Source organism: Camelina sativa, chromosome 5 (genome assembly GCF_030686135.1).
Source record: "Camelina sativa cultivar CO46 ecotype springtype chromosome 5, ASM3068613v1".
NCBI lineage: Eukaryota > Viridiplantae > Streptophyta > Magnoliopsida > Brassicales > Brassicaceae > Camelina > Camelina sativa.
This window is the reverse complement of record NC_141884.1, coordinates 34,145,628-34,201,084: the sequence shown is the minus strand read 5'-3', so window position 1 is coordinate 34,201,084 and position 55,457 is coordinate 34,145,628. Positions and strand designations below refer to the sequence as shown.

Here is a 55,457-nt window from a genome sequence, read left to right as displayed (position 1 = left end):
GGTATAGATAGTTAGAGGTGAGGATGCTGCTGGTCGCGGGCGTAGTCGTGGTCGTGGTCATGGTCGTGGACGGGATCAGGTTCCCGAGGCCAGTGAGAGTGTGATCCAGAGCATGGCCAGTGAGGAGGTGGCAGAGTCACAGGTTCATCCTAGAGTGTCTGGAGACCAGGCTGGTTTGGATGTCGGCAGGGCTGATGGGCCCAGTGTCGGTCACGGTGTTGTCCTGGGAGTGGGGGTTGCAGCAGAGGGTGCTCCAGGTAAGGAGGATGTCCTGATGGCTTGCTAGCTCAGGTATTAGCGCGGCTTCCAGCAGTAGTACCGCTAGTCGTTGGTGGGCAGGTTCCAGCAGATTGTAGATATAAATGTGAGGTTCATAGAAGATGGTAGACATACAATTGAAGTGTATAAAAGTGAAGATCACATAACTTCTCTTTTTATTCGTCTTTGTAGGAGACAAAGATCCATGCTTGTGTGAAAAAGAACAAAAATATGTTCAAGAGACAAATAACAGAAGTGAATCCATAGAAAACTTTGGTCTAATGCAATTTTCCTTATAATGTAATGTTCATAAAATTTTCATGAGCTAAAGAACTCTCATATGTTTTTTGTTATCTTACTATAATAATTACCTTTTTGTTTTTCTAAACATACTTGATTTTTTAAACATGTTTTTGTAGAGGAATATAATAGCAGACCTTGATATATATATATAAGGGAGATTTACTCAAATGTACTCTAAATATAGGTAATATTATCATAACCAACAAATCTATTTTTTCTTACTAGAATATTTAAGGTATTTTCAAAATACCCAGCGTGCCCTTAATTTCTGTTACAGGAAACAATAATGCCATTGCCACATCAGAAATCGCTGACGTGTATTAAATAAATCAGCCGTAACGCTTTTACAGAGGTAATGACGGCTGAGTTATGGTATGTTGGAGCTGATTTATGGAAAAAATATTTGAGTAAGAGCGAACGGCTGACTTAGAGCATAACTCAGCTAAGCGTTACGGCTGACTTAATGAAATCTGGCTGACTTATGCCAAAACTCAGCCATTCTTACGGCTGAGTTTTCACCCGATGGTTGAGTTGTCAAAATTTTGGCTGAGTTATCACTACGACACAGCTGAATTAATTTTTTCTGGCTGACTAAGTTATGAACAACGGCTGACTTATGAGATGTCGTTACGGCTGAGTTTTGGTTAAACACTATAACTTAACCGTGATAAGCTGACTTATCAGACAATTTGGCCATTTTACGGCTGACTTAGTAGCAAAAGATTAATTACTAGAATATCATTTAGTTACGGCTGACTTATTAAACGTTACGGCTGATTTACAAATTTTCAGTTGATTAAGCGGCTGAATTTGGCCGCCATTTTTTGCTTTTTAATTATTGTAAGAGTATTCATGTTGCGGCTGAGTTATAATCTTGTTTGATGGCTAATTTAATTAGGCTGATTTACATGTTCATTTGGTGGCTGACTTGCCACTTCGGCGCATCATCCATGTCATCATCTTCTCCGGAAATACGAAACGTTGTTCCTTCGGCTTTTGTTCTTCAACTGGTTAAAAAGTGTTCTTCACCTTGTTCTTCCCCTTGTTTTTCTCCTCGTTCTTAATTTCTTAATTATACTCATTCTTATTAATTTCCTAATTCTTCTTCATTTTCTTTCATGGATCCAGTTCTGGTAATTGTTGTTTCCGTTAATTGGGTAAAAAACACAAATATGTATTTAAGCAACACACATGTTCGCGATGTAAACAAGTTGGGCACAATGTGAAAACTTGTCAGATGTAGTATTGTTGTAATACATTTGTTTTATTTTTGTGTAAGAACTCAGCCGTCAAACATTATAACTCAGCCGTCATATTAATCGACGAGACCTTTTGTTTTCCGCTTTCAGATTATTTCTTGTGAAAACTCAGCCACAAAGCACTATAACTCAGTCGTCATATGAATCGACAAGATCTTTCGTTTTCCCATAAATACTATAACTCAGCCGTTTGCTTTCAAATTATTTCTTGTGATAACTCAGCCACAAAGCATTATAACTCAGCCATCATATGAATCGACGAGACCTTTTGTTTTCCCGTAAATAGTATAACTAAGCCGTCACATACCGGAACTCGAAAACGAGGGCGGCTTAAACGGAAACAAACAAGACAGCAACGACGAAGAGATAGAGAGCGAGAGAATATAGCCGGTGGAATTAGGGTTCGGCGACGAGAGAGAGAGAGTTTTTTTTTTGGGTTGTGAACAGTAAAAACCTTTTAGTTTCCCTCTCTTTTGATATAAAGAAGAAACAATCGATTCTAGAATAAAAAAAAGTTGTCTAGTGACGTGGATTATGGAAGATGATGTGTATTTTAATTTGCTGATGTGTGCTTTTTAGTTATTTTCTAATTAAAATTGTAAAAATAAACCCATGGGTAAATTATAATTACATTTAGGACACTAAATATCTGATTTTTAGAAAATTTTTAAATATAAGGAATAAACTAACTTTTGGAGTACATTTAAGTAATTCTTTCTATATATAATTGTTGCTTTCATCCATTTCACTGAAATCGTTTTGCAATATTATACTTATTTATTATTCTCCACCGTTGAAAACTTTCAGAAATTCTTATCAATATCTTTATAATCATCGAATCTATAAAAATGCATATGAAATTTACACTGATAAATTTTTTAAGCAAACTTACAAACCATATTATGAAAATTGCATAACTACCGTCTCATAGGTTGGAGAAGGAAGCACACCAATAATAATACACACTTAACTTGGCCATACTGAAAGTTGGTTGGTGGTAAAAAAACAAATCAATGTCGACAAATAGTTAAAGAAAGAAACAAGATTGAGGGTTGCCAGGGTAAAAAACAAATCAATGTTGACGAAGACTCAAAGAATGAGTACATGGATTAGACCCTAAACCAAACGAGACTAAACCAGTAGGATACCAATAAAGTGGCTAAACTTTCACATTTCCAATTCTATGTTTTGTTTTCGATAAACCATTTAAAATTAATAACCAAAAATATCATCTTTCTTTATAGAAAACATGTTTTCAAAAAAAATTATCTATCATAAAACTGTTTTTTTTTAAAGTTACATAAAAGTAAATAGTTAATACAATATAGATGAATCAAATACAAAATAACAAAAATAAAGAAGTCAACTAATTTTGTAATATTTTATTATATCATATGACACACTATGAATTATATTGTGTTTCCTATATATGGGACTTTAGGAATTTTTGGTTCCATCCAGTCCCGTTTTCAGTCGGAAATAAAAAATTTATCCTATAGTTAGAACGTCCCATATTTGGAATGTATTCTGGTATGGATGGGAATTTGAAAATATGTATAGTACAAAATGGGATATAACTGAACGGGATTACGACCGCCCCTAAATATTTGTGGTTGTCTTAAACGAGTTTTAATCAGTTGTATCGATTTTATACTCAATCAATAGTATCGGTTTCATGAGTTGAATAAAAATTTAACCGACTATTAATCCAGTTCAGTTTGATACCCGTTCGATCGCTGGATCATTTGATTTTAAAGTAGAGGTAAAACTTATATTATTTTTAATATTCAAGCATAAATAAACTAGATTGAAACCAAACCAAAAATCAAACTAAATACTCAATTGGTATGAGTTTGAGTTATAAATACTATATTGAAAAGTTTATTTACAAATATAACTCCACACGAATGAGCGGGTTCGCATCTAGTAAAATATTAAAGACAAGTCAGCAAAACTGAAATAGAAAATATATTGTAACCGATTTCTAGCAATTTTTGGACTGTGGGATAGTTAAATTTATTATAACCCATTTCCCTTATAGATTTCTTTCTCTCACATTATTATTACTTTTTCCCATGGAACTATCAATTTCTTTTTTTCTTACTCCAAATGATTTGGGTCGACAAACCTGTTTTTAGTGTATCTTATGACTTTGATATTCACCCAATTTCCTAATTTGTCTTTGCGTTAATAAGTTAACCAAGCTATTTCTAAATGAAAATTCAAGGGGCATTCTCAAAAATGCCCCTTTTTCCATATCTCTAAAAATATCCCTTCATGTTGACCATTTTTAAAACTACCCCTCTTTATATACAAAATGACCAAATTACCCTTTTTGAGTGACAGCAAGAATGTACAGTCATCAAAATCGAAAATATTTTCCCGCCAAAAAAATTTCCCGCCAAAATTTTTTTTCCCGCCAAAATCGAAAATTTTTCCCGAAAAAGTTATTTTTTCCCGCCAAAAAAAAAAATTTTCCCGCCAAAATCGAAAAATTTTCCCGCCAAAAATATTGAAATTTATACCTTTTAAAAAACTTGTAAATGCTTTTAAAAAACTTTTAAAAGCGTTTACAAGGTTTTTAAAAGGTTTTTAAACACATTGTAAACGCTTTTAAAAACCTTGTAAATGCTTTTAAAAAGCTTGTAAATGCTTTAAAAGGTTTTTAAACACCTTGTAAATGCTTTTAAAAACTTTTTAAAAGCATTTAAAAGGTGTTTAAAAACCTTTTAAAAATTTTATAAAAACTTTTACAAGGTTTTTAAAAACATTGTAAAAGGGTTTAGAAGGTGTTTAAAAACCTTTTAAAAATCCTTTTAAAAACCTTTTAAAAACCTTTTAAAACCTTTTAAAAACCTTTTAAAAATCTTGTAAAAGCGTTTACAAGTTGTTTAAAAAACCTTTTAAAACTCTTTAAAAATTTTTGTAAAAGCCTTTACAAGGTGTTTATAAGGCTTTTATAAGGTAGAAACCTTATAAAACCTTTTAAAAACCTTGTAAATTTTTTTTGGCGGGAAAAATTTTGGCGGGAAAATTTTTTTTTCGAAATTGTTTATCAAAAGTTTTTTGACAAAAAAAATTTTGGCGGGAAAATTTTTTTGAAAAATTTTTGGCGGGAAAATATGTCGGAAATTTTTTGGCGGGAAAATTTTGTTTTTCTTTTTATTGAATAAAATAATTTTCATCTAAGGGTAAAATGGTCATTAAAAATTAAAAGAGGGCATAAATAAAAATGGCCAGAAAAAATGGTATTTTTGAAAAGGGGTATATCAAAAGAGGCATTTTTAACAAATTCTCAAAATTCAAAGCATTTGTTTTTTTGTTTTTTTTTTCTCTACCATGTGTGAACTTTTCTTTTAGATTACATAAGGATTTTGGTGTCTCCACCTTTCTAAATTATGGATCCTATCTTTACCACTTATTTTAATCAAGGCTATATTGTTTGAATTGAACCGATAAAGTCGATGAATTCTACAAACATCTCTTATATGTTGTGGAGTTGGAGCGACATTATCCCATTCAGGCTGGCTTTCTTAATATCGATCTCAATCTCCAGAAACCAACTATACCATCATTGTGACTAACCCATTGTTCCTTCTTGACTTTTGAGTAAGTTATCTCTCGTTTTCATCTATTGTTCTTTCGGTATATTATAAAATTTATATTTCATATATTTTTTCAATATAGAAAATAATAATAAATACCTTTATAAAATCATATTAGAATGTTGTTTTAATAGGGTAGATATGTTTCATTTTTACTAATTATACAGTGATATGGAACAAACTTATTTTATTCATATTTTTTACAAAATGATTTACTTAAATAGTATCACAAAAGTAAATGATATTAACTTAAATGACTTATTGATAAATGATGCATAGTGGTTTAGCATCAGCTATAATTATTGACTAGGTGATACCCGTGCTACAGCACGAGATTATATATTTTGTTAGTTATTTTTTTTGTAATTTGTATTTTTGTAATATAGTTTTTTATTTTAATTTATTTTCTTTGTTTATATAGTATTTATTTGTATATTTGGGGTTATACAGTAAATTAGAAATCCTAATAGAGTAAGTAGTTTGTAAAATGTAGTTTTTTACGGAAACAAACACACCACAATAGTAGATAGTACGTAGTTTTGTAAGAGAATAGACACTCCGCAATATCGGATAGTAGTTTTGTAAGAGGATAGACACACCCTGCTTCCATGGCTTAATTTATAGTTTGATAAAAATACATGTTTTAACGAATTTAACTCAAAAAAATTTTATATTTTAAATTTTTAAGAATTAAAATATTAATATTACTTAAATATTTTATAGACTTTAAATATATTATAATATTTTAAACTTTCGACGGAGTTCAAATATTTATAATAATTTAAACATTGTATAAAAAATTTAAATATTTATAATATCTTAAACTTTTTTTAAAAACGTAAATATATTATAATATGTTTACTTTTTAAAAGTTTAAATATTTTCAAATATAGAACCAAATTAAACTGTTAAATTTGGATACCTGATAAATCAAGCTTCCTGCTCATTTGTACTCAAAACAATTTAGTCACATATTTATAGTGATTATGAACCATATTCCATAATATTTAGTCGATGTGGGATATACACCTTTTCTGTAAATTAGTTTACAACTTTACATATATATAATTTCTGCGTTTTTAATTCTTTCTATCTATAATACTCACAATTAATTACTAAAATTTTGTTAGGAAATATTATAATATCGGAAATCAAGCAATTTAGTTAGATTTGGTAACTTGAATATTCGTTTTTAAAGATTTTAACTGAATCACTAAATATTCCTTTTAAAAGATTATCTGTTAAGATCAATCTCGGTAATTAAGGAAATATCCAAATTTTTGGTAATTAAAATTTATGGTTTTTATTTAAATACCTTAAAGGAAAATGAAATCAGAGTGTTTGCCTATAAGGAATAACTCTGTTTGGGATCTTAAATAACTAATCTTGAATGAAATAATATACTGGATCCGAAAAGTATTATTCTAGAGTACAAACAGATCCGCGGATTTTTTTCCTTCTGTAGTCGGATATGTAAGGATCCGCGTCCCGACCCGGCAATTTTTTAAGTAATCGACAGAGGGTATTTTCGTCATTTAATGAAATCAAAACTATAGGTTAATTAGATTAAATTTTGTAATTCTCTAATCATTTTTAATGAAAAACCTACCAAAACCAAGTCATGGTCCATTTTTACTCTAGAGAGTACTTTTGCTTTAATAGTATAGATATGGTAATCAAATAATTTGACGAATCAATAAAACTAACACAATTTTATTTTAGTTTGCATCACTTCAAAAATATATAACAGAAAATATAAATTTACATAACTTAATATAATGATACAAATTAAATATCAATTAAATAAATGATACAAAATTGATCTCAATAATAAAATGATGCTAATTAACACATATTTGATTCAAAATTAAATAAATACATGTATTTCATAGTTTTATTGATATCTGTTGCATATAGTTGATGCAATTCAATCTTAATTTACATGTATCAAAACTCAAAATATTCAATATTGATATTTTTTTATCCTCAAAGGATCAATTAGTTTTTTTTCATTTCAAATCTAAGATATATTTCTATTTCTCAGACTATTATTATTAGAAATTTCTATTATTAATTATTTAAAGATACGAAAATAATAATTATAAACAAAAAAAATCGTAAATATATATTTTCTTTTGGAGTACTCCAGATGTGGTGTTAATATTTAAAATATGGAAACATGTTTTCTTTAATTTTTTAAATTCCTCATTTTTATTAGTTTAATTAGAAAACACTTGTATTGAAACTTTTTTTTTGTTTACCTGAAAATTTGTTTGCACATTACTAACTATTGTTCTAACTTCTAACTACTCGAATAAAAATATATTTTTGGATTATTTAAAGGTGAAAGTGCTTCTCCATATTAACAACAGGAAAAAAAAATAAAAATTGGGAATGATCAAAATAAAAATTGGTAATGTCTTCCTTTCTCGTTGTGGAAAAAAAAAATATGGAGTAGCGTCGTGATCTTATTAAAAAACGAAAAGCCTTTTTCACTACGTTAGACACTCCTTATAAGTTTTTTAAAATTAAAATATTTAATATTTTAAAAAAATTCGCCATTAAAAAAACTTAATAAAGAGATGTTATGTTTCTCCCTCTCTCATGTTTTCTTTTTATTTTTAAAATTTACATACCACTGCTGGAGTCTCTCCCCAAATTTCTAACTAATATAAAGATAAAAATAATAAAAAAAGAGAAGAAAGGAAGGAGAATCGATTCTCATTTGGAAATTCACGTGTCAAAATTTTATTGGTTTTTCTAATTTTTTATTTAAAATTACAAATAAATTATATTAAAAATCTTAAAATAATACTCTTTCTGTCCCTAATGGATTGATGTTTTGACACTATCACACATACTAAGAAAAATTTATACATATTAGAAAAAGTTAAATTTTTATTTCTAAATTAATTTATAATTACTTTTGGTAGATAGAAAAACTATAAAACATTAGATAAATGCTATATGTGAAAAAGTATAAAGTAGAAAAATTGTTTTAGTTTTTAAATCTACAAAAAATCAATATTTTAGGAACAAAAATAAATACTACTAACATCAATCTATTAAGGCATATTCATCAATCATATTTGGTGAATGTCTTCTAATTTAAAAGAAAAAGAAAAATTAAAAAAAATAGGAGAGAGAGTGTGATAATGTGTCTGTACACATTAAGACACACTCAGACTCTCATCTGCCAGATGTTTATTTTTTTAGTAATTTATATTTCTAAATAAATCAATTATATTAAAATATTAATATTGTTAAAATTTGACCCATTTCATTTCATGGTATTACCGATGTGGATGATCTTAGGGACAGAGGGAATATTAGTGAGAGACTCACACGTCTCTGCCAATACTCCTGCTCTTAGACTCTGTTTAAAAGTATGTGAGAGAAATTGAGTAATTTAATTAGGTTACTAGCTGTAGATTCCCCTTAGTTGAAGAACCGGGTTAGTTCTTCAAATTTAAACTTTGAACCAAACCCACCTGCATGTGATGACTATTTCTGTATTAATACATATATGATATATCTGTGAGTGGTTTACTATTTAACTTCCTTTTACCAACAAAACACATTATTTACACAGGTTTGCAAAAGCTTTTCGTTCATAAAACCAAAGTCCTCTTTTTTTCAGGCTCAAAAGCCCAACATCTTTTGCATGTGAAATATGAAGAAAAAGTAGGTTGTCTAACTCTTATGGATATATCAAAATTTTATCTTGTTCATACAGTTCTATATAAAACTTATTTTTCAGAAATTATGATTTTTAGTGAAAGATGTTTTGGAGATTAGACTAAAAAGGTTGCTATATATATTTATGTTTTCAGCAACTTCTGGATATAATTTGTTGTATATATTATAACAAACTAGTTTTTCATATGTCCACAATTGTTATGTTATGCATATATATTTTGAAAATAGTAATATGTGTTTTGGTTCTTGTAAATCATGTATCTTCTTTTTTTATAAGAACAAATATAATAGAAAACTATATTATATAAGCAACATGACATGTAACTAAAAAACATCACATATATCTCTTAACATGATGACTGAGTTCTACAGAAAGCACCATCTTGGTCAAAGTGTTACTTTTTGTAAATGGTAAAATTGGCTTAACTGTTTCCAGTTTTTTACAACAGCTTAACTATTTCTATTGTTATGACATATTTGTGTAATTTTTTCTTTCTCATGAACTTACTATTTGCTTTTCTTACCTTTGGAATAATTTCAATTGGGATTTTCAGACAGTTATTTTACAAACCTTTTGTAGGTTAGAGGCTTAGAGCTAAGCAAAAAATACACACACACACACATATATATAATATTGAATGTATGTGTATGTATATACATGTATATATATATTGACACCACGTATGTGTATATATTATTATTATGTGTTTTGTGAAATTTGCTACATATACTTTCGGAAAATGGTTGGTCTATCAAACTTTTTTATATTTCAGAAATGGGAAAATCACGTTTTAAACATTCAGAGTGTCACTGAGTAGCAATTTAAAACTAGAGAGAATTTTACTAACATGATAAACCTTTAAAATGATGTTACTAACACTTTGAATCTTTAAAATGATTTTACTAACACTTTAAACTTTAAAACTAACTTTCATTTTTGTACCGCCATAAAAAGTAACGGAATAATAATATCCGTCAACGCGAAATAGTTAAAATATGTTGGTTTAATTTAAAATTTAACAAGTTTTAGTTTTTATAAATAAATAAAAAAGATAAAAAAATAAATTTGTGTTCATCTTTATTGTAGACAAAACTTTTACTACGTTACTATCCACATGATCACCAAAATGAGTGAAACACAAAAGAAACCAATGAGTGCATCAGACTACGTCAAGAATCAACCACATTTACAAGGAAAGCAATTAACCACTAGCAACCAATTATCTCCGTTGGCGGAATTTCCTCCTCTATCCTATGCAAAAGCCGTCAACCCCCAGCCACAAAAAATATCCAATCCATCCACCTCACAAAAAACCGTAGACCAAAAATCGTCCTACTTCGTTAAACCACAACGCCAACACCTTATTACAACCTCATTCACCAAACCAATATCCCTTAAAGACCTAACCCAATATACCGACCGCATATTTTACGAAGAAAGCCAATATCTTACCGACAACCTTACCAAAAACCGCACATTCTACGAATTCATTCTCGTAGACACCAAATTAGTAGAAATAACCCACCATACCGACAAGAATGACCCAAACCTCATTTCCTACTCCACCTGCAAAATTCTCAAAGTATGCAATCCCCAAGATCTCGGATTCATAAACCTGCACACTGCAAAAGAATTCTCCATCCCGGGGTTCCATATTCCAAGATTTACCTACATAGATTACCAGAAAGCCTTTCTCTACACCTTTTACTTACGAACCTATGATCACTCCTGGTTCCTCTCCTTCGACTTTCATTGCCCCAAGACAATACCAGGATGGTTCTACGAATGGTGGTACTGGTTTGGCCCAACTGATGACATATATCCTCCCCAAATACCCAAGATTTCACTACCCTACTACACTAAACACGAAAAGCACCAACTCATCGGCCCTCTATCACATAGATACCAACTCATCGGCCCTCTAACCGATCTTATCGATGCCTCCTGGTCTTACAGCCTGGAACACCTATGCTATCAACGTTTTGAACACCTATGCCATCAGCTATACTTATACAACAATCTATAACCTCACGAGTATCTCATATGTTTAATATCAGTCTTTTCCGTGTATGATCACTAATAGTCATTCTCTAAATTTTAATGTTATACTGTACATAAGCAATAGAAACATGCATTTGTCATTTGTGATACATACTCTAAAAAAATGATATTTATAACAGGGGAGAGATATCATTTAAACAATTAAAAAAAATCACGTATACCATTCCGTTAATAAAATTAAAAAACACCATGACTGTTTAACTTTTCACTCTGATGTTAAATCAAACCACAGTATTCGAGAGAATGCACCAGGAATTTTTGTCTCTTCATCTTGGTCAAAATGTTACTTTTTTTACAAATAGTAAAATTTGCTAGACTATTTTTCTTTATTTTTGACAAAATTAGATCCCTTCTTTTCTGTTTCCTTTTTAGCATCGCTTCGTGTTGGAAATTTTCAAACAGTTATGTACTTATGTTCTCAAAAATTTTCAATTTATAGCTAAACAAAATATTTTTTAATATTGAATGTATATATGTGTATACATATCAATTACAAGAAAATAATTGGTACTGTGATTTTAAATATAAGTGGGGGAATACTTTAGATTCCTAGCGTGTATGGGTTTCTTGTCCGTGACATTTCAGAATTCGTCAGACAGAAACAAAGACGCAACTCTGTTTTTTTTTTTGTCTTATTACATTTCGAACTTTTTACACCTATCTATAGTCTATACACATTAACACATACCCATTTATTTATATATAGTTCACTATTATTTTCCTAGAAACAAACTATACAAATAATGAAGCTCTTGAGTCTTTGCGCCACAAAAGTCGCAACAACGTTGGATATAGGTCTTGATAAAAGTTTAAAAAATTTGAACGATACTCTCATCCAAATGTGGATTATTAGAGTTGTCTTATTACTCGAATCGAGCTTATTTGATTTGCTGTAAGTTAAGAGAACACTTGTAGTTTAGGAGTACATATAGCTTTTACTGGTTGAACCAAGGACCTTCCAAAGGAATACTGTGCTATAGGTTCTGAGTTCATGTCTCTGTCATTGGGAAAAGACTAGTTTATTCTAATCCCATACTCGAGAGGATTAAAAACAAAACAAAAAAACGTTTGGTAGAAATAGTCTTTTTGTATGCGATTTGCTATATAACATTTTGGTAACTAGCCAAGTCATCACCAAAGTAATATCTTCCTAAGTTTTTTCTTATAAAATAACCTAATGAATTACAAAAAAGACTTGGGATAGATTAAAGATTTATGAAATTTTCATAACCTTTTTGCAGCTTTGCAAGATAATTTCAGCTATAATTACTTTTTTTTTTTGTCAAACTATTTCAGCTATAATTACATGTTTCCATTTTTGTATATTCAGAAAAAAACATGATGAACAGTTTTCGAAATTCACATCTTGAGTACTACTCTTACTTGATACAATGATATAATTTTGGTTCATGAATCTAACCATAAGCTATACATAACATATGGACCTTTCACACAGTCTAGACTATAACGTAATTTTTATCTACTGGTTCGTGACCTATAACCAAAAAAATTACGCAGCTCCTCCCTATATTAAATTGTTATTGCCCAAGGAGACAAGCAAGTACCACAACCTCTAAAAAAACCCATCACACCGTGGTCATACCCACAAGGTCAGGTCATTGTTTAGCTTCTTCAAAAATGGCAATCTTTTTCTTGTTTCTTTCTTTTGTACTACAAAATAATTATACTCAGATGTTGTCCACATGTCGTTTATTGGTTGGCCACGGAAAAAATCATGCCATCGTATTACAGTATTATTTTTCAGGATTTGGTTATAAAAGAAGACTTTTAGTTTTTTTTTTTTTTTTTTTTCAGTATGGAACAAAAACCAATAAGAAGTTGGAACTGAGAAACGGACTACAGATGAAGCTGGATTCCCCAAAAACGAGAAACAGAAACCTCGAACCTTTCACCTTATTGTCAATGTTCGTTTTTCGGAACCACATTTTACGCTTCTAATATCTGAGAAACCTTTTTTAAAAAAAATTTACTTTTAGTTTTAAAAGAAATCTGAAAAATCTTATATAATCACCCTACAATAATTATCCGAATAAATATTAAGTTCAGATCATTTCGGTTATTGAAGTAGTTCAATACTTCAATTAGGTTTTGTATTTACAATTCGTAAAAATATTTGGTTTCGGTTTGGTTCTCAGTTTTAGTAGTTTGATACTATATTTTTTTTTTTTGTGGATTTGTTTAGACAGTTTAAGAAAAAGAAATTCAAATTTTATTTAGAAAAAACTTTATTTGTTCATAGCTTTTTTGTCCAAAAAAAAAAGAAATTTGTTCATAGCTTCTAAACCGGATACTTTGGTTTATTCTGGTGATACGGTTTGGATTTTCTGGTTGATCGGTTTTTGAAAAATTATACCAATATAATCATCCGAACAACATATTTGATTCATGTCGGTTCAGTAATCATTCTTTTAATCTGGTTGCAATCCGTACAAATATTTGGTTTGGTACGGTTATCAATTTCTAAGAATAATTTTAATATATTTTCGTAATTTACTTTGGTTAGACAAATACTATGTACTAGGTACTAACCTGTAGAAAATTATAGGCTGAACTTTTTTTTGATAAAAATTTGTAATAATTTATTTTGTTATTATGTTATTTATAATAGTTTGTGATTAAAAATTTAGTTTGCATATACTATAATTTTGTATTTTAAAAATGATTATTGAATACGTGTCAATCAAATATTTGCATGTAATAAATAAAATTATTTAAACCTTTATCAAATTAAACGTAATCCTTGCTATAGTTGTGAAGTAAGTATAAAGATATAAGTAAGAAAGAATAATTAAATATAGCTAGCAAAAGTTTTTAAAAAATTTCTTTAACCTGTAGTGGAAAACTTTTTGATAAAATTTGTTGTTGTAGATTTTATTAGATTTAATTTTTAAAATTTTAACTGTTTTACTATTTATTTAAAAGTATGAATTATTTTTGATTTTAATAGATTTTTTTTTGGCTTTTCTACTATTTATATTATTTGATGTGACCTCTATTTTCATTTTTTAATTAATTATATTGAATATATTTTTCTATATATTTTAAAATTAGTTTCATATATTTGTACTTCTCACTTAATATACTTTTGAAATTCAGTGAACCAAATCAATAACCGACCCCGTCTGGCCGTCTAATACATAGTAATTATTAGGATATGTGTCAATCTTATGTTTCCTATATTCACGTAGATATGATGTTATCTTCTAGCTAGGCAACTCTGTATAAATACTCTGTTAACATTATGAATACACAACACATTACTTTCGTATATGAACATTACATGGTATCAGAGCCATAAAATCCTCTGACCTAATTTTCTTTCCAACACCGCCGTTGTTCTCAAACAACCGCCGTCGTCGTATACTTCTATTACAGCCGCTACCACCGTTGTTCTTTTCCAACCGCTGTAGCCGTCAATCTCTCTGTTTCAACCGATCTTCTCTGCAACTCTACTATGGTGGCTCCTCCACACACACAGATCGCTGTTGCCTCATCACCATCTCCGTATACTCTGAGTTCTTCTGACAATCCAGGAGCTTTGATCTCCTCTGTTATTCTACAGGAAGATAATTACACTGAATGGGCCACCGAGTTACGCAACTCACTGCAAGCAAAACATAAGCTGGAGTTTATTGATGGTACTATTCCAAAACCTACTACTGAACCTGATTTGAGCTTGTGGCGTGCTGCGAACTCTATGATTGTGGGGTGGATTCGAACTTCTATTGATCCTAAGCTTCGCTCCACAGTCTCCTTCATCGCCGATGCTTCAACGTTGTGGGAGAGTCTTCGCTCTCGGTTCTCAGTCAGTAACGGTGTTCGTAAGCAAGTTCTCAAAGACGAGATTGCTGAGTGTAAACAAAACGGCCAGTCCGTTATGGACTACTATGGTCGTTTGTCGAAGTTGTGGGAGGAGCTACAAAACTACAAGACTGGTTGTGATTGTACGTGTGCTGCTGCTCCGGGTATCGCTAAAGACCGTGAAGATGACCGCATTCATCAGTTTCTTTTTGGTTTGGATCTTCCGCGTTTCAGCAACATTTGCTCCACCATTACTGGAGAAAACCCCAAGCCTCCGCTTACTCAAGTCTACTCGCGGGTTATTCGGGAGGAACAAAACCTTAATGTTGCTCGTTCCAAGGAGATTGTCAAACCAGAGGCGATCGGTTTCACCGCCAAAACAGAGGTTCCTGTTCATGCTGCTGCTGTTTCCGGTCCACGTTTTCGTGATCGCTCCTCATTATCATGTACACACTGTCATCGTCAAGGTCATGAAGCTTCTGAATGCTTTCAGCTGCATGGCTTCCCGGATTGGTATTTCGATAATAAAGGTGGTACTAGACCCGACACCAGAGACAACTCTAATCGGTCGGTTCAGCGAGGAGGTTGCCCAACAAGGGGCATTGGTCGGGGTCGGGGTCGAGCTAACAATGCTCGCGTTGCATCATCCGAGACTGGCAACAATCAGATAACACAACTCATCAACCTACTTGAAGCTCAACGTTCCAACACGTCTTCAGAAAAATTGTCGGGTAAAACTCATTTGTCTGATGTTGTCTTAGATACAGGCGCCTCTCATCACATGACGGGTGATCTTTCGATTTTGGTAGATGTCTTTGACATTATCCCCTCACCTGTTACTAAACCCGATGGTAGTCCTTCACGGGCTACCAAATGCGGCTCTCTTCCCTTGAGTTCTGCCTATCTCCTCACCAATGTTTTATTTGTTCCTGATTTCAACTGCACCTTGATCTCAGTTTCAAAACTTCTCAAACAAACCGGATCCATTGGAATTTTTACTGATACTCTTTGTTTCTTACAGGACCGTTTTTCGAGGACTTTGATTGGAACGGGTGAAGAACGTGAGGGAGTGTACTATTTTACGGGAGTGTTAGCTGCCCGGTCTTACAAGGCATCTGCATCTCCTAAGGCTTCTAGTGGTTTGTGGCATCGTCGTCTCGGTCATCCTTCCCCTGGTGTTTTAGTTTCTTTAAGCGAGTGTGTTGATTCTTCTAGGAACTTTGAGGATTTAAAAAGTTGTGACATTTGTTTGCGTTCTAAACAAACTCGCGATGTTTTTCATGAGAGTAATAATAAAGCTACGGATTGTTTTTCTCTTGTTCATTGTGATGTTTGGGGTCCCTATCGTACCCCTTCTACAACTGGTGCTACGTATTTTCTTACATTGGTTGATGATCACTCCCGTGCGGTTTGGACATACCTCATGTCTGCTAAATCGGAAGTGTCACAACTGATTCAAAATTTTTGTGCTATGTCCGAACGTCAGTTTGGAAAACCCGTCAAGTCTTTTCGTACAGACAACGGCACTGAGTTTATGTGTCTCTCCTCATATTTTCAAGAACATGGCATCCTTCATCAGACATCATGCGTCGATACTCCTCAACAGAATGGACGGGTTGAACGCAAACACCGGCATATTCTCAACGTTGCTAGAGCCTGTCTCTTCCAAAGTCATATGCCGGTTACATTTTGGGGAGAAAGCATTCTCACCGCAACTCATCTAATAAACCGCACTCCGTCTTCACTGTTACAGAACAAGACTCCTTATGAAATTTTATTTGGTCGTCGTCCATCCTATGATATGATTCGCACATTTGGTTGTTTGTGCTACGCTCATCTTCGATCCAGGGATAAGGACAAGTTTGGACCTCGCAGTCGGAGATGTGTCTTTGTTGGGTACCCGTACGGTAAAAAGGGATGGCGTTTATATGATCATGATACCAAGAAATTTTTCGTTAGCCGAGATGTCCGGTTTCAAGAAGAAATCTTTCCATTTCTCCATCAACCGTCATCTCTGCCCTCTGCTTCTCCGTCTCTTCCCGTCGTGTTTGATGATGACTGGGTGTCCCCACCCTTGTTGGTTCCAACTGTTATGCAGCCGATCTCTCTACAAGAGGATTCTCCTGCTGTGTCACCTCCGCCCATATCACCATCCTTGTTGGTACCCGATACTGTGACAACTTCCCCAATCACGGAGAGTTCTCCCTCTTCGCCTTTGTCGTCTTCGGTTCCTTCTCCTGTTCTGGAACAGTCGGATGCTATGTCACCATCTACACCTGGTTTACCAGAACTTTTGGGCAAAGGACAACGCAAGAAGTTCCCGTCTATTTTGCTTAAGGATTTCGTCGTCCCCCCTGTACACTCCTCTCACGTTCTCACTCCTAGTTCTCCTGAATCACTGTTCTCCTCTACGGTTTCTGGTAAGATCCTTTATCCAATCTCGGATTATTTGTCTAATGAAGGGTTCTCTGCAAATCATATTGCTTTCATGGCCGCTATTTTAGATAGCAACGAACCTCGACATTTTAAGGAAGCGGTTCGCATCAAAGAGTGGTGCGACGCTATGCGCAAAGAGATCGAGGCTCTTGAGGCTAACCATACGTGGGATGTTACCGATCTCCCTGCGGGTAAGAAGGCCATCAACAGCAAGTGGGTGTACAAACTGAAGTTTAACTCTGATGGCTCCCTTGAACGCCATAAAGCTCGTCTTGTGGCCATGGGTAATACACAGAAAGAGGGAGTCGATTACAAGGAAACCTTTGCACCGGTTGCAAAAATGACTACCGTTCGGTCTCTTCTCGGTGTTGCTGCTGTTAAGAATTGGGAGGTTCACCAAATGGATGTCCATAATGCGTTTCTGCATGGGGATCTTGACGAAGAGGTTTATATGAAGCTTCCACCGGGTTTCAAGTCGAGTGATCCGAATAAGGTGTGTCGCCTTCGTAAGTCGTTGTATGGTCTTAAACAGTCACCCCGCTGTTGGTTCTCAAAGCTCTCGACAGCACTTCGTACGTTTGGCTTCAAACAGAGTTACCAGGATTATTCCTTGTTCACTTTGATTCGCGGGGATTCTATTTTGCATATTCTTGTTTATGTTGATGACTTTGTCATTGTTGGGAATAATTTGGAGGTTCTTAACAAGTTCAAAGTGCAGCTCAGCAAATGCTTTCACATGAAGGATCTTGGGAAGCTGAAATATTTTTTGGGCCTTGAGGTTTCGCGAGGCAAAGACGGGTTCTGTTTATCTCAACGGAAATATGCCTTGGACATTATTCATGAGACGGGTATGTTGGGAGCTAAGCCGGTTTCGACTCCTATGGAGCTCAATCATAAGCTTGGATCAGTGAAGGGTCCTCTCTACGCCAATCCGGACCGATATCGTCGCTTAGTAGGTCGTTTTATCTACTTAACCGTCACTCGCCCGGATTTGAGTTATGCAGTGCATATTCTTTCACAGTTCATGAAGTCTCCTCTAGTCGCACATTGGCATGCTGCTGTCCGCCTCATGTGTTATCTCAAACGCTCTCCTTCTCAAGGCATATTCCTTCGGTCCGATAGTTCCCTCACACTCACTGCTTATTGTGACGCCGATCACTCTGCCTGTCCTCGCACTCGTCGGTCACTCTCTGCATATGTTATTTATTTGGGAGACTCGCCCATTTCTTGGCGTACAAAGAAACAAGATACGGTGTCGAGTTCGTCGGCAGAGGCAGAGTACAGGGCGATGGCTTACACTCTTAAAGAGGTCAAGTGGTTGAAGGGTTTAATGGAGGACCTCGGGGTGGATCATTCTCAACCGATTCCATTCTACTGTGACAGTCAAGCGGCCATACACATAGCTGCTAACCCTGTTTTTCATGAAAAAACGAAGCATATAGAGAGGGATTGCCATCAAGTTCGTGATGCCGTCCATGATAAGTTGATTACTACTGTTCACATTTCAACAAAGGAACAAGTTGCTGATCTTCTCACTAAGTCGTTGCTTGCGCCTAGTTTTCAAACATTGTTATCCACGTTGGGTGTCCGGGATTTCGTTCCACCAACGTGAGGGGGGTATTAGGATATGTGTCAATCTTATGTTTCCTATATTCACGTAGATATGATGTTATCTTCTAGCTAGGCAACTCTGTATAAATACTCTATTAACATTATGAATACACAACACATTACTTTCGTATATGAACATTACAGTAATAAAGAAAAAAAAAAAAACAATTTGATCTTTTGCATATATGTTTGTCTTTCTTTTTCTCCTCGAGAAGCTCTTTAAACTTTCTCTAGTCCTACTTGTATCGGCTACTTAACCTTTTGTGCGCATGCTTCTCTCTCTTCTGTAACAATCTCTCTCGAGCCCCTTTCACCGCCAGTGAGTGACAACAGAAGAGAATCACAGTAATTATAATTTTTACACAACAAGTCTCTGTCTCTCTCTCTAATCTCCCCCTTCATCTCTCTTTCAATCACTTCTCGTCACTATCGTTTTGCTTTTGTCTCCTTTCACTTTATTTTTTTCATTCTAACTCCTCTCTCCCCAACCCCAAGTCCCAATTGCGAATATTACCCGTTGAGTTCTCAATTCTTGACACCAAAAACTTTTTCCTTTCCTTCTTCCTAAAAAGCTCTAAATGTAATGATTCTTCAGTTTCTTTCTTCTTTCACTGTACCATTTGTCGTTTTCTTCATTTCCAACTGTCTTCTTTCTTTCCTTATTCTCGTAACTAAAAGCTATATTGATAATGTTGTATTGTTGTTGTACATTCATCTCTCACTGAGAGATTCCCCAAAATTCACAAAAGCTGAGTGACTTTTTCTATTAAAGAATCATAATTTTGTTCTTCTTTTCTCTGGGTCTTTGCTTCGTTCTTGATTATATGATTAAAGCCTTGGGATTTTGAGGCAATGTACGTTTTTTACAGTGTTTGAGATCTCTCTGAACTTGTGGGTTTTGTTAGGGTTTCTTAGTCTTCTTGATGACGGGTGAGTTACAAGAGACGACGGCGCCGTGTGCTGCCATTACTGAGAAACGGCCTAGTCGACTCGGTGGCTGCGTCGGTGTTTTCTTTCAGCTCTTTGATTGGAACCGAAGATTTGCTAAAAAGAAGCTCTTTTCCCGTAAATCACTCCTTCATGGTTTGTCTTTCTGTCTCTTTTGTCTCTCTGTCTCTCTCTTTCTCTGTCTCATGTTGTGTCTGATATGTTGTTGAGTTAGTGTGTAATGAAAGTTTGTCTATGGCAGGGAAACAAGTTTCTAAGCGGTTTGGAGGCAATGAGAAAATGCTCAAATCAAAGCTAAATCTGGTGAATGTTTCTTACTTTTGTTAAAGTTTATATCTTTGAGTTTGATTCAGTTGTTGACAGCGAACTAATACTACTGTTGATTGAATTGACTGAATCAGATTGATGATGAGAACAGAGGAAGTTTTCCTAATAGAGGTGAAGTTGGAGAGATTAAAAAGAACGATATGAGGTCTCCTAGTTTAGTAGCACGTTTGATGGGGCTTGAATCAATGCCATCAAATCATAGAGACAAAGGAAAGAGTAAGAAGAAACTGAAGATTCAAGATAACGATAGATGTGATGTGTTTGGTGGGTTAGGAGAAGATGATGAAGAAGAAGAGAATGGTTTTGATAAGTTAAGACCACAGAAGATGCAGAGAACAACAGGAGTTTGTGATAGGCGTGTTGCGGTTAAGAAGTTTGGTTCTGAAGCGTTGCAGATTAAGAACGTTTTGACTCGAGTTAGGAAACATCATCAGTATAATAATAATAGTCATCATCAGCATCAGAAACTTGCTTCACCTGTTAGAAGCCCGAGGCTTAATAGGAGGAGTTCTAGGTTGATTGATGCTGCTACTAGGATTTTGGAACCAGGGAAGAGAAATGCCAAATGCGCTATTGCATATCCTGGTTCTTCAGGTGTTAGAAGATGTGACAATGCAGCGAAAGAACTAGCTGAAGTTGTTGTGTTACCTGAGTTTCAACGTGGTTATTACAACAATAGTGTTGCTTCTTGTAAAGCATGTGGTAGCAGTTTGGTTGATGTGAATGGTTCAAGTTCTGTAGCTGAAGAAACTGTAAAGAACATGCCTTGTGTTTCTGAATCATCTCCTTTTCAACGGAGTAAAAGAAATGTGTTTTGGAGGAATGAAGAATCATCATCTGTCTCTCTTTCTGCTAAAGACAGTACAGATCAAATGGGGAGAAAAGCTCTACACCACGCTCGATATGACTTCAGTGGGAAGGTGTTGCAGAGGGAAAGGTTTCCTCCTGAAGCTAGATGTTTTACCTTACAAAGCAAAAGAGGTTGTTCTTTACCAGCAAATGCAATCAACTGTAAAGAGAAGGGCTTTATAGCGATGAGTAGAGCTTCACCTAGTAGGAATCATCACTCTGATTTGAAGCTTCAGAAAAAATCTGCTGAAGAGTCTAATAATAGATCAGGATTAAGTAGTCCAGCGCGGAAAAGAAGGCTAGCTTGCGATAGTGGTCATGAACGAGGAAGTAGCTTTATGAGTCCAGTTCCAAGAAGATCAGATGATGAATACTCTTGTGCATGTAGTAATGTCCCCAACGGTAGTAATGAAACTGCATTTTCTCCATTGAAACCTGGTTGTTCCCCTCGTAGAAACTATAGCCAAGGCTGTAAAAGCAAAGAGAGGATAAGAGTTCAACGTGTGCCACATCAGATGGTGGAAAGAACTCCAAGAACATCGTTTACGAGGCCACAGCTTGATTTTGGTACTCTGGGGTTGATTCAGCAAAAGTTGAAAGACTTGGCTTCTAAAGAAGAAGATGATAATGCTGTGGGAGGAAGTGCTTTGCCCAATAAACCAGCATCTTTGATTCTCCATGAATTGCTATCTTCTTTAGCTTTGGAGCAGCGGTATATTCGAGATATCGATATGCCTTACGCAGACACAGCTTATCGGGTATGTGTATAATCTGCAAGGACTTCACCTTTTAGCAATTTCCATCTTTATTCATAATGTTTCTTGTTTGCTGCAGAGGAAATGCAAAACAGCATACAGTGAATACACGAGCCCAGGTTCTGTACTTGATGCATCTTTCTCCAATGAGAGTTGCTTTTCTAATAGCTTTGACAATATCTCAGGTATGTAACTGATATCTGCAGAAAGAAAAAAGTCTAGTTCTAGAATCTAAAACCTGAAACTGTTGTTATGATTTGTAGTTCCAGGACAGATGAGGCTACCACTAGAGGTTACAGAACCTGACTGGGACATTCTTGAAGATTCTGCAACTTCATTCAAGAACTCAGAAAGCGGTAGTAATTATCAAGCGATCGCCAATCTTGTCAACCATATCTCAAACGTCCTGCGCTGTTTAAGCAACACGGGTCTCATTTTAACGCAGCAGAGATTCACAATTGCAAGAGAAGTCATAATCCACACTGAGCTATTGGTTGGTACGACAACTACACAAGCATACTTCATTGGTCCAGAACTCTTCGATGAACTCATGATCTACGCAGCTCGTTCTGATCATCTAGTCAATCTCCCTGGACTAACAGGAGGGTTCCTTGTGGATGCCATGATTGAACACTTGGAAGAAAGAAACATTTCCTGTGGAGGATTCAAGCCTTTGATTGCTAAACCTGACGAGTTGATACGTGGTGTACTCGAAGAAGTTCCAAAGTGGGGAAGATTAGCTCGGATTAGTACGGATGACGTTATCGGTATCGAGATGGAGAAATGGATGGATGTTGAAACCCATTTATTTGGAGTCGAATCAGAGATTGCTTATGAAATACTTAAGTGTCTAGTGGGAGAGTTAACAACTGATCTCTTCTAGAACCAACAACGATCTAATGTTTCGTCAAAATAGTATGTGTAATTTCACCATTCGTTATGCTATCCAACGATACTGATCAATGTATGTGTTTTTAGCTTTTCTGATAACTACGCAAAGTTTTATCATTGTTCCCTTGTTTATACAAATTGAAGATGTTCCTCTTCAAACAAAACAATGATTGGTTCCAAAAACCAAAGCTTTTTATATATCTGAATCTGAACAGAGATGTGAATTCACTTCCCTAATACAAATCTTCAATAACACAACTAAAATCTGAAAAAAGAACTAATCTTTCATCAATCAAAACCCACAAAGCTCGTAGAAAGAATATAAAAAAAAAACCAAACTTTAAGCCACAAATGTTAGATTTAGGACACAAACAAGATCAGAAGAATCAGTAAATTTGTCTGTAACCTAGAATAGTCCGACCACCACCAATTGATTTCCTTCCTCCGCCGCCAATCGATTTCCTTCCTCCTCCTCCTCCTCCTCCTCCGCCGCCGTTAATGGCAGAAGCAGCAGCCATGGAAACTTTCTTAAGATCTTCAACAGTCGCATAGCTTTTACGCATCATCATCCCAATACCTTTTTTCTCACCAGCACTCGCTGAGACACTCCCTCTCAACGCAGATCCGGCGAAAACGGCGGCGTTTCTACTCTTAACCGGCGGTGGAGTAAGCTCTGTTCTCCGAGGAAGCAAATTCGAATTAACCGGTCTACGATTCTCTTTACGAATCATAGCAGAGAAATCAGGAACCGATTGAGCCAACGAAGACGACGACGTCGTTGCTGCTTTTCTCTGATTCAAACTCGGATTAAACCCAAACCTAGTCGTCTTCTTCTCCGGCAAAACCCTGATTTCGTCTTCTTCTCTGAACCCAAATCTAACTTGCTCTTCTTTCAGAATCTTCTCGAAGTCTCGTTTCATCTGAAGCTTCGATTCTCGTAGTCTCGCGTATTCTCCGTACCTAGGTCCTCTCTCGAATCCGTAATCGCCGTTATCAACCAAAAGCTTGAGTTTTTGTTGCGTTCGGGACATTGTATCGATAGAAAACAACAGAGGTTCCATACTAGGGTTTGAGATTGTGTCGTCCATTACTTGGGTTCGTCTTCCTCCTCACAAAGTTTGAAACTTTTTATCAAATTGAAATTTGCTTTTTTGTGATTCGTAACGGTCTGATTGAAAACAAAGAAGAGAGAGGCTCCTAAATGTTTTGATGTACTGACGATTTTACCCTTTCTTAACGGTCTTATTTTAATTGATCGTTGACCGGATCGGTTTAAAGAAAGAATTATGCATATTTGGTACACAATACTTATTAGAAAATCAGTATTAAAAAAAAACCACCAAAGAAAGCAAAAATTCTATTATATAGAGAGCCATGCAAAATTCAGTTTTCTTTTGGTTTAGTTGGTTAACATATGTGTTTCAAATTCAGGATTTAGCTATTAATCTTTTTCCAGAAAAAAAACATCATAGACATAAAAATAAGATTTTGTTATTTCCTAATTGGTTTTGGTCTCCTTATTGGTTGAGAGACCAAAACTTACTTTTATGTATATGATTTTTTTATTTCTTTATTTGCTTTCTATTTTTTTAATTACTTTAAACAATACTTAAGATCCAATTAATGCAATACATTTTTTTTCCCTTTTTTCAGTAGAATTTTCAGAATATTTTCATCGCAGCGGTGAGCACGATTAGAACGTACTCACCCTCGAAAGGATGACTTGTCTTAATCATCACTAAACGCTACTAATATAATACATTTAACTCACACATTAAAAAAAAATAACTGAAAATAAAATAAATTATGCATTAATCATATTCCACCACTCAATTTTATTCAAACACAATAAATTATAAATGTAACTTGCATCAATTCTTATCACATAAATAAGCATTTTCATTCTCTCATATTGGCATTCTTTTACTTTCTCATTCACATTCTCTCATTCTCATCCACTTCTCTCATTCTCTTCCACATTACCTCAAATCATTTTTCGTTTTTTTTTGTTTTCAATTTTAAAATATCATTGTAAAATTTTAATGCTAAATTTTAATTTTAGATACTACATGTACATGATATATTTTACATTATTCTTATTTTTAAAGATTCATCTCCATTATCTATATTGGATTATCATCTTATAAGTAATCATTCTCTCCTCCTCTCCCACCAATATCAATATTGAATGTTGTTATATTTCATATGTGTTGTAAGAGTTTGAGCCACCAGTACCACCAAGTTCACTACCATCCGGAACCTAAAAACAATTTTATTCTATCAGTTCAAGTGATCCCAAAGCAGATCAGCAAGTCAGCCGCTTGAAACAGAGTAAACAACGCCAATGTTTTAAATAGAACCGTTTCAACAAATCACCAAGTACCTTTTTGGAGACCTTCTTCTTCGGTACTTTTATCTTCGGGACTTTTATCTTTGGTACGTTTTTCTTCGTCGGGACCTTTGTCTTCGAATCCTTCGTCGATTCCTTTTCGGCGGAAGTTTTAACAACTTTGGAAAAAGTTATCACTCGCGCAACATCTTCATATTCCATTCTTGTAGCAACTCTCTCTCGCGCAGCTCTCTATCTCTCAGGACGGCCACACATAAAACCTTATATAAACAATTGCTTTTTTTTTTAGTTTTATTAATGGGTTATATAAAATATTGGGCCTCTTTTGGATGGTGGTCTAATATTCCTTTCTTTATTTTGTCTGTAATTATCTATTAAAAGAAAAACACATATCTCACGATAACCAATTAGCCCTCATGGTCTCATATTTCAAATCTCACATAATTTTATAAATTGTACAATATCATTATTTTTTCCTTGAGTTAACCAATGATATCTTAATTTAATGAAAGTTTCAGTTATTTGAATAGGATATACATGTAACATATGATATATAGTTTAATTTTATCATATTTTACTCGAAAATATATACTTTGTTGTTTGTTACTTTCAATTGTAGTCACTTCCTTATTTTGTATTAATATATAAATATAATTTCAAAGTATTTTTTAATGTTGTAGTCATTTTCTTTTTCTGTATTTGTATATAAATATAATTTTAATGAATTTTAAATTTCTTTCGACCTCATAATTTTTAATTGCGATTTTTAAAATGACGTTAATTAAACGACTTTATATTATGATTTGTTTGTAGCAATTCCATGTATATGTTATGAATTATTAAAAAAAAAAAATCGTTGATTACAAATTCAAATCTTATATTATTTAATTAAACTTTTAGTTGATCTCAAAATTTTAAATTTATTTTCACAAAACTGATGACTTAACATACTAATGTTAGACAATAGCCTATATATATTAGAGTCTGAAAAGAGGAAATTTAAGTTCCATTCTAGGTCTTAATCGTTTGTTAACAAAAGAAATAATATTTATGTTTATGTTCTATTACGCCATAATATGTTAATTATTTTTTTGCTATATGAAACATTATCGTTTATATAAATCAAAATCCATACACAATTAAAGATTTTACGATAATAACCTAATAAAATAGTTGCTGTTTTTTTATTTTGTTTTTATGGAAAATGTATTAGTCTAATAATCTATTGTTAGACTCACTTATTTATATATGTATGAGACACTGCAAAGCTACTGTTTATTATTTTGATTTTTTTTTAATTGAAACATTTTAAAATCTCTTTAAGCCATCACAATAAATAAATAAAAAATATGCATAATTAACACCACAAAATAATTTTTATGAAAATATATATCAAAATGATTTTGAAATATGGCTACAACTACGAAAATATATGGCATATGACATATAAGATACAATATGACTTAATTGCACTAAATATGTTATCATTAAAAGAAAATTTTGTTTTTTTTAACTTTATTTAAATTCATATTATATAGTCTTTAAATTTGGATGTACACCAAAAAGAAAAAATAATATGTTAATTTATATTTTTTTTCTTTTCAAAATAGAATATCCATTATGTAAGAACTCAGGCGTAGCGTGAGGTAACACCTAGTAGGAGACAATTTTTACTTATTCATTTACTTACATTATCAGAGAAAAGGAAATTACATTGATAGTTAAACCGAACCGACCATGTTCGTCTCAGGTGATTTTGAGTAATTAGACTTCTAAAAAGGGAAAATTGAGTAATTAGACTTCAAAAAAAGGAAAAATAGTTCTACTTAAGTCGTTTAATCACTGATTAGCAGAGTCAGAAAAAGAAAAAAACAAGGATTTACAGAGTGAGTTCCATATTTCACATTCTTTCAGCAAACACACAACAAACAGAGTCTTAGGGGGGTGTATTTAACTTGACATTTTAAGTGATTTGTGTAAAATTTACAAATCATATGTTATTCAATCATGAACTTTAAAAACTCTCCTGAAATCCACTGTTATTGAAATGATGATTTAAAAACCTACTTTAAAATCCATTGTTATTCAAAACAGTTTGTGGATTTGGATTTTAATAAGTTTTAGAGATTCTGGAGGATTTGAGAAGATTTGTCTAGTTAAAAATACAGAAATCCAAATCTCATGGTTTTAGGTGGGATTTGAAAGAATTTCACCATAAATCATATCAACTTCCCTAAAATCTATCAAAATTCCGAAATTTCTAAATCCCATCAAATTCTCTAAAATCATGGTTTCAATACACCCCCCTAAATATATCAGAATGGGTGGGTTATAGTCACACATATATATATATATATATATAGATATATATTTATATCGCTTTGAACTTTGAAATGAGAAATATTTTATACATAATAATTTTATATGTAGTTACTAAAATTTTTGATAATTTTATTTGATTCAATTTTACTATACTACAGTCTTATGTTTAAAATGACATTAAAAAAACTCTTTAAATCAATTTTAACCTCTATAAAACATGATAAACATAGATTCATTCATATTAGAAAAATGTTTAAATTTCTATATTATTATTCTATTAATATAGGTTATCAATTTGTAATAATTTTTTTGTAGTATTTGTTAATTTTTGTTCTATAGAAAACTTATATATTTTAAACTTTGTATATTAAATAACAATACCAAAAAAATGTTGACACAAGTGTAAAATTTAACTTGCACATCATTGGTATAAGAAATTATGAGATTCATATTTTAGTTAAAAAAATAAAAATCTTTCTTTGATATTATTGTTAATAAAAAGCAATATTTTATTTTAACAAAATTTTCAAAATTATGCATCGCGTAGATTAACACCTAGCCAAATCGAAACGAAAAACCCAACGGAGCAAAACTGACCTTGATATTTGAGGAGATTCTGGAGTAAATCTCCTAAAATATCAAGTTTAATGCACCCCCTTAGAATTTAGAGATGTAATTTTGGGAGATTTACTCAGTTCTACTCCAAATTAAGTAATATTACCTGAACCAACAAATCTTTTTTTTATTACTAGGATATTTTGGGTATTTTCAAAATATCCAGCGTACCCTTGTTTTATGTTACAGGAACAAACATAATTACAAAAATGTCATTGTCACGTCAGACGCCACGTAAGAAATCGCTAACGTGTATTAAATAACTCAGTCATAACGCGTTACAGAGGTAATCAAGGCTGAGTTACAGTTCAGTTGCGGTTGATTTATGGAAAAAACATTTGACTAAGAGAGGACGGCTGACATAGAACATAACTCAGCAAAGCGTTACAGCTGACTTAATGAAATCTGGCTGAGTTATGCTATAATTCAGCCATCCTTACGGCTGAGTTTTCACCCGATGGTTGAGTTGTCAAAATTTTGGCTGAGTTATCACTACGACACGGCTGAATTAACTTTTTCCGGCTGGCTGAGTTATGAACAACGGCTGACTTATGAGATGTCGTTACGGCTGAGTTATGGTTAAACACTATAACTCACCCGTCATAAGCAGACCTATCGGACAACTCGGCCATTTGACGGCTGACTTAGTAGCAAAAGATTAATTACTAGAATATTATTTAGTTACGGCTGACTTATTAAACGATACGGCTGAGTTATAGATTTTCAGTTGATTAAGCAGCTGAATTTGGCAGCCATTTTTTTGCTTTTTAATTACTGTAATAGTATTCATGTTGCGGCTGAGTTATAATCTTGTTTGATGGCTGATTTAATTAGGCTGATTTACATGTTCGTTTGGTGGCTGAGTCATCATTCCATGTCATCATCTTCTCCAGAAATATGAAACGTCATTTTTTCGACTTCCATCTTCTTCACCTAGTTCAAAAATGAAGTTCTTTACCTTCTTCTTCACCTTCTTCTTCACATTGTTCTTCACTTCTTAATTTTCCTCATTCTTATTAATTTTCCTCATTCTTCTTCATTTTCTTTCATGGATCCAGTTCCGATAATTGTTGTTTCTGGTAATTGGGTAAAGAAACACAAATATGTATTTAACACCGATGATAAAGGGTGTAAAGTTGTGCATATAGATGCGGAAACAATACACAACAAGCTTGTGAAGCTTGTTCTCGAGGATTACGGATTGAACGCGAGGAAGGATGAAATGGCTAATAAGTCAGCCACGAAGCATTATAACTCAACCGTCATATGAATCTAAGAGACATTTCGTTTTCCCTTAAGTATTATAACTCAGCCGTCAAATAATAAAATTCAGCCATTTACTTTTATTTCTTGTTATAAGTCAGCCACGAAACATTTTAACTCAGCTGTCATATGAATCTATGAGACCTTTCTGTTTTCCTTAAGTATTATCACTCAGCCGTGAAGTAATATAAATTTGACTTTTACTTTCAGCTTATTGTTATAAGTCAGCCACCAAACATTATAACTCAGTTGTCATATGAATGTACGAGACCTTTTGTTTTCCCTTATATATTATAACTCAGCCATGAAATAATATAAATCAAACGTCCATATAATCGTTTGCTGATATGTATTTTTTTAATATTTTTAGAATAAAAAATAAAAAATTAACCCAAGTGATAAATTGTAATTACACACAGGACACTAAATATCTAAGCAATTTTTAGAAAATTTATACATACGAGGAATAAACCAACTTTTGGAGTATTTCTGAGTAATTATTTCTGTAATATTTGGGGTTTGACACATAAAACCGCGTGGCGTTTTCAGAGAAAAAATGTTTCCCTCATTCCAAGTAGCAAACAACACGCAGTTTCGGTTTCTCTATCAGATTTCTGTTTTCTTCTTCTTCTTTCATTCTCTAGCTCTGCGCTGAGTTGTAACAAAAACTCTCTGACCATCACAAAGCAAAAAAAAAGCTTCAGCGATCTTCATCCTTTGGTTTTCGTATCTCAAGGTACGTTCCATTTCATTCTCAAAATGGTTTTAGTATCGATCTTTAAAGTAGATCATTAGTCTTAGGTTTGTGTCGATCCTCGTCTTAGGAGGAATGATATAAAAGAGACCCTAATTGTTGTAATGTACGGCTCCTAGAATCTTAACCTAGATCTAGATGGGAACCAAAGTTTACCGTAATGTTTAGGTCAGAGAACCCAATTTTTGGAAATCAATTGCTTTGATTTGATAGGAACCCTAATTTCTGGGTGAAATTGATTGTGAGTAGTATGATTTTGAGTGGCATTGAGTTTAGAGACGAGATGGGTTTCTTCATTTTAGGTCACAGAGCTCACTTTATGGATTTGATTTTTACAAAACCTAATTTTGGAGTGAAATCGATTGTGAGTAGTAGTATGTGTTTGAGTTTTGCAGTGAGAGAGAGAGATGGGTTTCATAATGGAATTCGCGGAGAATTTGGTGCTAAGGCTAATGGAGAATCCGGAGGATAGAGACAGGAAAGCAAGGGAACACATATATGAGATGCATGAGAGGTGCAAGAAGATTAAGGAGATGTGGGCTTTACCTATTCGTCCTTATGGATTCTGGACATTTGAGCGTCACAATGCTCAGCTACGTTGGGATCCTCAGATCAGTCAGGTTGCTGGTCGTAGGGATCCTTATGATGATCTCCTTCAGGACAACTACACTCCTCCTTCTTCATCTTCACACTAATCAAACAATGGTTAGTTTCTTATATGCTTTTTTGTCTCTCGGTTGGTTGAGCAATTTGTGTTGGTTTGATGTATTGAACCTTTGAGAGCCTAAGCTATATTGATATATGATTTTACTTCTTAGGTTGTTAGAAATGGTGTGAATATTAGTGTTTGCACTCGCTTTCAAATTGAGGGTCTAAGCGGTATTGATGATGGGTTGGTAGATGTTTTCTGTTGGTCTTTGCTTAACGTTCATAGTTACGTGGAGCAAAGTATATATTGTTCTTCCGATGATTCTATACGCCTCTTGTACTTAAACATATTTGCTTGGAATCTGCAGTGCTTTCCTCCTTACAGTTTCAAGTTCATTAATGTCTCCTCTAAGCACAACTAGAATTAGCTGCTGTGTGAGAAGTTGAACTCAGTTTTTGACCTGTTTGTTTTGTCTGGTGTTTGTTTGCATATGTCTGTTATGCTCTCTGGATTGATGGATGCATATGTCTGTTTTCAAGCTATTTTTCTCAGTATTGTGTGCCCTTTGTTTCCATTTGTTCATCAGGGAGCTTGGTACAAACTCAAATAATTGCTCAAAGACTCGTTTATGAATGAGAAGAATATTTGTTGGCTTTTTTAGTAAAGTTGTTTTGATTGTCGTCCACCTTTGATATGAAATAATAATTTCTGAAATATGATCAATATGAAGTTTTGTTGCTAAAAATCTCTTCTGGTTTTAAATGATAGAAACACACACATCACATTTTTCACACTACCAAAAACTGAGACACTTAACCAAGTTTTGTGATCGAACAAAAAGAAAAAGCAGAGGTCCTAAGATCATTTACATACGTAACCAATCCCAACAAACCAAACTCTCTAAAGGCAACAACCAAATCACAACGAAACATTTGTACTCAACGAGTTAGTCATAACGAAACACTTGTACTCAGTCGCAGCAAAGTTAAACGCAGCTTTGGGACCACCGGTAAGCCTCTTTGACAAAGCTCTGAGCTTTCTCTGTTGCCTTGTAGATCAATACAAGTGCTTGAGTCACCACTTGCTTAGCAATCGGAGTAGCATGCTTCTCAAACTTCTACGGTGCTTCACCAACCTAGAAAAAGTAAATAAAGGTTTAGAGTTAGGACTTTAGCAATACAAATTCGGTTTACTTTTGGTTTACAAATGTGTTTTAAATTCAGCTATAAAACTACAAAATTAAGACGTTTTGACTAAACCTATAAAAATGGTAAATTTACTTTTCAATTTAAAAAGGAAACAATTTAAACCTAGGAAAACAATTTTTACTTATTTGTTAATTAACGATTAGGGGATTATCAGAAAAAAAAAAAGGAAATAAAATCGATGGTTTAATCAAACCAGCCTTGGTTCGGTCTCAGGAGACTTTTGAGTGTAATTAGAAATCAAAAAAGGAAAACAATTTACTTAAGTCGTTTTAATTACTGAATAGTGGAGTCAGAAAAAGGAAAACAACTAGGATTAATTAGAAGCTGAGTTTCTTCAAGTTAAAGTCTCTATATATATGATTAGAAACAAAGTGAGTTCCATCACATTCATTCTTTTGCAAACACACAAAAAATAATAATCTCAGAGTCTTTGTCTCGTTCTCGTTATCTGTGAAATTGAGAAAACAAATCATAATAATGGGTGGGTTGAAGAGGAAGATTGATACAGGGAAGAAGATAGAGAATAAAGATCCACGAGCGGTTACTTTCTCAAAACGTCGTAAGGGTCTTTTCAGCAAAGCCTCAGAGCTTTGTCTTCTCTCCGACGCACAGATCGCGATTTTAGCGACTCCGGTTTCTTCTAATTCACACGCCTCTTTCTACTCTTTTGGCCACTCCTCTGTCGACAATGTTGTTTCTGCTTTCCTCGCGGGTCAGACTCCTTCTCGGGATGACGATGATGATGAAAAGTTAGGGTTTTGGTGGGAAGATGAGAGTCTCGCCAATTCACAGAATCCGGAGGAATTGGGTTGCGCGATTGATTCGATGAGGAAGATGTTACACGATCTGAAGGAGTTGCAAAATAAGCAAAGGGTTCGTGTTGACGTGGAGGAGAAGGAGAAGGCTGGACCTTCACACGTAACTCATCAACCGAACGATCTGGAGGAGTTGGAAAATAATAAGCAAAGAGATCTTGTGGAAGTGGAGAAGGAGAACAACAACAACAATGCTTTAAGTGGAAACGTTGGTGGAGGGCTGGAAGACTTTGATCAATTAATTGATTATGCGATTAATTCTGATGTCTTCAATGACTTACCCTCCATTGATTCTGATTTCTCCATTGACGTGGATGAGAAGGAGAAGGGTGGTTCACACGTAACTCATCTAAAGAACGATCTGAAGGTGTTGGAAGGTAAGGAAAGAGATCTTGTGGAAGTGGACAAGGAGAACAACAACAATGCTTTACGTGAAAATGTGGGTGGATGCAACCAAGAGCTGGAGGACTTTGATCAATTCATTGATTATTCGATTAATTCTGATTTCTTCAATGAGTTTATTACCTCCATTGATTCTGATTTCTTCACTGACTTACCCTCCATTGATTCTGTTTTCTTCAGTGAGTTAACAAGTTAAACCCTTCATTATTTCTGTTTCGGTTTGTTTTGATTAGAGATATGTATTTCCTTTATGAAAGGTCCGGTTTTGGTTCGATCAATATTTCATACTTGATTTTAGGATATTGATCGAACTCAAACCGGTTTGATTTGTCTTGATTAGTTTAAACCATCCCCTGTTTGTATGTTTGAAATCTCTTTTATTCAATTTGTATATAAATGTTCTTTTTTGTGTGGCTATGTCTGAAATTTCATAAGCGTAAAGCTCACATAATAACCACTTTTTGAGTTATAACCACTTTCATAAGCGTAGATATAATGAAGTGTGGACGAGCTTTCAATATCACAGTCAATACTTGTTGGCTTTTGCAGTTGCCTGGAGCAAAAGTATACTATTGTACGCCTCTTCTACTACTGATGTGTTTGGTTGGAATCTGCCGCCGTCTTTTCTCCATCTAACTAAAACTAGAATAGCTGGCTGTGTGAGAGAAGTTATAACTCAATTTTGACCTGTTTGTTTTGTCTGCAGCATAGGAAGATGCATTATATGCTCTCTGGATGAATAGATGGATGCATATGTCTGTTTTCAAGTTATTTTTCTCAGTATTGTACTCTCTTTGTTTCCATTTGTTGTTTTTCAGGGAGCATGGTACAAACAAACTCAAATAATAGCTCAAAGACTCATTGGCTTTTAGTAATTTTTTTTTTATTCTCCATCTTTGATATGAAATACAAATTTCTGAAATATGATCAATATGAAGTTTTGTTGCTAAAAATATCTCTTCTGGTTTAAAATGATAGAAACACACACATCACATTTTTACACTAGCAAGAACTGAGACACTTAACCAAGTTTTGTAATCGAACAAAAAGAGAAAAGCAGAAGTCCTAAGATGAAAAGCAGAGGTCCTAAGGTCGTTTACATATGTAACCAAACCAAACTCTCTCCAAAGGGCAACAACCAAATCACACAATCCTAATCCGAATCAGAGGATAATTCATTTCCATTAGTAGTGGCAGTAGTTTCTCCTTTCTTTCCATCAGTAGTGGCTGTATCTTCTCCTTTCTTCTTCTTTTGCTCTGCATCTTCTTTCTCATAAGCCTTCACTCACAATATCATCAACAGGTACAATATTGTCTTTGTTTTTTGAGAGAACAATGCCTTTGAGCGAAACCCATTTTGGAGATGGATCACTGATGTTACTTTCTCTTGGTTTCATTACAGGGATCTTGAGCCTCACAATCTCTTGATGGACCGGAAGACAATGACCCTCAAAATAGCAGATCTTGGATTAGCCATAGCCAATGAATAAGTATACACATGAGGTATAAAATCTATGCCTATGAAACATTATTAGTCTTCTTACTTCATATTAGTGTTTTAAAATCCTATCTTAGTTTTTTTTTTTTTTTGCAACAGATTCTAACTCTATGGTATAAAGCTCCACAAGTCCATCTTGGAGCAACCCATTACTCAACTGCAGCAGATATGTTGGCTGCATTTTTGGTACAAATTCTTCTCCTAAGCAAGCAAATCTTTTCTGCTATCTTAGGATATTGAAGTTTTAATATTCCCTTTTGATTGGGTCACTATTACCAATTGTATAACCCGTCAACCTTGTTAACAATGAAAGATCATACATCAATCGCTCTAATATTTAGAAAATTAGAGAGTTTTGCAAATGTTGCCCGTTTGTGTATGTGTGTGTTGAGGCTACAAAGCCACATAAAGAATGTTGGCCAGACAGTGAGAGAAACCGAAGCCAAAGTGTAAGACCAGAAAAGAATCACAGAGCATTCGCTTTCTCCTGACCCTAATAGCTGAGTGATTGTACCTGCCAAAAGGTCAAGAGTGAGTTTACGAGAAAGACAGTATGCGTGTTTTTTTTGTAGTAATTTCTGAGCCTGAAGAACGACATACTGATGAAGCAGAAGAATAAACTGGTAGAGCGGTTCAGATGTAACCAAACCAAAGTGGTTAGCTCCTTTGAGTAATTACTTTCAGAAAAGAAAAAAAGGTAAAGGTTTACTTAAAAGTCATTTAATTACTGATAGCAGGGTCAGAAAAAGGAAAATAACAAGGATTATGAAGGAGGCTCAAGCATCCTGTATGCTCATTGATGACTCTAATAACTATAGCCTTATGCTCACTCATCCCATGACCCGTGGTGGGTATAGTTTGCAAGGTTGATTGCCTCCCTCGGGTTAGGTTGACCCGTTTATGGCGTAGGACCCGTGGTGGGTGTAGAGTTCTCGGGTGGTGTAGCAAGCGACCCCATTGGCTGGAGGGTAACAGGATCTATGCCGTAAACTCGTAAAATTGCGTCTATGCCTTGCTTCAAGGCCTTTACGTCTAGCTTCAGCGTCTCTAAGTCTAGCTTCAACGAACTCATTATTTCTTCAATCCTGCTCATCCTCATATCAAAGTCTAAGTTTTGATAGTGAGAAGTGGTATCCAACTTATTCATATCAACTTTGTGTGGTGTAGCAGTAGCACTCTACCAAACAAAAATTAAAGAAAAAACCATTCAATATATACAAGTATCTATTTAGTAATGTAAAAAAGATATGTAATAGATGAACATTATTGTTAAAATGAGATTAGCTAGGTTGGAAATGATTACCACCAAATGTGCAACGTTGGGCTGATGGCGGGAAGGTCCTGTGGCCGTCGATCCAGCTTCGCTAACAGCATCTGATTCATTTGAAGTAGACTGTTGGGTAGCCAAAGTCTCGGTCGCTGTTACGAGGACAGTTGCCCGTTTGTCGACTAATGATCCATCTTCCTCGGTGTGGGTCATCCGGACTAATTCCGTTGTTGGTGATGATTTCTCACCAGCCTCAGCCTTAGAAATCTGAAATTAAGGGGGTTAAAAATAATAAATATGAACTTAATTTTCATGAGCAATTTTGCCAATTTGTTTGTGTACCTTAGCTTGAAGGTGCATGACAAGTTCTTCTTTATCCAAAATGAGATTTTCCAATTCTGTTTTGCTTTTCTTAACCATCACCTCTGTCTCCCAAGTGTAATCGAGTTTCTTCCCTGATCTCTTCCTCTTGCTAAATAGTTTCCCCATCGACTCCTCGGACAAGTGCTTCCAACAAGCGAAAACCTCGTCGTGGTGCTCATTATCCCAATAATACTTTTGCTGCCAAAAGAAAAAAAAATTTAAGCTATAGTTAGTAATGCAAATACTTACTCTAAAAGTTATGTAAACTAAAATTTTGTGCCAAAATACTTAAGATATACCACAAAACTAGACCACCAAGCGTCTTTAGTACTTTGTGGGATCATATTATAGTTCCACCATTGTCCCCAAAAATCGGCTTGGCATATTGCTGTTATGTCTTTGTCGATGCAATCATCATCGTCAAACCTGTCATAAAAGAAACAAATAAGAATTCATAATAACATAAGAATTAATAATGAAAAGTCAAATATTGGATTTAGACAAATTTATTTACCATAAACTTCCATTAAGCTTATGTGGATGGAGATGTGGCATGTTTTGCCTGGCAGGCGAATCTATCAAAGCTGCTAGGTTGAGTTGAGGTTGTTGTGCAGCAATAGAGCTAGCCGATCTCGTCATTCTGTGAGGCATACGAGGTCCTTGTGAGAAAGGAGTGGCTTCATGAGAAGCGCTTCGACGATTCATATCTGCAAAAGATTATCTAAACATTCGCTAATTAATCAACTGTAATTAATAAAACTAGAAAATGTTGTGTTAACATTCCAATATCAGATTCCTAATAATTTACTAACTCTGACAAATGACAATTACATATCAAAACTATATATTGGCAACTTCTGGAAGGAAAAAAGAGTACTATATGAACCTACAAATTATATAATTTTAAACTATAACCAAAATTCTAACCAGTTTGATTACATATGTAACCGAAGAATCTATAATTCTGAATTACTTGTAAATAAATCAAGCTTGTTGTTAAATCATCCTCACAAGCTTAAGCACCAAAACTCAAAAGAAACGCAAGAAAAGCCCTTAAATTGAAAGTTTCAGTTTCAAGATAACATTAAAAAAAGAGGGTTTTAATCAGAAAGGGAGAGAGAGATCGGCGGGAAAACCTTGGTGCAGTGCAGAAGGTGGCTTGTCGACGGACAGTGAGATCGGAGGAGGCGGCAGGTGAAGAAAGAAAGAAGAAGATGATAGAAGAAACTAGGGTTACTTCAGATTTATATACACAGAACAGAGCCATAGCCATGATTTTTATCCGTGGCTACTTCGTGGCTATCTCATTTTTCTTAGAGATCTGATTTTTTTATTTTATTTTGGGGTGCAAATTCTTGTGACATTTTGAAAGATACTATTCAGAAAAAAATTGACATACTTATTCTGATTCTTGAATATGAAGGGGGTAACACACGTTCCGTCATCTTCTTCATATGTTACAGAGTCAAATGTTCTGTTTCAGTATTCATATTTTATTTTCATTCTTCCAACAACATAACAAATGTCCTGTCCAATCGGGTGCACATCATAATAACATACATTGCGGTAACACTAATAGTGGTTTGCAACATAACCAAATCATCACCTTCATCTCAACTTAAGTTAAAACCTTTTGATGGATCTAGTCGCCTTGACTGATAGCAATGTACCAATCTAACAATGTAACAGATAATCTACCGGATGCACATCTTAGCAAGAATTGCGGTAAAATGTAGAGTGTCTTTTGCAAACATAACATTATCATTTTCATTTTCAATTTCGCCCACTTAAGTTAAAGCCCTTGATCAAGTAAACCCTCTATTTAATGAAATCATCTTGGTGTGCGTCTTACTAACTTGCTATTTGCTAATCAACTTCTCTCAACACTATTGATCTTCAATTACTAAATAAGTGAACCAAAGTTAACAGAATGATAGGGTAAATAATTCACATTGCATTTTCACAAGAAGAATTATACTAAATAACAGTAGGAGCTATAAGCTTCTAAGACTGTCCATCTAGGATTTTAAACATCCAATAGGGATTTGACATGTCACTAATTAACATTTTTTAAATTTCCAGAATTTTCTATATTAAGAATTATTTTAAACAACCTATCAGGGTTTGACATGTCATTCATTAACATTTTCTAAATTTCCAGAATTTTAAATTTATGGAAATAAAAGAACTATGTATAAACATCCCACATCGGCTAGAAGTTTTTTAAACAATGGTTCATAACCAGTATAAATAAGATTAATATGCTTCCAACAACGAATGAACATGAAAGCTTGATTTATCAGGCGTCCAAGTTTAAAAATTTTATTCGGTTTGATCCAAATTTTTATTTGATCAAATTAAAACTTTAAAAAGTTTCAAAAAATTTTTATAATATTTTAAAATTTTAAAATTTTAAATATTATAGATATTAAAACTTTTAAAAAGATTTTAAATATTATAATTTTTTAAATTTTAATAGTTTAAAATATTATAAATATTGAAACTTTTTAAAAGGTTTAAATATTATATTTCAAAACCTTTTAAAAGTTTAAAATATTATAAATATTGAATTTTCTAAAAGTCTTAGCTTTAGAAAGGTTTCAAAATATTATAATTTATAAATTTTAAAAATTTCTTAGCTTTTAAAAGGTTTAAGAGAATTATAATTTATAAATTTTAAAAGTTTAAAATATTATAAATATTGAAACTTTTAAAAAGTTCAAATATCAAAATATTTAAACTTCACAGAATATTTTAAAATATTACAATTACATATCCTCAATAGAAATTTTAAAATATTATATCTATACTAATAAAAAGTTGAAGCTATAAACTCCTAAAGGTGTCCATATATGATTTAAAACAACCAATAAGAATTAGATATTTAACTAATTAACATTTATGGAAATAGTAGTAATCTATATTATTAAGATGTTTTAGAAAAAAAAAGTAAAAGTAAAATCTATATTTAAAAATATTTAAAATTTACAGAATATTTTAAAATATTACAATTACTTATCCTCCATAGAAATTTTAAAATATTATATCTATATTAATAAAAAAATTGAAGCTATAAACTCCTAAAGGTGTCCATATAGGATTTAAAATAACCAATAAGAATTAGATATTTAACTAATTAACATTTATGGAAATATAGTAGTAATCTATATTATTAAGATGTTTTAGAAAAAAAAAGTAAAAGTAAAATCTATATAAATAAAAGAAATATGTACAAGGATTTTAGTTTGAGAAGTTTCAATATATGTGGATCTAAAACCGAATAAGTATATAGATGAAATTATCAATAATTGGGTGTATGTGTTGACTATTCTGGTCTTTATGAATTGCACAAATTTAATGAGAAAACAAATGATTTTGGTCTTGGAGTTTTATGGGTTAATAAGTTGTGTAGTAGTCTAAAAAAAAAGGTTTTTCAGTGGAAGAATGTGAAGAAGTTGACAAAGAAGAAGAGTATAACGAAGAACCTAACGGTAAAAGTAACGATGAAAATTATCATAAAATTTGACAATAAAAATGACAAGAACGAATATGAAAAATAAGAAAAACATTGAATAAAAAACATGAAAACATAGGTGGTAGCAATCAATTAAATATGAAAACGAGATAAATTCATGATTATAAAATTGTTTCATTTTTCTGGTGCAGAAATGGTTTAGGATATGTGAGGTCACCAGTTTGATCCGTCTCACCGGGACGTCGAGTTAGATTCATGATTTTTTTGATCAGATTTGATTTTGTAACACAACTTATTTTTATATTTTTCAAACTTGTGTGTCTGAAATTTATTTTTTTTCCTTAATACTAATTAAAATTTATAAAATAATATTTCATCAAAGGTCATCAATCATATATAAGTTAATCAAAATGCGCGTGGATTCAAAACCTAGTATAAAGAAAAGTAAAAATCGAAAAAGCAAACGCATACATAATATGAGATTTGGTAAAGTAAGAGAAAAAATAGTAATCACCAATTTCAACTAAAATTAAGAAAAGAAAAAAAAACTCTATAAAAATGAAATCCCAATAGTAATATTTTAATTTTGACTGGGCCAAAATAAAAATCATTCATGGCCCAAGACTTAAATGGAGGTCCAGCCCAATACCATTCTCTAACTTGACTCCGTTACTACGATCACTCTCTCCGGCGAACCTCCTCATCACTGGCAAAGAACCACCGTGAGCTTTAAATTCTCCAGCCATGGACTCAGTCCCTCCCCCGTAGAGTCCCCTTCCACCATGAAAGTAACCAACGCCGTGTTGTGACGGCATGTGCTCACCGTAAAGCCACTTAGCACTCGAGGAAGAAGAAGACATCATCATATGCGGCGGAGGATGCGGCTGAGAGAGGAGATGAGGCAACGGTGCAAAGGCGGAGAGAAGCGGATTCGTGTGAGGGTGAAAACTATGATGACGTGGCAAACCGCGAGTGGCTAGCATCTGTGCACGTTTTAGAAGCTGACGTTCTTTCTTGTGAGCGTTTTGGTGACCACCAAGAGCTTGAGAGTTCGCAAACTCTCTACAACAGTATTGACACTCGTACTTACGTGACTCGGATCCGGATCCGGGTTCGGGTCTAGGTTGGGGTGACCGGTTTTGATCCGACGTCGGTTCTAGTAGGTTTATACCAAAGAGCTTCAAAGAAGATGTTGTTTCAGTCGCCATATACGCGAGTTTATCTTTATGTACAAAGAGAGAGAGAGAGATGGAGAGAGACAGATATAAAAAGTCTTCTTGAAAATGGAAAGATGAGATTAAAGACTTAAAATGAGATCAACCCCTGAGTTTGCATGTGCATATATTTATAATTAAGATGACGTTTAAAAATAATTATGGAGTCTAGGTTGGTCCACTCACTTTGTTATGGAGTGCTTATGGCATGTTTCTACATAGTTTACAATAGGGTTAATAGTTAAGTTCCGAGTTTTATGGTTTTTTAATATAATTCTTTAGAAAATGATATGTACCACATATGTGTGCGTGTACACATAATAGACATCACAATAATATAAAAGCTAGGAGGTCTACATACCTCGTAAAGCATTGATCGTATATTATATAGTTTAGTATAGATAAGCATATACATAATCTCATCATTTTTTAAAGTTTCAACTATGTCACGAGATTTGAACCATTCAATTAGTTGATTGGACATAAAGGAATTTTCAAGTTTGTAGAAATAAATATAAGATTACAAATTTATTGAATAGATCTTTGATCTACCCCCTTAATTAATATAATGATCAATGCATTTATGAATGATTAAAATCAGGTTATAATTGAGGTCCTACCAAAAAATAGTGTAATACTAACAAATAGATTAACATCAAGTTTAAAGTGTTGGCGTGATTGACGTTGAAATTAAGTATTTGTTTAGACATGGCAAGATCTTCCCGAATCTTACTAACTACAACCCTGATTAGATCATTAAACATTTTTAAATGCTAGTATCACTTTATATTTGATTAAACCCTTTTAAATTAAGTAAAATACATGAATAATTAACTAAGCCTATACTTCCTTACCCCCCTGAACTCATGCATGAGCTTTGCTTTTAGGATATTTGAAAAACTTTACTTGTCACCATCTTTGTCCTCTTCACACTTTGCGAGTTTGTGTTTAGTTGACAATTGAATTAACCTAAATCATTATCTTTCCTTACACCTACAATATAATTGATTGTTTACAAATTACAACAACCTTGATTTTTATTTTCCTATTTATTTATTCATGGTATTTCTTAATTTACTATACGGTTTTCAAGCATATATTTACTATACGGTTTTCAAGCATATATTTACTATACATGTTTATTAATAACTATTAGAGTTTGATGGGCTCTCATGCAACCGTCTCCATATGCTACATGTTTGCACTTTGCAGTTAAGATGTATATGAAATTGACACAAACCATAAACACAGTTGCATAGAATTCTATTATATTTTCTGAATGGAAAGTTAATTCTTAAAAGTGATTGCAGTAGTCGGCAATTCTGTAAAAAAAGAGAAAAGAGCTAATACAAAATATACTTTTTTTTTTTGATCAAGAAAAGAGCTAATACAAAATATACTTTGTAATAGCTAATACAAAATATACTTTTTTTGACACAAACCATAAACACAGTTTCATCCGTTATGTCCACTTTTTGTTTGACAAGCCTCTTTTTGTCTACCCTGCTGGTCCCTGCAAAGCATCTTAAAACGTTACAAATATCTTTGCAGTTATTTTTATTATTGAAGGCCGGTTGTCGTGTCTTTTGGTACACAACTTTACTCAGAACCTTACTCAGAACATGTGTAGAACATGTAGTTGTTCTCTGATGATCGTAGTGACCATGAACGTATATACCAAGTTATATTTGAGTCACGTAGAAAATATGAGTGATTAAATTATCACGCTAAAAAGATAATTTGATTACCCATCTTTGAAAAAAAAAGACAATGTTAGAGCTTTCAGTTTGAACGTTTATGCTTATGGTTTCTCTCCTCTACCTTGAAACTTGTGACTTTATGAAAATGAATATATTTGTTCACTCTAGCTTCGATTTATTACTGAAAGAATGTTTATAGTTGATATTAACACCTAAAATTTGGACTAACAATATTTATGGAACAATTCTTCTCAACGCATTTGTTGAAAACTAGAATCCTATTATAATTAGGCTAACTCGGTATATCTTTTCTTCCAAATAGATCTTTCTTGTCACCCACTTATTAATTATTTTTTCGATGTTTGTTCAAGTACATATCATTTTTAGTAGGCTTATTATTGGCCTAATTCTAAGGTTCATTCCAAGGCAACGACAGTGAAATATATAGAATATCAAGAATTCTTATAGTGGGCTAGTAAGTAGAGTAGTAAGCTAAGGGACGTTTGGGGAAGCTCAAATTGATGACGTGAGCTCATTTTATCGAATCTTGAATACGCTTTGGCAGTGTTAAAAAAATCAGAGGCAGCTCTAATCAATAAAGACAAACTGATCTAGGAGATATTATGGTTAAGGTTTATTGTCAAATCACTCTCGTTCCTATCTTTCACTCCTGTTTCCTCAAAAAAAAGGTTCAACTTATGGCTTCGTAAAGAAACTTAAGAGCGAAGATGACATCCACAAATTCGAGACTCTCCAAACCTCTCTGTATTTAGCATTATCTCCCTACATCTTTCAAACAGGATTATAGTATGATTTTATTTTCTTGTTCAATTCCACTCTTTTTCAACACTTTCTATTGAGTGACCTTTAAGGCAATAAAACAGAGGAGAACACAATGATCAATCTGATACAAACAAACTCACGATTTTTCAAGAACACAAGATCAAACACCAAACAATCGATTGAGTATTCGTAAAACACCAAATCGACAAGCCAGCTCTCAAGATGAGAGAAACCCAGCCAAATATTTTTTAGGGATTTTACAATTTTATTAACAAATGATTTGATAAAATGAAAAAAAGAAGAAGAACATGTGATTTAAGCTTCTTCCAACGGCCTTCTAGCCGCTTAATTCCCATCGTCCACGTGTACGCTTCAGATTAAAACTTCATAAGCTGCTTCCTTCGCATGTGCCGCTCCACTCGTGTGGTTCTGCATCACAACTCCCCCTTTTGCAGAACCTTGACCTCAAGGTTTCAAGCTTCATCAAAACCTGGAAATTTCTTCTTGAGATCAAAGAGAAATTCCCAAGTCGCTTCCTCTAGTGGTTCACCAACCCATTTGACCAACACTTTCGTCACTGCCCGTCCTTGACGATTAACCATCTTCCTCTCAACTATCAGCTAATGTTCGCGGATAAACACTTCAGGCATTACTGTCGGCAACTAAGTAGTGGTCGTAACATTGCCAACAAGAACCCTTAACTGAGACACATGGAACACCGGGTGAACCTGAGATGACAATGGTAGCTCGAGCCTGTAAGCAACTTCACCACACTTGTCAATAATCTTGTAAGGACCAAAATACTTAGGTGACAGCTTCTGGTTTGCTCGCAAGACCACCGATTTCTGACGGTAAGGCTGCAGCTTCACATACACATAATCTCCAATTTCGAACTTCCGTTCAGAGCGATGTCGATCAGCGAACTGCTTCATCCTATGCTGAGCCCTGAGCAAGTGAAACTTAAGGAACTGCAACATGTTTTCCCTATCCTGTAAGGAGCGAGCCACCACTGCTACTTTGGACTTGCCAGGGAAGTATGGGAGATGAATAGGGGGTGCCTGTCCATATACAGCCTCAAACGGAGTCATGTTAGTAGAGGTGTGATAGTTCGTATTATACCAATACTCCGCCAAAGCTAACCACTTGCACCACATATTAGGATGGGCATGACACATACATCGCAGGTAAGTCTCTAAGCATCAATTAACCACCTCAGTCTGGCCATCACTCTGAGGGTGATACGAACTAGACATTTTCAAAGAAACACCTTGCAACGTGAAAAACTCTCTCCAAAACTCACTGGTGAAGACTGCATCTATGTCGCTCACAATAGAAGTTGGACAACCGTGTAGCTTAAAGACATTGTCTAGATAAGCCTGTGCCACTGTAAGAGCACTATACAGATGCGATAAAGCAATGAAATGTGCAGCCTTACTCAGTCGATCCACAACCACCATAATCACCGTTTTTCCCGCAGAATCAGGTAATCCATCTATAAAGTCCATGGAAACTTCAGTCCATACAGCCTCTGGAATCGGTAGTGGTTGAAGTAGGCCTGGAGATGCAGCATTATCACTTTTACAATGCTGGCAAACACTGCAACCACGTATATAGGCTTGAATATCTTTCACCATTCCTCTCCAATAAAACAAACCTTTTACGCGTTGATAAGTGACTTCACGACCTGAGTGTCCACCAACCCCAGAACAATGTAACCACTCCAATATTGTGTCTCGTAAAGCCACCTTAGCAGGAACAACAATCTTGTTCTTTCGACGCAAAATATCCTGGCTCCAAGAATAATATTTTTTAGCCTTTGGATTCTGCTTCAAAAGGGTAATAATATCCTGCACCAACGCATCATCCGCATAACTTCCCTGAATTTCTTTCAAAAGATCACACTCCACCTTGGACATAGCCATGTGCAACACCTCAGATCCTTCTACACGAGACAAAGCCTCCGCAGCAATATTTTCTTTACCTTGCCTATATTGAATCTCGTAATCGAATTCAAGCAACTTGGGAAGCCACTGTTGCTGAATTGGTGTATTGAGACTTTGCTCCAACATGTATTTAAGACTCCTCTGATATGTTCTGATAATGAAGTGCTTCGACAACAGATAATGCCTCCATTTACGAACCGCAAAAATGACAGCCTGTAGTTCTTTTTCATAAATTGATAAGTGCAACTGCTTCCCTTTTAGCTGACGACTGATAAACGCTAGAGGATGTCCTTCTTGCATAAGCACAGCCCCGATCCCTTGCCCACACGCGTCAGTCTCTACTACAAACTGTTTATCAAACTCAGGTAAAACCAACACAGGAGCTTGGCATAATGCAGTCTTTAAGTCCTGAAAAGCTTCTTGTGCCCTCTCCGACCACACAAAAGCATCAGTCCTTGTTAATGCATGTAATGGAGCTGCAATTACACCAAAACTCTTGATAAAACGCCGGTAATAACTTGCTAAGCCCAGGAATCCCCGCAACTGCTTCAATGTTTTAGGCTGAGGCCATTCCTGTACTGCTCTTATCTTACCACGATCTATGGCAATACCCTCTTGACTGATAAAATGCCCGAGATACTCCACTCGCGGAACTGCAAATGCACATTTGCTCATCTTAGCGAATAACTTGTTAGCTCTCATCACTTCAAACACACGCTGGAGATGCTGTTTATGTTCCTCTAAAAATGAACTATAGATCAGGATGTCATCAAAGAAAACAAGAACAAACTTTCGCAGAATTGCCTTGAAGACCGCATTCATCAAACTCTGAAAGGTAGCTGGTGCGTTTGTGAGGCCAAAAGGCATCACCAAATATTCGTAGTGCCCGCTATGAGTTTTGAAAGCCGTCTTGTAAATATCAGCTGGTGTCATTCGAACTTGGTGATAACCTGCACGCAGATCAATTTTCGAATATACCTTTGATCCTCCAAGTTCATCCATGAGATCTTCAATGAGAGGAATAGGGAAACGATCCTTCACTGTCATACCGTTAAGCTCCCTGTAATCAACACAAAGTCTCCACGAACCATCCTTCTTCTTGACCAATACAACCGGGGAAGCATACGGACTAGAACTGATCTGAATCGTCCCACTGGATAACATCTCCTCGACAATTTTATCAATCTCGTTTTTCTGGTGAAGAGCATAATGGTACGGACGTTGATTAACCGGATTAGACCCCTCCAGCAGTTTAATGTGATGATCATGGTTATCTCTGAACGGGGGCAGTTCAGTTGGCTCAACAAAAACATCAGGAAATTTCTCAACAATATCCCGCACCATTGTCTCTTCTCTACTGTCACACGCCATCGTGTTAAATGCACAAGAGTTAAATTCTTCTCCATCCTTTGTCTCTTGTATACATAACATAGCGAAATGAACTTGATCATCCTCCAACTTCTGTAATTTTTGTGCCTTAACATCTCGCACCGAACCTTGTTTAAGTCTGATATGATCGTGGCAAGCAAGGAGCCAGAGGCTGCAGAGCAACCGGAGGTGGTGGGAAGGATCACTCGTTCAAGAGCTAAGGAGATGGCCAAGGAAGCTCATGCACTCATAGTTGACGGGTCATTCAACCTACCAAGGATCCAAGTCTTCAACATATCCAACCTGAAGACTTCACCCGGTAATGAGGACTAGGTAACTTAGGTGTGAAGTTTGTACTCTTTTTCCCATAGCTGAGTTTTGTCCCAATGGGTTTTCTCAGCATAGTTTTTAATGAGGCAAATGGATCACTACGTCGAGTTATCTAGAAATCATTACCAAAGGGGGAATAATGTACTTCTGTACTAGTTCAGCCGACTTCTGTTCTACTACAGGTCGCCTAGACGTTTTGCTGTTTTTTTCTTATTTCCTTAAAACGTCTTGTTGTTTTGGTTGTGCACTTCTTGTTGTTTGGAGTGTCGAGCCCTAGGGTGTTTAAAACCCAAAGCTACGCCTCTTTTGTTCTTTAGTGAAGAAGTATGTTGTAAACACGTTTTGTGAACTTTCTTCTCTCAATTCGAATTCTTGAATGCGTTCTTGATTTCTGGATTTCTGTACACTTTGTGATTCAGAAACTCTTCACTTTTGTTTCAATCCATACAACCACCTAAACCTCTAACTCCATCGAATCACTGTTCTATCACTCGATCATCACTATCTCCATCGTATTTGTCACTTACGCACCATCACCATCGGATCTCATCACTAGCCACTTGTCTTCAGCCTTTCATCAGAGTTCTATCCTAGGGAGATCGTATCATGTGGTATCAGAGCCAACTCTGTGCCAAGGCTAAGCGATTCTGAAACCCTAATATCGTTTTTGTTGCTTAAAATTCGTTTGTTTAGTTTTAGGGTTTGTTTTTGTTGATTCGTTTGTGTCCAGATCGAATAGGGTTTAGTTTTTGTTGATTCGTTTGAGTTTAGGAGTTAGTTTTGTGTTGTTTCGAAATTAGACTGCAATTAGGGTTTAGTTATTTCGAGTTTGTTAGCTATAGGGTTTGGTATTGTTCGATTTTTTTCTTATAGTCTTGCTCGACATTAGGTCTGCAAGTCGTGTTTTCTTGTTTAAAATTCAGAGTCTTAGAGTTTATTTTCGTTTTTCTCGTTCAAAGAACAAGTTACTGCGAGTTTCTTCTTTAATTTGCAGGTACAATGGAGCTTTCTCCAGAAGCTATGGAAGCTTTGAACCAAGCCATGTCTAAGCAAATAGCAGAAGCAAACAAGATAATGTCTACTCAGTTTTAGCAACAGATGGAGCAGCTCAGTAACAAGTTTGAGAAACAGTTCAAAGACATAGCTCAAGCATCTAGTGCTTCAGAACAGAGTTCTTCAGACCCGCCTAGTCCTAATGAAGCCCATCGTTTAGCTAAAGGAAAGGCACACGTTGGAGTCTCTTCCAAGCACACACGGATCAGAACAGTTAATACACTTACTGGGGGGAGAGAGACTTGTTTCAATCAGAGGAGAAGCACTCAGGGTACAGAAAGAGAACAACGCAGAACCGGCAGAGATCATATACGCCCACAACGAGCTGAACAGGTAGCTGGGCATCAAATATACATTGAGTCAGACAGAGATTATTCTGAAGAAGAAGAAGTTTCAGATCATAGTCAAGAAACAATGAGGAGAAACAGAAACATAGATCATGGTAGGGATTATGATCCTTTGAGGCAGCAGCTGAAGCACCTCAAGATTCAGTATCCTTCTTTTCATGGAACCAATGATCCAGAGATTTATCTAGACTGGGAAAGGAAGATGGAATCTAATTTTCAGGTTCAAGGTACTTATGAGCTGAACAAGGTGAAGATAGCCATATCCGAATTCAATGGCTATGCTTTGTTGTGGTGGGAGCAGTTGGGGCTTACTAGACATCGACAGAGAGAGTCTGCTATCACTACATGGGAACAGTTAGTCACGCAGATGAGGAAGAAGTTTGTGCCTACACATTATCAGAGGGAGATTCTTAACAAGCTTAGGCGTCTCATTCAAGGCACTAAGTCTGTTAGAGACTACTATCAGGATCTGGAAACACTTATGATCAGGGCTGATCTAAGGGAAAGTGAAGACATGGTTATGTCGAGGTTTCTTGGGGGTTTAAACAGAGAGATTCAAGACAAGGTAGAGTTGCAGGACTATGAGGATGTGCAAGAAATGGTACATAAGGCAGAGCTGATTGAATCGCAGATCAAGAGAAAGGGAGTAAGGTCTACATTCACACCTAACATGTCCAAGCCGAGGGAGTTCAGCAAACCCGCCTTCACCAAGGACAGCAAACCCGTGACAGCCACAATCAAAGAGGAGGTTAAAATCGACTTCAAGCCCAAGAGTAGTACCTCTACAAGTCATATTAGGTGTTTCAAATGCCAAGGAATGGGGCATTATTCCAGAGACTGTCCAAACAAGAAGATGTTTCTTCTTCAAGAAGGAGGAGAGATTGTGCCAGTAGACAGTTCAGAGAGTGAATCAGAGTCTGAACTCTGTGAAGAAGGTGAACCAGCAGTCATGGGAGAGATGTTGGTAGCACGCAGAGCTTTAAGTGTTCAGGTTCATCCAGATGATAGAGGACAGCGTGAGAACCTATTTCACACATGGTGTATGGTTCAAGACAAGGTCTGCACCTTGATCGTTGATGGTGGAAGCTGTACTAATGCAGCTAGTGAAGAGATGGTACAGAAGCTCAATCTCAAGACTACTTCACATCCAAGACCTTATCAGCTACAGTGGTTGAACAACAAGGGTGCTTTGACAGTTTCGCAGAAAGTGATGGTGAAACTAACGATTGGGAAGTATGAGGATGAGCTGCTTTGTGATGTTATTCCAATGAAGTCAAGTCATATCCTTTTGGGAAGACCATGACAGTTCGACAGAAGAGTGTTCCATGATGGTTACACCAACAAGCAAACGTTTGAGTTCAAAGGACGCAAGGTCACTCTTCTACCGCTTACACCCAGTGAAATCTACAAGGACCAGCTTCACATGAACCGCAAGGATACAGAGAAAGTGTCTCACAGCCTGTACATCAATCACGAGTTCAACAAGCTATTTGATCCAGAGATGACCACATTCATGTTTGTGTACAAGGAAACACTCACCAGTACTAAGTCAGCAGGAGAGCTTCCACGCGAGATGATAGAGATTATAGAGGAGTACAAAGATGTGTTTCCAGAAGAGATACCTCCAGGCTTGCCTCCAATACGTGGGATAGAGCATCAGATTGATTTGGTACCAGGTTCATCTTTACCGAACAGACCAGCTTACAGAACTAATCCAGTAGAAACTAAAGAGCTTCAGAAGCAAGTAGAAGAGCTGATGAGTAAGGGACATATCCGAGAGAGTCTCAGTCCATGTGCAGTACCAGTATTGCTTGTGCCAAAGAAAGATGGTTCATGGAGGATGTGTGTTGACTGCAGAGCTATTAACAATATCACCGTGAAGTACAGACACCCAATTCCGAGATTAGATGACATGTTGGATGAGTTATGTGGATTAACAATCTTCTCAAAGATAGATTTGAAGAGTGGGTATCATCAGATCAGAATGAAGGAAGGAGATGAATTGAAAACAGCTTTCAAGACCAAGCAAGGGCTCTACGAATGGCTAGTCATGCCGTTTGGTCTCACCAATGCTCCTAGCACCTTCATGCGATTAATGAATTATGCTCTCAGACCTTTCATAGGCATCTTCGTGGTTGTGTACTTCGACGACATACTCATCTACAGTAAAGGTTTAGAAGAACACTTAGAACACATCCGCCAAGTTCTAAATGTTCTTCGTTCTCAATCCCTCTTTGCTAATTTTTCTAAATGTTCATTATGTACTACTGAGGTTGTTTTTCTAGGCTTTGTTGTCAGTGCAGAAGAAGTTAGAGTGGACGATGAGAAGGCCAGGGCTATCAAGGAGTGGCCAACACCCAAAAACGTGGCAGAAGTCAGGAGCTTTCATGGACTAGCAGGGTTCTACAGACGATTTGTGCAAGACTTCAGTACTATTGCAGCGCCACTTACAGAAGTTGTCAAGAAGGATGTAGGATTCAGATGGGAGGAAGCACAGGAGAAGGCATTTTCAACCTTAAAAGAGAAGCTTATCTCTGCCCCCTATTCTCTTACTTCATGATTTTACGAAAACTTTTGAGATTGAATGTGATGCTTCCGGAGTGGGTATAGGTGCTGTTTTGATGCAGGATAGGAAGCCAGTAGCTTACTTCAGTGAAAAGCTAGGAGGATCAACGTTGAACTATCCTACATATGACATGGAGCTGTATGCTTTGGGTAGAGCTCTTCAAACGTGGCAGCATTACCTGTGGCCCAAGGAGTTCGTTATTCACACAGATCATGAGTCCCTGCAGCATCTCAAAGGACAACATAAGCTCAACAAGAGACATGCCAGATGGATGGAGTTCATAGAGACTTTTCCCTACACGGTTAAGTACAAGAAAGGTAAAGATAATGTAGTTGCAGATGCATTATCCAGGAGGTACACTCTCATTTCTACTTTGTCTTCTAAGCTTGAAGGTTTTGATGAAATAGTAGAACTGTATGAGACTGATATCGATTTTGCTGAGAGCTATGGCAAATGCCATAAGTTTGCTTTTGAGAACTATTATAGGCAGGATGGATATCTGTTCTTTAAGGATAGATTGTGCATACCAAGAGGATCCATGAGAGAGCTGCTGATCAGAGAAGCTCACGGAGGTGGATTAGCTGGGCATTTCGGAGTATCAAAGACTCTACTTGGACTGCAAGAACACTTCTATTGGCCTCAAATGAAGAAAGACGTTGAGAAGGTTTGTTCTAGGTGCCATATCTGCGAAATGGCGAAGGGTAAGGTACAGCCTCACGGCTTGTACACTCTTCTACCGATTCCTTCTCAACCTTGGACTCATATTTCTATGGACTTTGTTCTTGGCTTACCTCGAACCAGAAATGGTAGAGATTCTATTTTTGTTGTGGTTGACAGGTTTAGCAAGATGGCTCACTTCATTGCAAGTCACAAGACGGACGATGCTGTTATTGTAGCTAACTTGTTTTTCAGGGAAGTAGTACGCCTACATGGAATGCCTTAAGTAATTGTTTCAGACCGAGATACCAAGTTTCTAGGACACTTCTGGAGGATGTTATGGGCTAAACTAGGAACCAAGCTTTCATTCTCAACAACATGTCACCCGCAAACAGATGGACAAACCGAAGTGGTGAACAGGACGCTATCGACACTCCTCAGAACCTTAGTGAGAAGCAATCTCAAATCATGGGAAGAATTTCTACCACATGTGGAGTTTGCATACAATCACGCTAAGCATTCTGCTACCCTATTTTCTCCTTTTGAAATTGTTTATGGTTTTAATCCACAATCACCTCTAGACTTGATCCCTTTACCTTTAAGTGTGAAGTGTAGCTTTGATGGCAAAGAAAAGGCTGAACAAGTGAGGAGGATACATGCTAAAGCTAAGGAGAACATAGAGAAAAGGACCAAGCAATTTGAGAAGCATGCGAACAAGGGGAGAAAGGAGCTCATTTTCGAAGAAGGAGACTTAGTGTGGATTCATTTACGTAAGGAAAGGTTCCCAGAAGAGAGGAAGAGCAAGCTTCTACCACGAGCTGACGGTCCATTTGAAGTCATCAGGAGGATCAATGACAACGCATATTAGATTGATCTTCAGGGTAAGTACACCATATCATCAACATTCAATGTTTCTGACTTGCTCCCTTATTATGCAGATTCCGATTTGAGGACAAATCCTTTTGAAGAGGGGGAGGATGATATGATCGTGGCAAGCAAGGAGGCAGAGGCTGCAGAGCAACCGGAGGTGGTGGGAAGGATCACTCGTTCAAGAGTTAAGGAGATGGCCAAGGAAGCTCATGCACTCATAGTTGACGGGTCATTCAACCTACCAAGGATCCAAGTCTTCAACATATCCAACCTGAAGACTTCATCCGGTAATGAGGACTAGGTAACTTAGGTGTGAAGTTTGTACTCTTTTTCCCATAGCTGAGTTTTGTCCCAATGGGTTTTCTCAGCATGGTTTTTAATGAGGCAAATAGATCACTACGTCGAGTTATCTAGAAATCATTACTAAAGGGGGAATAATGTACTTCTGTACTAGTTCAGCCGACTTCTGTACTACTACAGGTCGCCTAGACGTTTTGCTGTTTTTTTCTTATTTCCTTAAAACGTCTTGTTGTTTTGGTTATGCACTTCTTGTTGTTTGGAGTGTCGAGCCCTAGGGTGTTTAAAACCCAAAGCTACGCCTCTTTTGTTCTTTAGCGAAGCAGTATGTTGTAAACGCGTTTTGTGAACTTTCTTCTCTCAATTTGAATTCTTGAATGCGTTCTTGATTTTTGGGTTTCTATACACTTTGTGATTCAGAAACTCTTCACTTTTGTTTCAATCCATACAACCACCTAAACCTCTAACTCCATCGAATCACTGTTCTATCACTCGATCATCACTATCTCCATCGTATTTGTCACTTACGCACCATCACCATCGGATCTCATCACTAGCCACTTGTCTTCAGCCTTTCATCAGAGTTCTATCCTAGGGGGATCGTATCAAAGTCCATTAAGCATCACTCTCTGTTTGTTGTATTTGAATTGCATCTCCAAATTCAAAAAGTCCCAACTAATAACTCCCAATGTTGACAACCACTGAACTCCTAGTACCATATCGACTCCTTGTAAAGGAATTAGTAGCACATCTGACTGGAACTGAGTGTTGTTTAACTTCCACTTAAAACCCTTCACTTTACCTTCAATCCTTAACTTCCTCCCATCAGCCACCGCAACACGTGAAAGTCCTGCAGATTCGACCTTACATCCCAACTTAGCAGCCATTTTCACATCTACAAAGTTATGTGTAGACCCCGAATCCACCAACATGAAAAGGATCTTCTTATCATAAGTACCACGAACCCTCATCGTCTCATAATCCGAAATGCCTGAGATAGCATTAACAGATATGCATGGCATGTTTGTCTCATCCTCATCCTCCATTTCTTCCACTGCATCCACAAACTCATCTTCCACATCCATCCGGAACAGTTGAGTCTTCTTATGAACCAAATAGTGTTCTGGAGTGTATTTCTCATCACAGAAGTAAGAAAGCCCCTTGGCCCTTCTCTCACTCATCTCCTGATGTGATAACTTCTTAGCTGGATTACTTTGAGTCTTTGGAGTGTTCTTCACCACTTGGTGACCAGTGCGAGCTTTTATCTCATTCCCTCCTTTAGCAACATTGTTTTGTCTAGAGAGCCCTGTAGAATTGAAAACTCTTTTGGGGTGTGCTTTCTCGTACAGTCTCCCAAGCAAAAAAACAATGCCTCACTGTCACCGGTTGGAACATCCTCACGTGCATTTGCGTGTCCAACCTTAATCCCGCTAAGTAAACACTCATCAAATAATCTTCTGACAGGTTCAGTCTGATCTTAATCAGAGTGAATTTTTGATGATAGTCCACTATCCCATCCGTTTCCTGCAATTGCTTAAGCTCTGCCATCGGATCATCTCCTACATCCTCAAACCTCTCCTTGAGCAACCGTACATAACCACTCTAGTCATACAACACTTCCAGACCAATTCCTGACTGAACAAAGTCATGATGCCACGATGCTGCGTGACCATCAAAATGAATCGATGCGGTTCTCACTTTCATATCATTAGGAGTGAAATCCACACAAAAAAACTCTTCAGCCTTAAACAACCATTTCTTAAGTTTACTACCATCAAACCGAGGAAAATCAATTTTTCCCAACCTAGTAACACCTCCATAATAATATTGAGCTTCAGGTCTTACCAAATCAGGTCGATCGTCTCGCCTCGCTTCCCTCAGTCCAAATCCGACACCTTCGGTTGGAGAAAACGTCGATCCCTCCGGTTTCACCTTAGGTGATACATCCGGTGAAATCTGCACCGATTTCCCCTTAGCCGACGCTCCCATCGACGGTTGAGTGGTCACCCGTTTCAATAACTCGTACAGATCCTCGAAACGCTGCAGAGTCTCCTGATGTTGCTCATCGACTCGAGCTTCAAGTCGAGACATCCTCTCCTCCACGGGATCTCCCTTCTTATCTGAAGCTCCCTTCCGATCCGAACCAACAACCTCTTCCTTCATCGCATCTTTGACTTGCGATCTCGTTCCCATCATCTTAGCTCCAAGGATAGACTTCGCTCTGATACCTTTGATACAGACAAACTCATGATTTCTCAAGAACACAAGATCAAACACCAAACAATCGATTGAGTATTCGTAAAACACCAAATCGACAAGCCAGCTCTCAAGATGAGAGAAACCCAGCCAAATATGTTTTAGGGATTTTACAATTTTCTTAACAAATGATTCGATAAAATGAAAAAAGAAGAAGAACATGTGATTTAAGCTTCTTCCAACGGCCTTCTAGTCGCTTAATTCCCATCGTCCACTGTGTACGCTTCAGATTAAAACTTCATAAGCTGCTTCCTTCGCACGTGCCGC

General features: G+C 35.5%; 5 protein-coding genes and 2 pseudogenes across 9 annotated transcripts; 4 read left to right on the top strand and 3 right to left on the bottom strand.

Annotated features, from left to right (window-relative positions):
* Window positions 1-14,904: 14,904 nt before the first annotated feature.
* On the top strand, window positions 14,905-16,064 carry LOC147944721 (uncharacterized). The gene is made up of 2 exons (XM_087451684.1): window positions 14,905-15,739; window positions 16,030-16,064. Exons 1-2 carry the CDS (start codon window positions 14,905-14,907, stop codon window positions 16,062-16,064), a joined length of 870 nt encoding a protein of 289 aa, XP_087307810.1.
* A 3,107-nt stretch (window positions 16,065-19,171) lies between these two features.
* Window positions 19,172-22,942, top strand: LOC104787708 (uncharacterized). The gene is made up of 5 exons (XM_010513316.3): window positions 19,172-20,138; window positions 20,245-20,306; window positions 20,405-21,937; window positions 22,014-22,119; window positions 22,198-22,942. Exons 1-5 carry the CDS (start codon window positions 19,979-19,981, stop codon window positions 22,815-22,817), a joined length of 2,481 nt encoding a protein of 826 aa, XP_010511618.2. The 5' UTR covers window positions 19,172-19,978; the 3' UTR covers window positions 22,818-22,942.
* Window positions 22,943-22,995: 53 nt separating this feature from the next.
* On the bottom strand, window positions 22,996-23,993 carry LOC104787707 (uncharacterized). The gene has a single exon (XM_010513315.3). It carries the CDS (start codon window positions 23,911-23,913, stop codon window positions 23,212-23,214), a length of 702 nt encoding a protein of 233 aa, XP_010511617.1. The 5' UTR covers window positions 23,914-23,993; the 3' UTR covers window positions 22,996-23,211.
* Window positions 23,994-29,972: 5,979 nt separating this feature from the next.
* On the top strand, window positions 29,973-31,523 carry LOC104787706 (uncharacterized). Of its 4 annotated transcripts, none has more exons than XM_019246042.2 (3): window positions 29,973-30,111; window positions 30,525-30,834; window positions 31,365-31,523. In XM_019246042.2, exon 2 carries the CDS (start codon window positions 30,537-30,539, stop codon window positions 30,822-30,824), a length of 288 nt encoding a protein of 95 aa, XP_019101587.1. In that variant the 5' UTR covers window positions 29,973-30,111; window positions 30,525-30,536; the 3' UTR covers window positions 30,825-30,834; window positions 31,365-31,523. The 4 variants fall into 4 exon arrangements, with proteins under 4 accessions (XP_019101587.1, XP_087307169.1, XP_019101586.1 ...); XM_087451043.1 differs by having other exon boundaries at window positions 31,318-31,523; XM_019246041.2 differs by having other exon boundaries at window positions 31,146-31,523.
* An 867-nt stretch (window positions 31,524-32,390) lies between these two features.
* Window positions 32,391-33,618, top strand: LOC104789651 (agamous-like MADS-box protein AGL97 pseudogene; annotated as a pseudogene).
* A 1,721-nt stretch (window positions 33,619-35,339) lies between these two features.
* LOC104787705 (uncharacterized) lies at window positions 35,340-37,723 on the bottom strand. The gene is made up of 6 exons (XM_010513312.2): window positions 37,468-37,723; window positions 36,846-37,052; window positions 36,631-36,757; window positions 36,311-36,529; window positions 36,005-36,235; window positions 35,340-35,878 (listed from the first exon to the last, which is right to left on the bottom strand). The coding sequence occupies exons 2-6, from the start codon at window positions 37,034-37,036 to the stop codon at window positions 35,600-35,602; spliced, it is 1,047 nt and encodes a 348-aa protein (XP_010511614.1). The 5' UTR covers window positions 37,037-37,052; window positions 37,468-37,723; the 3' UTR covers window positions 35,340-35,599.
* A 2,454-nt stretch (window positions 37,724-40,177) lies between these two features.
* Window positions 40,178-41,118, bottom strand: LOC104787704 (zinc finger protein 6 pseudogene; annotated as a pseudogene). Its single transcript, XR_015557699.1, has one exon. The product of XR_015557699.1 is annotated as a zinc finger protein 6 pseudogene (transcript).
* Between the last annotated feature and the right edge of the window lie 14,339 nt (window positions 41,119-55,457).

Coding starts and splice junctions, on each gene's coding strand:
- LOC104787707 (XM_010513315.3), bottom strand. CDS start 23,913: ATGGACGACACAATCTCAAACCCTAGTATGGAACCTCTGTTGTTTTCT.
- LOC104787706 (XM_019246042.2), top strand. CDS start 30,537: ATGGGTTTCATAATGGAATTCGCGGAGAATTTGGTGCTAAGGCTAATG.
- LOC147944721 (XM_087451684.1), top strand. CDS start 14,905: ATGATTGTGGGGTGGATTCGAACTTCTATTGATCCTAAGCTTCGCTCC. Junction 15,740..16,029: donor GTCTTCAGAAAAATTGTCGG/GTAAAACTCATT, acceptor TGTTTCTTACAG/GACCGTTTTTCGAGGACTTT.
- LOC104787705 (XM_010513312.2), bottom strand. CDS start 37,036: ATGAATCGTCGAAGCGCTTCTCATGAAGCCACTCCTTTCTCACAAGGA. Junction 36,236..36,310: donor TCATGCACCTTCAAGCTAAG/GTACACAAACAA, acceptor CCTTAATTTCAG/ATTTCTAAGGCTGAGGCTGG. Junction 35,879..36,004: donor CCAACGTTGCACATTTGGTG/GTAATCATTTCC, acceptor TTTGTTTGGTAG/AGTGCTACTGCTACACCACA.
- LOC104787708 (XM_010513316.3), top strand. CDS start 19,979: ATGACGGGTGAGTTACAAGAGACGACGGCGCCGTGTGCTGCCATTACT. Junction 20,307..20,404: donor TCAAATCAAAGCTAAATCTG/GTGAATGTTTCT, acceptor TGACTGAATCAG/ATTGATGATGAGAACAGAGG. Junction 21,938..22,013: donor ACGCAGACACAGCTTATCGG/GTATGTGTATAA, acceptor TGTTTGCTGCAG/AGGAAATGCAAAACAGCATA.